Source organism: Suricata suricatta, chromosome 8 (assembly GCF_006229205.1).
Source record: "Suricata suricatta isolate VVHF042 chromosome 8, meerkat_22Aug2017_6uvM2_HiC, whole genome shotgun sequence".
NCBI lineage: Eukaryota > Metazoa > Chordata > Mammalia > Carnivora > Herpestidae > Suricata > Suricata suricatta.
The window spans coordinates 124510223-124565202 of NC_043707.1; the positions used below are offsets into that span (position 1 = coordinate 124510223).

At 47.6% G+C, this 54980-nt stretch overlaps 1 protein-coding gene and 1 pseudogene across 3 annotated transcripts; one reads left to right on the plus strand and one right to left on the minus strand.

The window, feature by feature from the left end:
- Positions 1-4009: 4009 nt before the first annotated feature.
- Positions 4010-4888, minus strand: LOC115297507 (annotated as a pseudogene).
- A 20939-nt stretch (positions 4889-25827) lies between these two features.
- On the plus strand, positions 25828-51522 carry CNR2 (cannabinoid receptor 2). Of its 3 annotated transcripts, none has more exons than XM_029949198.1 (4): positions 25828-25966; positions 26441-29199; positions 40993-41119; positions 49212-51522. In XM_029949198.1, exon 4 carries the CDS (start codon positions 49257-49259, stop codon positions 50328-50330), a length of 1074 nt encoding a protein of 357 aa, XP_029805058.1. In that variant the 5' UTR covers positions 25828-25966; positions 26441-29199; positions 40993-41119; positions 49212-49256; the 3' UTR covers positions 50331-51522. The 3 variants fall into 3 exon arrangements, with proteins under 3 accessions (XP_029805058.1, XP_029805057.1, XP_029805056.1); XM_029949197.1 differs by having other exon boundaries at positions 26441-26536; XM_029949196.1 differs by lacking the exons at positions 25828-25966; positions 26441-29199 and adding an exon at positions 39654-39971 and having other exon boundaries at positions 40993-41207.
- Positions 51523-54980: the final 3458 nt, after the last annotated feature.

Genomic DNA, 54980 nt, shown 5'->3' on the forward strand with positions numbered 1-54980 from the left:
ACATTCTCATCACCAGAGATGGGAGTGGAGGCCCGGAGAGTTCTCTACCAACAGACCTTGTCAAAATAACTTACCTTCCCTTACCCTCCCCATGTATTTTAGGTACTCTTCCACAATTGTATTCTCTTGTTCAACCTAACATAAAGGCATTAGGCTTTGCCACTTCTTTGGGTCTTTATTTCCTTATCACTTAAAACGTATATGAAATAAATCTGTGTGGTTTTCTCCTGTTAATGCCTTCTGTCAATTTAATTCTCAGGCCAGAGACCCTGAGAGGGTGGAGCTAAGATGCTAAGGTGTTGCTTTCCTGACACAGCTGATTCCAGTGTCTCGTTCTGGCTGAGAACCGCTGTGTATTTCTAAGAGCAGGTCCGCTGATGGGAGGGAGGTGGTTCTTATGTGTGAAGGGGACCTCCTTTGTCCTTTGTGATCCTCAAAGGTGGGGATTATACCAAACAACCACAAAAAAATGAACACCCAGTGTTATTTAGATCAGCTTTTTAAAGTGTTCACACAGGTGGACTCCCAGGGCCAACCATCAGTTTCCTTGCTAGTCTGTTGGTTCAAACTTCCCGTTACGTGGCCTGCTGTGAGGTCTGAGCTCCCAGTCCGTCAGGCCAGAAGCTATATGAACAGAAAGATGGGCAACAACCTTGAGAACAACCCCAACAGGCTCAGACTGGCAACTGGATTGAAAATAGGAGGAAATCTGGGACACCTAATACTCACGGGGGGCGGGGGGGAGCTGGAATAGGGGAGCCATCTAATTCTATGGCCATACCTGTCTCCCAATTATTCATGCCCGTGGCATGAAGAAGAAACACACTATCAAAAAAAAAAAAGAAGAGACACACCGTCCTTAGGTGTCATGGAAGGCTCTAGAGAGAATCCATGAGATAGGAACCAGGCAAGCTCCCGCCATGTTTGCTCAGCTCGACAGTCTCTGCATTTCTGTGGACGTTTTTCTCTTCCCACTTTCCACTTTGTGTTGCCTTGTATTACAGCACCTTTTAAACCTTTCCTTTTAAATATATTCCAAATCTATACTATCCGAGTCTTTTCACATACGTTATCTCAATCACGACATTAGCTCGACAGGATAGGCATTATTACCATTCTATATATATGAAGAAACTGAGGCTGCGAGAGACTGGTTCAAGTTTGCAGTAAACATCCACCTTTAAGAGGCGCAGGGGTGGTTCAGACGGTTAATCGGCTGACTTCAGCTCAGGTCATGATCTCAGGGTTTGTGAGTTTGAGCCCCGTGTCGGGCTCTCTGCTAACCACTGTAAAGGTTTTGAGGGAATGTCCTTCCAGTCTCTTGCATACTGAGAGGCAGTGTGCAGAGGAGCACAGACTCCACAGCCTGCCCACAGTCTCCACTCTGCAGCTTTTCAACCTCTCTGCTTAGTTTCTTCATCTGTAAAATGGGGATAATAACACCTAACAGTTAGTGTGTTAAACAAATCGACATCTTTGAAATACTCAGAACAGGGGCGCCTGGGTGGCTCAAATCAGTTAAGTGGGTCTGACTTGGGCTCAAGTCATGATCTCACAGTTCGTGGGTTCGAGCCCCGTGTCAGGCTCTGTGCTGACAACTCAGAGCCTGGAGCCTGCTTCTGGTTCTGTGTCTCCTTCTCTCTCTGCCCCTCCCCCTCTCATGCTCTGTCTCTCTCTGTGTCAAAAATAAATAAAACATTAAAAAAAAAAAAGAAATACTCAGAACAATGCCTGAAATCAACAACTTTGAAGTACTTAGAAAGCCTCCAATGACTGATCTTTGTGGGGATTTTTTTCTCATCATAAAAATGGTAAGGAATGGTAGATTTTCTTTTGCTACCTTTTTTTTTATGTTTAAACTCAATACATTAAAAAAAAACTTTTTAAAGTTTATTTTTGAGAGACAGAGAGAGACAGTGTAAGCAAGGGAGGGGAGAGAGGGAGACACAGAATCTGAAGCAGAATCTGAAGCAGGCTCCAGGCTCTGAGCTGTCAGCACAGAGCCCGACACGGGGTTTGAACCCACGCACCGCGAGATCATGACCTGAGCCGAAGCCAGATGTTTAACCGACTGAGCCACCCAGACGCCCCTAAACTCAATACATTTTGATGGGGCGCCTGAGTGGCTCAATCTGTTAAAACATCCGACTTCATCTCAGGTCATGATCTTGCAGTCCATGAGTTTGAGCCTCACATCAGGCTCTGTGCTGATAGCTCGGAGCCTGGAGCCTGCTTCAGATTGTTTGTTTCCCCCTCTCTGCCCCTCCCCCACTTGCGATTGCACTCTCTCTTCTTTCTCTTTCTCAAAAATAAATAAACATTAAAAAATTAAATTCAATATATTCTGAACGTGTTTCTGTATGTATACATACTAGATCATTAGCAGTATTTTATAGTATGACTGTGTTATGAATTTCACCATCCCCTACTGTCATTTCCAATTTTTTGCTATTATATGCTTATCTGAATATCCTTGTAGATAAATCTCCATTTTCTTAAATAAATTTCCTTTAAATAAATTCCTAGAGGTGAAATTACTACAGTAAATATCTAAGTAAGACTTCTGACTTACCCCCCCACCCCCAATCAGGGCCTTAAAGTCCAGTCTCGGGCTTCTGGCCCTAAGGATACTATCTTTCCACCTGGTTATTTATGATGGCTTCTCTGACATTGGATCTGCAAGCGGACTTGGTGAATTTACATAGAAAATAAAGAATCAAAACAATTTTTTAAGTTTTTACAATTTTTTTAACGTTTTTTCATTTTTGAGAGACAGAGAGCATGAGTTGGGGAGGGGCACGGAGAGAGGAGAAACAGAATCCGAAGCAGGCTCCGGGCTCTGAGCTGTCAGCACAGAGCCCGACACGGGGCTCGAACCCACGAACTGTGAGATCATGACTTGAGCCCAAGTCAGACCCACTTAACTGATTTGAGCCATCTAGGCGCCCCCAAAGTTTTTTTTTTAAAGCCACAGGTTATGTATTGCCTCTGATTTTCAGAACTATGCATGGGGGACAGCTTTCTATAGGGGACTTGATGTTGACAAGGCATGCTTACTCACCGCAGCTGACAGCCTCCAGAGCCGTCAGTCTGGCAGTTAGTGCGCCACAAACATCTGGACTTTTCCACGGACTCAGGCAGGCCAGTGTTTGTCTCTGGCTGACGGCAGAGACTGTGAGTCAAGCTGTGCTGGCACAAGAGCCTGTGTTTTGCCACAACAGAAAAAAGCACACAGATTGGCATAGTTTTAACAGATTAAAAGTGTTTGGTCTACTTCACACCATGAGGACTCCCGTTCCTGAGGACAGTAGGCATCAAGGGAGCCTCCATTAAACCCACAGTAACCCACCCACGGAGACAAGTAAGCTGCCCAAGGACAGTCTGATCTCCTGACTCCAGTTCACCGTGAATGAATTTTTATATCATCTCCTTGCCTTTAACCAATATAATTGTTACCTTTTAGATTCAAGAATATTCAAGGATATTCTTTTGCATACCCTAAAGGTGCTCCTCATTAGTAGTAAGTATTGAGCACTCTACTATGAGCAAGACACTGCACTGAGCAATTTATATGCATTATCTTGTTTGCTTCTCTGTAACTCTACTGAGGTCAGTAGTATTTTTATCCCCATTTAACAGATCAGAAAACTGAGGCCTGGAGAAATAGGTGAAGTGATTTGCCCAAAGTCGCACAGAGAGAACTCAAACCTGGGTCCGTGTGATACCACAACCTCTGCTCGTAGCCACTCTGCCCTGCTGGCGTAGTCTCCAGGGCCCATATTTCTACGAAGGGCCCGGAATACAGCTTGCTGTAGAGTAGGAGGTAGGTAGCCACCAAGAGACTACTAGAACTAATAAATAAATTTGGCAAAGTATCAGTATATGAAGTCAACACTCAAAAATCAATTGAATTTTTATTTATCTTATTTATTTATTTATTTATTTATTTATAGTCAAGGAAATCACATCTTCAATGCATGGAAAAATCAGTGCCAGTGGGAGCCAAAGGTCACCGGACCAGGTGGAAGGTCAGCCAGTATATGATGAGGGGCTGGAAGACAGCAGCTCCCAGGGTCAAGTAGAGCTGGAGACGCTGCCAGGGAGCTGGGCCCCCCCATACTGTCAGGGCCCAGGGCTGCTGTTCGCAAAGAGCGCACGATGAAGTACATGAGTGAAGTCGAAGTCCAGGCCAGTGCCACATAGTAGCCATCGCTGCCGAAGAGCAGCCCTGTGAGCATGCTGAGGATCATCCCCACGCACTTGTAGCCACTGTAGGCCAGCAGGTGGAAGGGGCCCAGGTCACTGCACACGGTGGCCAGGTAGACGCCAGGAGCAGAGCGAGCACCTCCATCATGACCCACACAAGCGCATGCTTGCATACAGGCCCAGCACCTCTGGGAGAACTGAATGCCCAGTGCCGTCCCAGCCAACAGGACATAGGTGATGAAGGTCATTGTGGGGATCTAGAGGTCAGGGGCGCTGAGATCTTGCCGTGGTGGTAGAGGCACGTCGCGACTATACTGCACTTCCCAGTTCTGGTGTGGTGTGTGTAGGGGAAGACCAGTAGTCCCAACTTCTTGGCCACATAGGCTGTGTCCACAGCCAAAAAAAATACTTGAGTTTGTTCACAAACACAAAACGGTGTAGCTCCTTGTGCACCATGTCCTTCCCATGGGATGCGATGGAGTTGCCACAGGCCATAGCACGTTAGCCGATGGGTCCCCAAGCAAGTGGTTGACATTGAAGGCCACGTTGGCTCCTGGGGCTGGGTGTCCCCCTGGCTGGCTGGAGTAACCACCGCTTGTGTCATCGAAGAGGGGAGAGGGATCTGGAGCTGCCTGGTCCTGTGCTTGGAGCCGTGGGCTCCTAAGCCTGAGAGATCAGCCATGGCCGCGATGCTGGCTCTCCCCCAAGGGCCTGCTGCACAGCCTTGTGGGTGCGAATACTAATAAGGTAGCAGCTCCGCTCCCTGGGCACCGACTGAAGTTGTGGGGTAGCCCGATGTGTCCGTGAGCTCTTTGACCACAGCCGCTATGTCTGCAGCATTATCCTCTGCCGCCTCCAATTGAATTTTTATATAGTAACAATGAAAATATGAAAATAAAATTAAGAAAACACCTCCATTTATATAGCATCAAAAAAAATGAAATACTTAGTAAAAAAAACCAAGGAGGTAAAAGACTTGTACAATGAAAAATGCAAAACACTGCTAGAGGAAACTAAAGAAGACATAAATGAAGGGAAAGATGTCAGTATTCATAAATGGAAAGATCTAATGTTCCTAAGATATCAATACTGCCCAAGTGATCTACAGATTCAATATAATTGTTGTCAAATTCCCAAGGATATTTTTTCTCAGAAATAGAAAAATCCATCCTAAAACTTATGTGGAATTAAAAAACAACAACAACCCCGAACAGCTAAAACAATCTTTCAAGAAGAATAGAATAACAAAACCAGAGGTCTCACGCTTCCTGATTTCAAAACTTACTACAAATCTACAGGAATCAAAATAATGTGATTCCAGCACAAAGACATCCAGGCCAATGGAGAGACGGCCCAGAGGTAATAGAATGGAGAGCCCAGAGGTAAATCCTCGTGTCTATGGTCAAATGTTTTTCAACAAGGGCACCAAGACCGTTCCGCATGGGAAGGACAGTCTTTTCCACACATGGTTCTGGGAGAACTGGAGATCCACCTGCAAGAGAATGAAGTTGGACTCAAATCTTACACCACAGACAAAAAAATAGCCACAAATGGATAAAGACCTAAAGAAACATGAGAGCTGAAATGTGGGATAAAAGCTTTACCACATTAGATCTGGCAATAATTTATTGGATTCTGACACCAAAGGCACAGACAACAACAGAAAAGATAGGCAAATTGGATTTATGAAAACTAATAACTTTTATGCATCAAAGGACCCGAACAACAGAAAGAAAAGGCAACCTATGGATTAGGAGAAAATATTTGAAAACCATATATCTGATAAAGGCCTCATATCCAGAATATATAAAGAACTCCTAAAAATCAACAACTACAAAACAGCCCAATTCCAAAATGGGTGAAAGGCTTGAATAGATATTTCTCCGAAGAAGATCTAGAATGGCAAATAAGTACATGAAATGATGCTCAGTATAAGTGATCATTAGGGAAATACCTTATATGGAATTGAAACCACAATTAGATAAGACTCCACCACCCTCAGGATGACTATCATAAAAACAAAAACAAAAAAACAGGAAATGTCAAGTTTGGGCAAGAATGTGGTGACAGTGTAACCTTTGTGCATTGTTACGGGGAATGTAAATTGGTATGGCCAGTGTGGAAAACCATGTGGTGGTTCATGAAAATAATTAAAAATAGAATCACTATATGAACCGCCAATGCCACTGCTGGGTACATACCCAAAAGAACTGAAAGTGGGGTCTTGAACAGATACTTGTTCACAGCAGCATTATTCACAACAGCTTAATTATGGAAGCTACCGAATACACCTGGACAAATGAACGGATATGCAAAATGCAGTGTATGCGTACAACGTAATACTATTCAGTCCATCGGCCTTGAGGACGTGAGGATAAGTGAAATAAGCCAATCACCAAAAGATAAATACCGTGTGATTCCACTTACACACAGTTCCTTGAGTAGTCAAAATCATAGAGAGAAAATAGAACGGTGGTTTCCAGGAACTCAGAGGCGGCAGGGGACTTGGGGGAGGGGCAGGAATTGGAAGTTATTGTTTAATGCGTGTGGAGTTTCAGTTTAACAAGATGAAAAAGTTCTGGAGGCGAGTGGAGCTGGTGGTTGCACTACAGTATGAATGTACTTAATCCCTGGACTGCATACCTTTTTTGATTAAGTTGGTAAATTTTATGCCATATGTTTTTAATTGACATTAAAACTGACAAACGCTAAATTGACAAAAAAATAAAATAAAGATACTGTTTCATTTAAAAAAAATTTTTTTAATATCAACTTATTTTTGAGAGAGAGAAACAAGAGTGAGAGGGGCAGAGAGAGAGGGAGACACAGAATCCGAAGCAGGCTCCAGGCTCTGAGCTGTCAGCACAGAGCCTGACATGGGGCTCAAACCCATGAACTCCGAGATCATGACCTGAGCCAAAGTTAGATGCTTAACCAACTGAGCCACCCAGGCACCCCATTTATTTATTTATTTTTAAATTTTATTTATCTAAGCAATCTTTACCCCTGACACAGGGCTCAAACTCATGACCCTAAGATCAAGAGTCACGTGCTTTTCCTACTGAGCCAGCCAGGTATCCCAATATTTCTTTATACCATAGATCTTCTTTTTCAACATACCATTACACTTGCTTGACATATATGGGATCTGAGGTATGGGTACAAACAAAGACCCTCATATATTTGTCTAAACATTTAAATGGGCCAAACCAAATGAAAGTTGTTCTATATCCGTACCTTGTCAAACTGACGTCCATAACAGAATCAACCTCAAACCTTCATATCATAGGGATGCGCTTGCCTTTTGTTTCGAGGTTGTGGGGCAAGAGATGTGCAACTAGTGGGTGCTGAGGGTGGTGTCATGCCCCCCCACCCCCCGGGAGAGCCAGAGTGCCCACGTGTTCTTGTCTTGGAGAGCCACCCACGTGGCCCCCAGGTCATGTAACTCCTGGCTGACAGAATTAGGTTTATTCAGACCTTCAGGTTCGCATTCCTGGATTCATTTTGAAATAGGGTGCTAATCGCCTGCTTGTGTATTTCATTGATGACAATTATTTCTTGTAATTTGATTTTGATATTTCCTTTTTTTTAAATTCTTTTTAATGTTTTACTTATTTTTGAGACAGAGAGAGACAGAGCATGAGGGGGGAGGGGCAGAGAGAGAGGGAGACACAGAATCGGAAGCAGGCTTCAGGCTCTGAACTGTCAGCACAGAGCCCAATGTGAGGCTTGAACCCACGAACATGAGATCATGACCTGAGCCGAAGTCAGAGACTTAGCTGACTGAGCCACCCAGGCGCCCCGATATTTCCTTTTTACCTCTTACTCAATACATGTATTTTGTGTGTGGCTGTGATAGGGGCCCTGTAAATCATCAGGCTCAGAGCAAGGGCCCCTATTGCCTGAAATAGAAGGTAATGTATCTGCTTATCTATCCCTAAAATCTGGTACAAATGAAATAGAGATCTAGAGGAGTATCCAATAGTCCTGTGACCACTGTGTCCATCAGAAGGGCCCTGGAGTGGACACATAAGGACCTTATGTTGCTTTTTCACTCTGTTGATAGTGAGTGTCCTTCGATGCACAGAAGTTTTTAATTTTCATGAAATCCAATTTGCCTATCTTTTCTTTTGTTGTCTGTGCCTTTGGTCTCAGAATCCAATAAATTATTGCCAGATCTACTGTGGTAAAGCTTTTATCCCACGTTTTCCTAAGAGTTTCAGTTCTCATGTTTCCATCTTTCTCCGTTTGTGGTTATTTGTTGTCTGTGGTGTAAGGTTTGAGCAAACTTCATTCTCTTGCAGGTGGATCTCCAGTTTTTCCAGAACTCTGTGTGGAAAAGATTGTCCTTCCCCTGCTGAGTGGTCCTGGCACCTTGTGGAAAATCATTTGACCATAGACGCAAGGATTTATCTCTGGGCTGTCTATTCCATTCCGTTGACCTGTATGTCTATCTTTATGCTGGTATCCTCTGCTGGGAGCTGCACCAGCCTTGCTGGATGACAAGGTCACAGTAAGGAAATGGCAGACATGGCACGGCTCCTGCCATGAGAGGTGGAAACTGGCATCTCCTTCTGCTACTGCTGCTCATGTGAAATTAAGCCTGTTGCTATTGATTAGGCCTCACAATGTTCCAAATCAGACCGATATTCCCCACACAGATACCTCATGGGAGGAAGCATATTGCCACCTGTATAAAGAGGAAGTTAAACAAGGCACTGCAGATGTTTGTCGAAAGGCTCTTCTATTGAGCTTCACAAACTTAGGACCTGGAAATTAAGGGGGTTAAAGAACACAAGAATAATATTTACTCTGGCCCGCAGAAAAAATGCCTAATTTAGGAATAAGAAACAAACAAGAGCCAGGTATAAGTTACTGCGCATACATATGCTAATTTGGTGCCCATTGTGAGGATGGGTAAGAGTAGTTACAACCTAAACTCATATGCAAAGGCCGGCTCCTCTAGGGTGCCTATGGCCTTACACTTCAGCATCAAAGAACAAGGTTGACCAAAGGTTTACTTACTAACCATCGTGAATACATTCTTCCTCTTGTGAGCCAGACAGAATGCCTCCTAGCCTTGTTTATGCCTGAATCTTAGTGTTATTGTTATAAAATGTGTTTGCTATCTGCTTCTCACTGAAAACATCCTGCTATCGTCTTAGTTGTAAGATTTACTAGCAGTTTAAACAAATGTGTATGTTATCTGCTTTTCACTGAGAATATCCTGTTATCCTATGATGTGTAAGTTACCTCATTGTAATTAGAATAGTTCTGAAGAAATGCCTCTGTAAAACCTGTTTCTGCATCCTTCTCAAAGCATCTTTATCTCTGAGAATTGTTTGTAAAAATTCCACTTTTTGATATCATGTTAACACTTAAGTCTATAAATAAAGGCCCAAAGCCTGGCAAGCCAGAGAGATGCCAGAGGGATGCGAGAGATGATGCCAGGCTGGTGACCAAGAAAGAAAGAAACTGCGTGGATCTCTCTCAACCCAATTTTTCGCCGACGCTGCGACCCCTTCAGGGGACCCTGGACCAGCCAGCTCGGGCCTCCGGCAATCCTCTACTTTGATTCCTAGAGATTTGTAGTAAGTTTAGAAATCAGGAAGCGTGAGACCTCTGACTTTGTTCTTCTGTTTTAAAGTTTGTTTTGGCTATTCAGAGTCCCTAACACCTCATCTCTGTTGCTATATTCTGTTTGTTGGAAGCTAGTCACTGAGTCTGGCCCATAATCAAGAAGTGATTACACAAAGGCTGTGAACCCCAGGAGGCAAAGATTCCTGGGAGCCATTTTAGGGGCTGCCTACCACAACAGCTAACATTTATTAAGAACTTAATACTTAAGCAGTATGTATATATAGTCATTTAATCCTGAAAATAACCTTGGGAATCTGGAGCTATTATTACACCTAATTCAGAAAGAATTGAGATCTAAAGGGATTAAATTATTGGGGCACCTGGGTGGCTCAGTCAGTTAAGTATCCAACTTCGGCTCAGGTCATGATCTCACGGTTCATGGGTTTGAGCCCCGTGTTGGGCTCTGAGCTGGCAGCTCAGAGCCTGGAGCCTGCTTCGGATTCTGTGTCTCCACCTCTCTCTGCCCCTCCCCACTCCTCCTGCTCCGTCTCTCTGTCTCTCAAAAAGTGAATAAACATTAAATTTGTTTTAAAAAGAGAGAGATGAAATTATTTTACCAATGCCCCCATGGATGGGGGCACCTGGGCGGCTCAGTCAGATAACCAATGCCCCCATGGCTACAAATGCTAGAGTTGGGATCCAGATCCAACCTGTCTACACCCAAAACTACACTTTTAAGTGCTGTATGAACCACACACCCTTGGCCGCCTCAGTATTTCAGATGCATGTGAAATGTTATTGGTTATAATTTACAGCTTGCATCTATCTATGATTGGCCGAATCTCAGATGACTGCTCATGAGTAGAATAAGCCATTTCAGCTGTATTTAGCACTAGTCAAATGAATTTGAGAAATTCTTCTATTTTGGTTCGATGTCAACTGGTTAGGGAAATTTGCCACCCACTGTGGAAAAGGAAGGACAAACTCACTAACTGAACACATTGAAGAATTTCCCTTCTGGCTACCCTGAAAACTATTTAGGTTCTCCAGGCTTCTAAACACAGGACCTCGGCTTGAGGGAAGCTTCTGGACCCTATTTCAGGGGCAGCTGCCTCCTAACATCAAATTTCTCTTGAACTTCCCCCGAGGTTCTGGGTCAGGTCACACACAAGAGAACTTGGTGAAAACAAGTTTCCACAGAACTTCGCCTGAGAGGATTCTGCTTTCAAAGGACCCCACCGCCCAACCACCACCCTCCCCGCCACCACCCTCCCCGCTTGGTGGAATTCTGCCCCAAGAGAGAGAAGCCTCTTTCCCAGCCTGGGGAATGCCTCAGGGGTGTCTGACGAGTTACAGAGACTCCTTGCTTCTCTCTCTCTCCCCTTCTTTTGTGATTACATCTGCAAACCCTGAGAAGGAAAATACTGGGTTGTGTTTTAAAGCCCGGGATAGAAATCTTGGGTAAAAAGTGGTTCAGAGATGTTGAAAGTGTTTTTAAACGTGTTTTTCAAAGGTGGCCTTGTTTTCACGACGTTTCTATGAACAGATATTAATTGCTTTCATGCTTAAAAGGGGAATCTGCAGTGTCCACATTTTCATCTTGGAGCCCCGGTTCAGTCCCTGGAGCCAGGGTGGGTGCTGTGCAGGCGCAGAGAGTCCTGGGTCTTGCCCTTAAGGAGCCTTAACAGTAGGACCCAGAAATGGGAGCAACTGTGTCTACGGTGGGGCAGAGCACGCCAAGTGCCACGAGGGAACCGCAAGCACCCTAAGGAGGCCTCACCCTGTTTACTTTGTGAGCGCTCCTTGAGTTTGGCCCAGCCCAGCTGGATCAGCACAAGGTTAAGAACACAAGCTCTGGACAGGGTGGAGGGGGGCGGGGGAGGCAACTGGATGGCTCAGTCGGTTAAACATCCAGCTTCAGCTCAGATCATGATCTCACGGTTCATGAGTTCAAGCCCCGTGTTGGGGTTTGTGCTGACAGCTCAGAGCCTGGAACTGCTTTGGAGTCTCTTTCTCTCTCTCTCTCTCTGCCCTCCCCATCCATGCTCAATCTCTCTTTCTCTCTCTCTCTCTCAAAAATGAATTAATATTACAAAAAAAACCCACACAAGCTGTGGAGCTAGACAGTCTGCATTTGAATCCCAGCTCTGCCACTGTAGGGTGCATAGCCCTGGGCACGTTATTTAACGTCTCTGGGTCAGTTTCCTCAGTAACATGGAGATAATAGTCTCTCTCTCATTGACTGGTTGTGAGGATTAAGTGAAGTGGTCCATTTAACCAGCTCTGTGTCAGGACATGCAGAACATTCAAGAAATGTCAGCAGCTGGGGAGCCTGGGTCGCTCAGTTGGTTAAGCCTCCGACTTTGGCTCAGGTCATGATCTCACATTCGTGGGGTTGAGCCCCGTGTCGGGCTCTGTGCTGACAGCTCAGAGCCTGGAGCCTGCTTCTGATTCTGTGTCTCCCTCTCTCTCTGCTCCTCCCTGCTCATGCTCTGAATCTCTCTGTCTCAAAAATAAAAAAATAAAACAAAAAAAATTAAAAAAGAAATGTCAACAGCTATGGCGGCTCCATTTTATAAATGAGGAGGGTGAACTTTAAAGTGACCAGCCCAGAATCATTCTGCTAGTGAGTGGTGGGGCGGGCTTGGACCTAGGACTCCAAATCCAGTGCTCTTTCAATTGTTTGGCAGCGAAAAGCTATGGGAGTCTCCCTCCCTCCTGGGGTTGGGGGAAAGGATGGAGGTGGGGGTGGGAAGTGGACACTCCCAGCCTCAACATAATCTGGTCAACTCTGGGGCCTTTCCATCTGCACCTTGGCAAACCTCCTTGCCCTCCATTTCTCCAGAGCAGGTCAGTAGCTGGGAAATAGAGAGACAATCTTTGGGGCGAGTGGGAAGGAACCCCAAGTCTTGTGCCAGCAGCCGTAGGACCACCATTTGTGGTCTCAGAGGTTCTGGCTGCACAGTGCCGGGTTGCAGGGATTCATGCCTTTACTGATCCAGGTATCTGCACAAGACTCCGGGTTTATCTGTGTCACCTGCAGTCGACGGTGGCAGCCTGGAGAGCTCCACTGAGGATGATCGCGAACAGCACCTGGACTCCACAGAAAGAAGGACCTTGGTCAGCTAGTCCTGTCTACCACTGACATGTCCCATGGAGCCTTGGGCCTTGCATCCACCTTCCCAACCTCAAAATGTCACCCTCTTTTCCCATGGGAGGATCCCAGGATGCGAGCAGGGTGAGGATTTTTGTCTGTGTTGTTCACTGCTGTATCCCCATCACTGAGAACAGTGCCCAGCAGGAATCAGGGTCTCAGTAGACATTCTCAGAATGAATGAGGCAGTTGAGGAATAGAGGTCACGTGGGCTGAGGCCAAGGGCGTCACAGTGCTGGGCTTGAGCTGGCTGGATGACATCGGGTAAATTATTTAACCTCCCTCAGGCTTGGCTACTTCCTTCATTCATTTCTTCATTCAGCAAATATTAGCTGAACACCCGGTAAGTACCAAGCACCAAAACAGACACAGATCCCTGCTCTGAGGGAGTTTATATTTCAAGGAGGAGCAGGCAAATGAACTACTAAGTGAAGTAAGTATAGAGGGGGTTTCAGATGATGGTACGTTCTTTGGAAAAACAGGGAGATGGGATTCCGGGGTGAGGTGTGGGGAGCTTTACCTCCCGGCCTATGGGACCACGTGAAGATGTGAGTCCAGGGCTCCAAGGACGGACCCAAAGCACTGGAGTTCATCCTACTCCTTCCTGGACGATACTGTCGTATTCCCATCTGTAACATCACGTGGATAGAAGGCCTCACTCTGTGCCTGGTGTGCCGCTCACTGCACGGAGATGATTACTCTGGTCCTCTCACATTCTCAGTGCGCATTTAAATAGCCACGGAAAGTCAGACCTGGATGGTCCGTCCCCTTCCCTAATTTTGCAGAAGAGAGATCCAAGGCCTAGACTTGTTCAAGATCATGTGGCCACGGCAAGGCAAAGCCAGAGCTAGAATTCCGTCCCTCACCCCTGCATTGTTGTTTTGTCATCCATCCAAGCATTCTCCAACACCCCCGCACTTGCGGACTGTTTCCTAGGTCCACTCATGGGCCCTGCAAGCCTCTGTTAATTAACATTACTCACAACACTTGTTTAAGATGATAAGGGGCAGCAGGGTGCAGGGGAGGGGGCGGGGCAGAGGATGAACAGTGACTAAGAAGAAACAGGGGTGCGTGGGGGAGTTCAGTTGGTAAAGCATCCGACTTTGGCTCAGGTCACGATCTTGTGGTCCACGTCGGGCTCTGTGCTGACAGCTTAGAGCCTGGAGCCTGCTTCGGATTGCGAGGCTCCCTCTCTCTCTGCCCCTCCCCCACTCAAGCTCTGGCTCATAAAAATAAACAGTAAATAGAAAAAGAAGAAGAAGAAACAGCAGGAGCAAGGAGGATCCTGGCTAACCTGGCCTAACAGGATTCTTGCTGCAACAGGGCAATGCAGGAACGAACCCCGAAAATCCCTGGGAAACTCAGGGGAGACTGAATGGAGTTTGGTCAAGGGTCTTCGTCACTATTCGGTGGGTGATTTAAAACCATGAAATAACTTTGTTTTCCTGGAGGGTTCAAGCTAAACTGATCAGTAGCTTCTCGAGCCCACCCTGGGTCAGGAGTATCCAGCCAGTGAGCAATTTGGCTTGGAGTAGAAGCTGCAGTGTTGCCCCCCGTGGGAGGGGGGGAAGGGGGTGGGGGGACAGCCAGCCAGTCAGCTGGAAGCGCCTCCCTCTGACCCACTTCCCTTGACCCCTGCACTGGGACCTTGGACGCAGGCTCCTCTTTGTTCTTCCTGCTCCTCCCCTGCCAGGCCAGCGGCTCATTTTGTCCCCAGCCCTCTGTCTGCCCTCCCCCCATGCCTCTGAATTCTTTCTGGCAAGGGTGAAGTTGGGGAGTGAAGAGGGTCCCAACTTCCTGCAGGAGATTGTCACCCCCCCTCATAGGTGCCTTCTTATGGTCCCCATTCCCTGAGTCTTGCTCACGCCAACTCAGTACCTGGACCCTGAATGCGTCTAGGGCCTTTCTGATGCCACCACTGTCCCGAGCACAGGTGGAGAGTCTACAGCCACACCACCCTGAACGCACCAGATCTCGTCCGAGCACAGGTGGAGACACTTGAGGACACAGGACAAATTAATTGGTAGATATGGCCCTTCACAAAAAACAAGCAAACCTGATTGAGAAGTGAGACCAGTGCTATGGCAGAGAACACGTCTGGCGAGGAAGGCCTTGAGTTAGGCCTGGAAGGGTAGAGATCAAATAGGTGAGCAGGACGGAAGGACCCACAGGCTGGCAGAACGGCAAAACCGAGACGTGGGGGCAGCAGTATGTGGGCAGATTAGAATTCACACTGAGGGGCGCCTGGGTGGCTCAACTGGTTAAGTGTCCGACTTCGGCTCAGGTCCTGATCTCACCGTCTGTGAGTCTGAGCCCCGCGTCAGGCTCTGTGCTGACAGCTTAGAGCCTGGAGCCCGCTTTGGATTCTGTGTCTCCCTCTCTCTCTGTCCCTTTCCCGCTCATACTCTGTCTCTGTCTCTGTCTCTCTCTCAAAAATAAATAAGCTTTAAAAAAAAAAAAAAAAAGAATTCACACCGAGACAGGAGGCCCTCTAACCCGTGGTTTCCCGACTTCAGTTTGTGACTCAGCGGTGAGTGATCAAAATTATTTCTTTGGCTCCCAATACCTTCTTTTTTTAAATGAAATAGAGTGGAAGCAAATAAGAGAAATGAAAATGTCAGAGCATTTCCTAAAATTGATGTTGCAATTTTATATACGGTATTAAGGATTATAAGTGTACTGGGTTATGATGTAAAATGAATTTGTCATGGATTACACTTGAAAAAGAAAACCCTCCTACCAACCCCTATTCACCTTACAGAGGAAAAGACGGGGGCCTGGACCCAGATCCCCTGCCCTGCATCCCACCCTTCTCAGCTGAAGGACCAGACGGAACTCAGCTCTTTAACACTCTGGCTCCTATTAGGTCTAATGTCTCACTCTTTTTTTTTATTAAGTAGGCTTCACACCTAGCATGGAGTCCAACATGGAGCTTGAACTCACAACCCTGTGATCGAGACCTGGGCTGAGTTCAAGAGCCAGATGCTTCACTGACTGAGCCACCCAAGCGCCCCTCCACTTTTTAAAAAATTTTTATTTAAATTTAATTAACATACAGTGTAATATGAATTTCAGGTGTACAATACAGTGATTGACCACTTCCCTACATGACCCGCACTCATCACAAGTGCATGCCTTCATCCCCATCAACCTATTTCCCCATGCCCCTCCCCCAGCTTCCCTCTGGTAACCCTTAGTTCTCTGTAGTTAAGAGTCTGTTTCTTGTTTCTTGGTTTGCCTCTCTCTCTCTCTCTCTTTTTCCCTTTGTTTGTTTGTTTTGTGTTAAATTCCACATATGAGTGAAATCATATGGTATTTGTCTTTCTCTGACTGACTTTTTTCACTTAGCATTCTTCTTTATCCATTTGTCAGTTGGACACTTGGGCTGTTTCCGTGGTTTGCGTACCGTCGATAATACTGCTGTGCACTTTGGAGGTGTGTATCCCTCTGAGTGTGCATTTTTGTATCCTTTGGGTAAACATCTAGTAGTGCAACTGCTGGATCCTAGGGAAGTTCTGGTTTTAACTTTCTGAGGAAGCTCCATACTGTTCTCCAGGTGGCTGCACCAGTTTGCATTCCCCCCACAGGGCAAGGAGGGCTCCCCTTTTTCCGACCTTCGTCAACACCTGCTGCTTCTTGTGTTGTTGATTTTAGCCATTCTCACAGGTGTGAGGTGATATATCATTGTAGTTTTGACTTGGATTTCCCTGATGATGAGCGATGTTGGGCATTTTTCATGAAGGATGCTCCACTTTCATTAGTACAATAAATCCTTGCTGAGGGCCTACCCTGAGCTGGGCCTTTGTGCCAGGTACGGGAATAGTAAGCGGTTCCCAGTGCAAGTGTAGGATTTACTGCCTCACACCCGGGTTACCTTTTTAAATTTTTGTTTCAGATCGGGGATGTTAAGAAGTATTCTGACAGTGTTTCAACAGCAGGGAAGACTTTATTCAAGAATCTTGCAATGCGGAGAAGGATGGGGCTCAGCCCCCAACACTGCCCAGAAGGCTGGGGATTTACAGCCAAGGAGCAAGGTGAGGGGGTCAGTGGATAGACGGTCACCAACAGGAGACGTCAAGGGTAGGGGACCCTCTCCCTAAACTGACCTAACAGGATTCTTGCTGAAGGCAGGCCAAGGACTTAAACATCAAAGGTGGGAGATGAATAACCTAATCATGGATCACAAGTTGAAGAATGATTTAGCACAATTCTTTGCTAAGACCAGGCTGGGCAGGCCCAAGACAGCACAGGGGCCAAGATCAAGGCCTACTTGGAAAAAGGGCTCAGAGGAACCCAACTTCCGTTTGGTCAGAAGGAGTCTTTGTCAGTGACAGCATTTCTTCCTTCCTTCCTTCCTTCCTTCCTTCCTTCCTTCCTTTCTTTCTTTCACAGCATTTCAATCTACCTTAAATATCTTGTGTTTCCCCTTGTCTCTGGTATTTATACGGTCCTCTCTGATTCTTGCATTAAATGCTAGGCAGTGTCAGTAGATTGGAAAACTGAGAAGATCAAGTCACTTGACCAACGTCACACAGTTGTTCACAGAAGAGAAACCCAGGTCCATCCGTGTTTATAGCCCAGACACGTAACCACGGTGCCGTATTGCTTCCCACGGACGGAACCCAGCTTGAAAAATCCATACCCAGTGTCTGCTACTGAAGGTGCCTGCAGTCTACGGCCATACCACCCTGAACGCGCCCGATCTCGTCTGAAGGTGCCCGCACCGTGCTGTTGTGGTCCTGCAGCCCGGCTGTCATCTGCCTGAAACCCCCGTGGAGAGTCGAGGTTATTATTGAACCCTTTGATCCGCCAGGCTCAGATCTGCCCTCAGCCCCTGCCCACGCTGTTATTTATAGCATCGGTTGTTTACCGCTGGGGCTGGGTCACAAGGGCAAAGAACAGGCTGAAATACCCCGGGGACGGCCTGGGCACTGGAGCCCAAGGTTGGCTCCAAACTCAGGTTCTGTTGATTCACCCTGTACTTTAGCTCTTCAGCTGTACTCTCTCCTCTGTGCCCACGCTGAGCCCCTCAACACCTCCGGCCTGGGTATGTGGGCACCTAGAAAGGAACACATCTAAAAGTTAGCAATGTCTCCCTCCGATCTGGGGGCATTTTTTGTCTTCTTTCTTGTACTTTTTTAAATTTCTAAAAAGACTGCATTGAAAATAGTTGCTTTTTCTGGAGGACCCTTGCGTGAGTTTACTGTCTGAAGCAGACCCCTTCGGCCTAACGCTTGCTGTCACCTGCCCAGTGCCAGTCCCCTCTCGTGCATTGATTTATTGATGTACTAAGCTTCTTTTACCCTCCTTTCTCCCCCTACTCCCACCACAGGTAACCCCTCTGGGGTGCCTCTTTGATGGCTAAGGATCCTTGACTTTAAATGCACGCATGTAAAATATGCTGTAATGTTTTGTTAGTGTTTTGTAATCTACAAAAATACTAGTGTCCTCCAGGTCTTATTCTGTTTCTTTTTCAACTTGGCACATATGTGGACATTGTCTGTTACTTCTGTGTACTTTCATAGTCAGAAAAAAAAAAAAAGGCCTAGGGGCACCTGGGTAGCTCAGTCGGTTAAGCATCCAACTTCAGCTCAGGTTATGATCTCACCGTTCATGAATTCGAGCTCTGCATCAGGCTCTGTGCTGACAGATCAGAGTTTGGAGCCTGTTTTGGATTCTGTGTCTCCCTCTCCCTCTCTCTCTCTCTCTCTCTCTCTCTCTCTCTCTCTCTCTGCCCCTCCCCCACTAGTCCTCTGTGTCTCCCCCTCTCTCTCTCTCAAAAATAAGCATTAAAAAAATTAAGAAAAAAAAAAACAAGAAATAAAAGACCTAACAAATAACAAAGGTTGAGTCTGATGGATTTCAGGGGTAGCTGTGAATGGATGTGAAGTCTTCTCAAATACACAGGCAATGCTTTGGAAAAGGGAAGGTGCCCCTGGGGAGGGGATGTGGGTATATTCATCTAGAAGTTTTCAGCTGTCCTCACTGGGAGGGGCAGGAGAGGGAGCAAATGGGCAACATAGTATTATGCTCAAGTTTCAATATCATCCCCCCCAAACCAGAGACCACCAGGGAGACCGAGTCACGCATGCCAGAGCAAAGGGCTTTATTACTGTTACGGGCTCAGGCTCGGACTCACAGACTTCACCAGCGCAGTGGAGCCATGCTGAGAGCCCCGAACAATGGCGGGGCAGGGCCTTTGTGGGTTTGGGAAGGGGGAGTTACAGGGAATTGTGACACAGGTACAGTGACCCAATCACTATCGCCTATCATCACTGGCAGTAACTTTAACCACATACGTTGTTACTTTTGGCAGGACCCAATCACAACATTTAGAGTATTGACCAATTACAGAGTGGGCCCAGGATCCTCACATAGGGTGTGACTAGTCTTAAGCAATAAGTAGGGGCACCTGGGTGGCTTAGTCAGTTAAGCGTCCAGCTTCGGCTCAGGTCAGATCTCACGTTCGTGGGTTCGAGCCCCGCGTCAGGCTCTGTGCTGACAGCTCAGAGCCTGGAGCCTGCTTCTGGTTCTGTGTCTCCTTCTCTCTCTGCCCCTCCCCCTCTCATGCTCTGTCTCTCTCTGTATCAAAAATAAATAAAACATTAAAAAAAAGAAAAAAAAGCAATAAGTGACTATCTATAGCTTCTATCTTTAGGCCTGCCCTTAGAAATGTTAAGGGTGTTAGCTGGCCTTTCCTGATTGGGTGTTACAAGGGTGGTCCCTCCTTTCTTGGGCAATGTGTGCCCTTTTATTGTCTAATGATTCTGAGAAACTGACACCTAGGCCTCCAAGGTCAGAGGGGAAACTTGAAGCCTGTCATGGAGTCAGTTTGATTCAGACCTGCATCCTTACAATAGAGACGCCAGGAAAAGGCCCTCAGGCAAAGGTTGTAGACTGGAGGTCTGCAGGGTAAGTCCAGCCCACAGTGATGGGTTATTTGTTCCTCACACAGTTAGATTAAAAAGTCAAGCAATGGGATACCTGGGTGGCTCAGTCGGTTAAGCATCTGACTTTAGTTCAGTCATGATCTCACAGTTCATGAGTTTGAGTCCTGTGTCCAGCTCTGTGCCAACAACTCAGAGCCTGGAGCCTGCTTCAGATTCTGTGTGTGTCTCTCTCTGCCCCTCCATTGCTCACTCTCTGTCTCTTACTCAAAAGTAAATAAACATTTTTAAAAGTTTTTTAAAAAGCATTTAAGAAAATGAAAAGTAAAAAAATCTATGGTTTGGGCACATGTGAGCCCATTCCCACTAGGACTGATCAGCAGAGCTTGGCAAGGGCTGTCCGGCTGGCCAAGAGCCTCCAATCTGATGTAACACCCAGCTCTCCTGCCCTACACAAAGCTGCATTTGCAATACGTGCCTTAAATTTTATCAGATTCTTTAAAAAAAATTTTTTTTAATATTGATTCATTTTTGAGAGAGAGAGAGAGACAGAGTGCCACTCGGGGGAGGGAGAGAGAGAGAGAGAGAGAGAGAAACAGAATCCAAAGCAGGCTCCAGGCTCTGAGCTGGCAGCACAGAGCCCGATTCGGGGCTCGAACTCATGAACCACGAGATCACGATCTGAGCCAAAGTTGGATGCTTAACTGACTGAGCCATCCAGGCGCCCCAAATGTTATCAGATTCTTAAAGAGGGCCATGACCCTCCAAAACCCCTAAGACGTACATTCCAAGGATGCCAAAACTCGGCTTGCAGACTACTGCTGTGCCTCTTCCTTCCCCACAGACCTCAATACCTGATCACGACACGGTTTCCTACTGACTTTATACACTCAGCTTCGGAATCCTTCTCAACACTATGGTCTGGTAACAACCACCAAAATACCTGACTCGGCACCAAAGCTAAAATCTACCTGCCATTCCTGGAAACCCAATGATCTCATTTTCTAGATGGGGAGACTGAGACCCAGAGATGGGAAATGACCGGCCCCAAGGTCTGGAGGAGCTGGAGGAGAGCATTGCCTAAGGTTTAACATCACGCTGACTGAGTCTACTCCTGCTTCCCATGTGCTTCCCAAGTAACCCTTGAGTGACCTCACCAAAGACTACTCGCTCACAAATTTTTCTTGAGCACTTACTACGTGCCAGGCACTGCGGCCAATTGCAGAGGATACAGTAGCGAATACAATAGAAGGATCTGTGATGCAATGGGGTTTATAGTCATCAGACAGGGAAGGGCCAGAATTGTAAATATAAGAACTGCTTATAACAGTGGAACTTAACCTTGCCTGGGTAGTCAGGGAGGGCTTCGCAGGGGAGACAATGGCATTGCGCTGACACCCAAACCGTGAGTTACAAGGGAAGAGGTTTCTAGTTGAGGGAATGGCATTGAACGCCCTAAGGTTGGAGAACGTGTAGTATCTTTGAGAAGCTAAAATAAGGACCCATGCCTCAATGGCACATGAAGAGGGGGAGGAGAAGAGGCCCATCCCCCCACCCCAAATCCCTGCCTCCACCCCTGCCCCGGTTGAGCACCTCTTCATACATTTAACATGCAGATATCATCTTATAATGTCCAAACCTTTTGCTCTTTTTTTCCTCTTCATTTATATTGTGAGCATTTTTCAAAGTCATTGTGATTTTTTATTTTTGAAAGTTTCACTTCTGGGGCGCCTGGGTGGCTCAGTTGGTTAAGCATCTGACTTCTGCTCAGGTCATAATCCACTGGTGCATGGGTTCGAGGCCCGTATCACAGAGCCTGCTTCAGATCCTCTGTTCCCCCCACCCCGCCTCTCTCCCTGCTCTCTCTCTCTCAAAAAATAAATAAACATTAAAAAAAGGAAAGCTTCATTTCTTTTTTTTTTAATTTTTTAATGTTTTATTTATTTTTGATACAGAGAGAGACAGAGCATTAGAGGGGGAGGGGCAGAGAGAGAAGGAGACACAGAACCGGAAGCAGGCTCCAGGCTCTGAGCTAGCTGTCAGCACAGAGCCTGACGTGGGGCTCGAACCCACGAACGTGAGATCTGACCTGAGCCAAAGTCAGAGGCTTAACCGACTGAGCCACCCAGGCGCCCCAAAAGCTTCATTTCTGATAGCTGTATTGCCTTTTAACACATGGATGTACCATAATTTATTAAATAATTCCTCGATTATCGGATGTTTAGAACGCCTCCTGGTTCTCATTATCATATGTAATCCCAATGTAACATCTCTGGTCATATGATTAATTTCTTAAAATAGTTTCCACAAGTTAATTACCATCTCAAATGCTATGGGCGTGTTGAGGCTCATGAGAGGAACCACAGCTCTGTGTAGGACGGCCTCACTTAATACCTGTGATCGCCCTTTGAAGATTCCCGGGTGCTCCCAGGAGGCTTGGCCAGGGTGTCACATAGGTGACAAGGGAGCTGGCTAAGACGAGTGTGCCATCGGGCTCACTGGAGGACCTGTCCAACGAGTATCTCTGTACTTGGAACTTTCCCAGCCCTCCTGGTGATCTGATGAAGTTTGACAAACATCAGCCGGCTGCAAGTTGCTCATTTCGGGCTGAAGGAAATTAAGAGAGTGCTCTGACCAGCACAGTATGTTCTCCCCAGGCTAGAATTGAAACCTAGGTCTAACCCAGGTCCAGAGGCTGCACTCAAACCCCTATCCCACGCTGCGAAACCCGGAGCCGACTCCCACTAAGTGGGGCAAGAGTGTCTGTCTCACTGCCTGCCTGCCAACCTTGCTATCGGTTTGGTTTGTTCCTTAGTTTGATCCATGAATCACCACATTTTAAACAGGCCTTATGCAGCCACCTAGAAGACCTCCCATATGTAGCAAAGACTCATAGAGATAGACAATCCTTTTCTGTATAAATATCGCCACCACCATTTGCATTTAGTGAATTAAAATAACTCGGTGTCGGGTTTTTAGAAGCTAAAAAGAGTAACAGTTTGGTGAAAGCTGCTATCCCACCAAGTGCATTTTGTTTTCATTTTTCTAGGTTAATTCAGGCACCGACATCCATACCGGAAACGGAGTCATCTAAAGGGGGGTCAGCTGGTCCGAATGTTACAAAGTCTGCTTCCCTGGGGCCCCAATGGGAAAGACGTTCCCTGAATGTTCCTCCTTCAATCAGGCCCTGAATGTCGCCCTTCGAGAGGCCCAGCCCCCAGTACATGGATAGATGCCTCCAGTAGATGGCGGAGTCTCACAGCGCAGGGGCTGGTGAGGCTGGCTTCCCAGAGGGGAAACCAGCCCGAGAAAACCAGCTCCTGGACCCTCCCCTGCAGAGGCACCGAGCCCTCTCCGGGGGGAAAAAAAGAGAAGAGACTTCATTTGTGGGTCTCATCAGCCCTGCCCAGAGTAGCTGGGAAACTCGGAGATCCTGGACTGACCGGGCAAGAAGGGCCCTTATCCATCATCTCCTCCAGGCCCCCAAAGTGTGTCCAAGGACCAGCAACATCACCTGGGAACTTGTCAAGAATGCAAATTCTCAGGCCTCCTCACAGAATACTTCAGTCAGAAACCTGGTGGAAGGGACAGCCAATCTGTGTTTGAACAGCCCTCAGGGTGATTCAGATGCATGCGGAAGTTATAGAAACATCGATTAGCTCCAACTTCCTCGTTTTAGGAATGGGGAAATGGATGCTACACAAAGGAAGTAACATCACACAGCCAATCAGTGGTGGTGACCACACCAGATTCCCAGTGTTCTTTCCACCTTAGCCTTGAAAAATCTTTTTTTTTTAATAATTTGTTTTAATGTTTGCCCATTTTTGAGAGAGAGAGAAAGAGACACAGTGTGAGTGGGGGAGGGGCAGAGAGAGAGGGAGATACAGAATCCAAAGAAGCAGGTTCCAGGCTCTGAGCTGTCAGCCCAGAGCCCAACATGAGGCTCGAACTCACGAACTTCGAGATCATGACCTGAGCTGAAGTCATATGCTTAACCGACTAAGCCACCCAGGTGCCCCTGTTGTTGTTTAAAAAAAATACTTTAAGTTTATTTATTTTGAGGGAGAGGGATCGTGCAGGGTAGGGGTGAAGAGAGAGAGAGAATCCTTAGCAGGCTCTGCACTGTCAGCACAGAGCCAGATGCAGGGCTCAAACTCACGGACCACGAGATCATGACCTGAGCTACAGTCAGACACTCAACCAACTGACTCACCGAGGTGCCCCTCCATCTTCACCTTTAAAGAGCTCCCTTCTTCTCTTCATTCATTCATTCATTCACTCATCACCCATGCATTCGGCCTGTCATCATGTACTTCGGGCCGCAGTGGCACCTCTGCCCCTCAGCACTGCTGACACTGGGCTGGATGTTTTCTAGCATTCTCTGCTGCACTCTCTGGACCTCAGCAGAACCCCTCCCAGTTGTGACATTTTCAGGCATTGCCAGATGTCCCCTCTGTGGAAGGTTGCCAGATAAAATGTAGAATGCCCAGTTAAATTTCAATTTCGGATAATCAACAAATAATTTTTTAGTAGATGTATGTCAGATTGTGCCATCCTATATTTTTACTTGCTCAGTCTGGCAACTCTGCCTCAGAGGCAAAATCCCCCTTCCTAAAAACCACTGGTCTAGGTCCATCCCTTGGGGTCAGGGAAGTGGGAGCAGGAAGTAAAAAGATCTAATGAGATAATCAAATGCCATTCATCTAGGAGGCCAGCACTTTATCATACTTGTTTCTGTACCCATAGTTAGAAAAAAAATTTTTTTATGTTTTTTATTTATTTTTGAGAGACAGAGAGAGATAGCACGAGCATGGGAGGATCAGAGAGAGAGGAAGATACAGAATCTGAAGCAGGCTCCAGGCTCTGAGCTGTCAGCACAGAGCCCCACGCGGGGCTCGACCTGCGAACCGTGAGATCATGACCTGAGCCGAAGCTGGAAGCCAGACGTTTAACCGACTGAGCCACCCAGGTGCCCCTGTACCCATAGTTAGAATTAGATCTTATTAAATATTCTAACCGATAAACTGTAAAACAGACTCTTAACTATAGAGAACAAACTGAGGGTTGCTGGAGGTGAGGTGGGTGGGGGATGGGCCAGACAGGTGCTGGAGATTAAGGCGGGCGCTTGTTAGGATGAGCACTGGGTGTTGTATGGAAGTTATGAATCACCAAATTCTACTCCTGAAACTATTACACTGTGTGTTAACTAACTGGAATTTACATTAAATCTTGAAACAGTAAATAAATTACATAAATATTCTATCTGAAAACAGGTATGAAAACACCCAGGCCTGGGCATTAAGGACACAATCCCTGCCTTCAGGGAGCCCATCATCTAGCAAACATGAAAAAAAAAAATGGTGTTGGTTTGACCCAAATAGCATTTTTGAAATATTTGACTTTGTGGTCAACATTCTAAAATTGGAAGCCATTATGTAAAGGTCAGGATTTCTATTATCTCCTGGAAGAAGGGGCACATATTCCAGACGTTTGGGACAGGTGGCAGTTGGGGTCTCCACTCCCATGCAGCAGGGCTTGGCCAGAGCTGAGAGATGCCAGCCCCGTCTGATGGGGTCATGTGTCTCCACTCCCCCACAGTCCCCACTACTCTCTCTTGCCCCATACAAGCACCCTTCCCCCATTTACGTTCTCTGGCGGGTGCCCACAGGCATTGGATTTCAAAACTCTGATCTGACAGGCAAGACGGATTGGAATGGAATGTCCTTTGAGGTGATCCGTGTAAGGCTGGTGGATTATCTCCATTTTGCAGATGAAGAAACTAAGGTCGAGGAAGGTTAAGTGAATTGCTCAAGGCCATAACTGCGGTGTTGGATTAGAACCCAAGTCCCTTGCCTCCAGGGCCTATACCTATGCCCTACACAGAGTTCCTTGTGAGAAACAGCTACAGGGACAAGAATCCTGTGGCACTGGTGACCTAGACGGGAAGTGGTGACAGGGACGGAAGGCCAGGCCTCCCCATACTCACTCATCTGTGAAAAAGAGCAAAAGCAAGTGAAAGCTGTTTGGGGTGGGTGTTCAACAGGAGCTCTGACTGGGACCCAGGGCCAGGTCCTAGACACAACAACCGCCAGGACTCCGCGACGCCCAGCGGGATCGGGGAGCTCAGCCACAGAGCACCGTGAGTAGCTGTCTGTAGCCGTTGTGTCTGGGGCTTCTTCCTCATTTCAGAAAACTGCGATGTGTGTGGCGCTGGTGGTAGAGTTGTTAGCACAGCTGCCTTCCAGAAAACCTGTGTTCTTACTTTACCCCTTCCCTCCAGGGACGTGAGAGGCTGGGAGGAGGGCCTGCGCGGGGCCAGGAAACTGATGGCATGTGAGGAGGGCTCCTAAGGTTTTTGAGGACCAGCTACAGCAAAGCTCAGGGCGGGTGCGGTCCTCCCCTTTGGACGGGACCAGCAAGGTCAGGACAGAAGGAGGTAGTCACCGACACACAGCCGTATTTAACCCTCACAGCAACGGTCTGCAGTCAGTACGGTTATCACTCTCCGCCCCACCAAGGGGGGTAAGGGACTTACCTAATGTCACATGACCATTCAGGGAGGCAGTGGCTTGAACTCAGACTCTCTGCTCCACAACCACCCTTTCCCCACCAGGGTGTCCTGCCCTACAAGGTCAGGTCTAATGAGCAGACAGCGGGGCCCAGAAAGATCCCCAAAAGATCGGCTGGAAGAGGCCTTGGAGGTCATCTGGTGAGTACAGGGCCCCTCTGCTCGGCAGCGGGGGAGGCTGAGGCTCAGGGAGCACAGTTTGTCTGTTTGGGGGCAGCTGGGTGGTTGGTGTTGGAGCCATGCTAGACCCAGGAAGCCAGCGGTCCGCTCCGTGGACGTTCCACTTAGCAGGACAGTCGTGTTTACAAGTGTGTCCTGGGCCAGCCCCCAGGGGAGGTTCAGTGGGGGTGACTCAGCCCCTGCTTTCCCCTTTGGCTCCATCTTCTGAGAACGCTGGGCCCGAGACCAGCACTCAGGGGCCTGTGGTGAGGGCTGGCGGGACGATGCTGGCCTCAGGTGGGTACCGGGCTCAGCAAACGACCACAGTGGAGACTCTGATCTTCACACCATCTGCTCCTACCGAGGAGTAGAAATAAGGATGATGAATCTGCAGGCTGTTTTTCCCTTGAATGGGTGGCACGGAGATACCCTGAGGACACAAAGGCCAGCAGAGGGGCTACGGAGGAATTTGGGGAGTCCCTGGGAGGCAGCGCCCCCACAACTCTGGCCCCAGCATCAATTTCTACCAATGAAGCATGTCCTTTGCCTTTGGGAGGGTTGAGACCAGGTGGTTAAGGTGGGCAAACTGGCAGCACGGCCCAGCCGAGCAGAGCCCCCCAGTGTATCTCTTCCGTTCCCTCCTCATCTTGGCGCACCTCTCAGTCTTCCCCACTGCTCTCAGGTGTGTACAGAATGTTCTTTATTCATTCTTATTAAAACCCGTTCCATAGGACTCTAAGCTCTCACCTTACTGGGCTGGCCAGAAACTGAGTCTCGGTGTGTAGGGAGCATCCCTTGCCTTCCAGCATCGTGCATGGCGTCCTAGGGTCTCAGAGCAGAGAACAAGGGAGGAGCCTGGCCTTCGGGCCAGCCTGGTCCCTCCTCTGATAGATGCCCATTGTCCAAAGGGGTCTGATCCCCTGAAGTCCAACCCTGTCCACTTCCCTGGCAGGCCTGGAGTCCAGGTTCTTTGCCAAGATTTGAAAGCACTATGCCTTGGGTTCAACTTCAGGGTGAGCCACCGGTAACGTCCCCCAGAACCCCAGCACCCCATCTCCCCAAGGCAGCAGAGCCCAGGATGTCAACACTCAAAGGGCCTGTGACCTCTGGCTCCTTTTAGTCTGGGGCCATCTCCCCTGGGTCCTTGGCTTTGGATGTAGATGTAGGCTCTTCTCCCCACCCACCGGACACCCACCTAACCACACAGAACTCAGGTTCTCACGAAGGACAGAAAGAAGGGCTATCTACAGACAGCTTCTCCTTTCTACTTGTCCCCTGCAAAACGTCCCTGAGCCTGGAGACACCAAGGCTGCTCTCTGAAGGGAGACAGGCAGCGTATCTTACAGAGAAGGAAAATCAAGGCTCACAGGTAATGGTGACTCGTTCAAGGTCGACTGGCCAAGGAAGAGTGTGGCCCGTGTCCAGTCCCTCTCTCTGGGCTCCAAAGCCTGTGCTAGCAGTCACTGAATCCTGTGGAAGACACAAGTCCCCCTTACCAATGAGTCAGGTGGCCTTGGTGGTGAGTCAATCACCTTTCTAACCTACAGTTTCTCCAACTCGGAAAATGAAGCAAAACATTGCCAACCTGCCGCAAAGGGAAGTTCATTTTCTTACATTACCATTTAGGGAGAGTTCGCTTCACACTGGAACCCCGCTAGCTGGGCCGCCTCACCTGGCCCGGGGCTCACAGCAGCCTGTGAGAGAGACGCTCACCACCCACGCCTTCGAGGTGAGAAACTGAAGCTCACACGGGACTGAGACCTTGCCCAAGGTCACACAGCTGGTGGCAGGCGGCAAAGCCGGGACTCAAACCTGGGTCTGTCTGACTCTAGAACCGGCTACCCCACAGTGAGAGGCAAACAGAACGGGTGTGGAGAGCGCCTTGCAACCGCTAAGGTGCAACGCAGGCTTGAGGAAGCATGAGCCCTCCTCCAGCTGAGCACGGGAAAGAAAACTGAAGACCATAATTCCCTTTCCCTCCATCTCCAGGGCAGAGATAGGGTCGACAGTGCCTGGGGTGTATCCTGCCCCTCCCCCATCCAGGGAACACCCCAAATGCCCAGGAAAGAAAATGGCAGAAAAGGGCAGATCATCAACCGGGTAGGTCAGAAGGGGAGGAGCCCCCAGTGTCGTTAAAGCCAAGCTTGGGAAGGAAGGCTGCTGGGGTCCCACCCAGATCGCAAGAATGTTGGGGAGGCCCCCGGACAGAGATGGGCTGGGCCGAGTGTCCTGTGGGCTTTGCTGCTTCCCTCCCCCTCCCCCCACCTGCTCCTACCCCTCCGGAGGAGGCCCCCAATGTCTGCTCCCACAGTGAGTCAAAGGCAGCCCTTCCCACTACAGCTACAGGCCCCCCTCCACCCACCCTCCTCTCCCTGGGGGATTGGGGCCACCCCAAAGTTCCTCCGAGAACCACAGCTGCGTGCAGGGTGCTGCTTCTGCTAGATAGTGACTTGTCCTCTGTGTGTCTCCGTGGATCTGTCTGGGTCCCGGAAATCTGGCAGAGTTGAGAGCAGGAGATGGCGGTCTGCTGAGAACCAGGAGGGGGTGCAGGGGGCGTCTCACGGACCTTCTCCAAGACTTCACATGAGTCCTGTCTAAATAATCCCCACTTGGCAGATGAGGTCACCGAGGCTCAGTCACAGCAGGTAAATGGCAGAGACCAGAGTCAGGCTCAGGTCTGTGTTTCTACTACTTTCCACCAGCTTTTCCCAACAAGGAGGAAGGTGTTCCAGAGGGGCCACACACCGGAAGTTCGTGGTGCTTGTTTCCATTTAAAAAAAAATAGTGAATAATTATTTTGCTATTTAAAATATTTTTTTCTCAGTGTAAGAGCTTCTTAAGAAAAACAGAATCAAAAGCAGAAGTTAGTGGTGATCAAATGAATGAGACCTGATGAATTCCCACCCAGGATGTTTCTTATTTGGCGAGTAGTGTGGCTTTGGCTGATATATATGGTTTTACACTGGTCTTATTCTTACTTGTGTATTATTTAATTTACACCCTTATTGAACCAATGATTAAAGACAGGATGCAAAAGGAACTCTGATGTCAAAAAGACAAGGAAGTAAGAAGAAAGATAATACCTTTTCTGAAAATTTGCCTCCAGATTCGTAAGTTGTGTTTATCAGATCAAGTTTCTTACAAAGCATTTCAGGGAAATTCTTTTGCTTCCCAACATTTCAAAGATTGTTAAAAAGAGAAAATAACACGTATTCTTTCTTCTCCTGCCTTAGGCATAAAGGTGATCCACACTGGCAAGGCAAATAAGTGCAGCGAGAGGCTTGCAAATAGGGACCTGAGATTATTTTCTCTTGCCTGTGACAAATATAAGATTCTTTGTAAAAAGGTACAAATTTAGGGCTCCTGAGTGGCTCAGTGGGTAAGTGTTCAACTTCGGCTAGGTCATGATCTCAGGGTTGTGTGTTTGAATTCTGTGTCAACTCAGAGCCAGGAGCCTGCTTCAGATTCTGTGTCTCCCTCTCTCTCTGCCCCTCCCACCTCCTCTCTCTCAAATAACAAAATTTAAAAATAATTTTTAAAAAGCCATGAAGAATTAAAAAAATATTTTTAAATATACATATTTTTTTAAATTTAAAAAGTCAATACAAATTGACTTTTTAAGCATTAAATGCAAAAATTCAAACCCTCGGGCACCTGGGTGACCCAGTCAGTTAAGCGTCCAACTTCAGCTCAGGTCACGGTCTCATGGTTCTTGAGTTCAAGCCCCATGTTGGGCTCTGTGCTGACAGCTCAGAGCCTGGAGCCTGCTCTGGATTCTGTGTCTCCCTCTCTCTCTGCCCCTCCCCCCACTCACACTCTGTCTCTCTCTCTCTCTCAAAAATAAGTAAGCATTAAAAAATTTTTTTTAATAAAAAAGAATTCAAACCCTCAGGTCATGAAAGTGATTCCCATCTTCTTGGTACTTCTCAGCCCATTGCAATATCTGTTGGGTCCCCATATAACATCACTTCAAAATGCGTTCACCAACCAGGCGTTTTCTTCTGTCGTGACTTGGAAAGTGGGGAGAAGTCCAAAGTTACCTTCACACATCATGCATATAATTTAAATCGTTTTAAATAAATCACAGGGAAAATTCTGAAATCATACGCATATTGAAAAGAGTACATTTAACTTAAAATCACTTCCTTTTTCACGAGCCATCATACAAAATTACAAAATGGCTCAAATAATTTCTATTGGGGTTTCTAACATTATATATTACTGGGAAAGGGTTCCCAAGTCAGAAGAGATTGGAGATATTCTAGTCTGACCCCTTAACTCAATTTTATTTTACTCCTTCAGCTTTGGGAAGGACCCTTAGATAACCTGACACACAGACAGGACACAGAGTGGCTAACATTAACTGAAGGTAGATTAAGTGCCAGCCAGCTACTGAGCTACGCATCTGCGGCATGCCACCTGCCTCGTATACTCCTCACAACAACCCTGAGTACTTTCATTGTACCCATTTTACAGATGAGGACACTGAGGCTCAGGGAGGTGAGGCAATTAGAAGAGAGACAACAGACCTAATAAGAGGCAGAATCAGCGCTCACAGCCACGAGTTGGGGCTGCCTCCTAAAAACCCTCTGTCTGTAGGGGCGCCTGAGTGACTCAGTCGGTTAAGCATCCAGCTCTTGACGACCCGCTCAGGTGATGATCTCACCGATTGGGAGATCGAGCCCCATGTTGAGCTCTGTGCTGAGAGTACAGAGCCTGCTTGTAAATTTCCTTCTTATTCTCAGTTGATCTGTATCTATTTGCCACCTATCTTTACAGAAGCAAGAAATCCAGGTGTCCTTGCAAGTTAGTGTACCGAGGGAATCCGTATGCTGGGTCTGATCCCAAATCCCAGACCAGAAATGGTGACATGCTTTCCTCCTCACTGTCCCAGGGCCCAAAGCAAACAGATCCACCAAATGCACATAATTCACTCTATCAGAAAGCAGTGGGCGGAGTGTGCGTGAGGATCACCTCCCCAGATGTCTGGCTCATCTCTGGCTTCTCTTCAGCCTGTGCCAGCTGTCTCTGGGACCCTCTCTAGTCACTTTGTCACCACAGATGTTAGTGGCCTGAAGCCCTGGGAATCAGCCCCTTTGCTGGTGCCAGTTTCCTCAATTATGAAATGGGAATCCCACCATCCCCTTGTTGGCTTGTCATGCAGAATATATGAGTTAGTATGCACAGGGCATAGAATGGTGTCCGGCACGTGGAATACAGTAAGCGCTCATTCGGTGTTACTTTCCATTATTGTCATGGTCACCTGTGTGTTTCAAGAGCTGAGCCTCCACGGCTCTGTCGCCCCACCACTCCCACCTCTGTTTGAAGAACTGGTCTGAATTGCAAGCCCTCACTGTGCAACTAGAAACAACCAGAATCAAGGTTAGGGCAGGGCCCACACCCTTTGGGATCTGAGTAAGCCAGGAGGAAGTGGAGGAGCCTGGGGGGAGCTGCAGGTGATTCAGAATATCAACCACTCATTTAACCCTTGCCTACTCTCTGCTGGAGGGAGAAGCCACCACGAAAGTCCCCATCATCACACCTCTCGGTCCCATGGTTATAAGGCCTTGTTTTCCCCACAGAGAGCTCTTCATGGTCAGAAGGGGCGACCAGCTGCTACACACACACACACACACACACACACACACACACACTTGCCAGTGACCAACGACCAAGCTTTCACCTCCAGGTCAGGGAGATCCCTGCACTGTTACCAGTCATGTAGACTTTTAACATGACTGAGTTTCCAAAATTTTCTGTGGCAGGTTTTCTTTGCAAGAGAGGTATAGGCCTTTTATAGAAAAGAAAAACATGCCCTGAATCACAGGGGAGCTCCCTATTAGGGCAAAACTAAGACACCTGTCATCAGATGCCCCATCCTGAGACCCTGAACCCCGGGATGTGGTAAAGCAGGAAAAAGGGGACCTGATGCTACTCCCAGAATTTCAAGAAGCCCTCCCAAAAAAGGACAGAGATCCTCAGGAGGAAGCTGCAGGGACCACTGAGTAACTGGGAGCAGAAGGTCTGATGATTTTGAGCTGACCCTGGGTCTGAATTGGGCGCCACCCTGTCGTATGACCTCGGGCAAGTCACTTCACTTGGGTCTGCAACAGGGAACCTATGATCTGAGCGCCACCTTCCCTGAGTTCACACGCAGAGCCACGCTTGGCGCACAGCAAGCTGTTGGTATTTAGGTACAGTCCCCCACAATCCCGCCCTCTCCTGCACGTTTCAACAGGACAGGTGGGTCTCAGAAAAACTCGTCCTGTGTCCTCTTGTCACAGATCCTTAGAGAATCACTTCTGAAATGTCAAGCCTGGCATGTTTTTCCTGCTGATATATATTCCACCAGCCCTCTTTCCCCCATACATTTGTTTAATGTTTTTATTTATTTATTTCTGAGAGAGAGAGAAAGTGTGAGTGGAGGAGGGGCAGAGAGGGCGATAGAGGGAGGCACAGGCTCCAGGCTCCGAGCTGTCAGCACAGAGCCCGATGCAGGGCTCCAACCCACAAGCCGTGAGATCATGACCTGAGCTGAAGTCGGATGCTCAGCTGACTGAGCCACCCAGGCACCCCTCTATAAGTAAATCAGTTGTGTCCCCTTTGAAAATCTTGAAGAAGGTCACCCTCCTAGAGGATTTTCACAAGCGTCAGAGAGAAGTCCTTCCCGATTCATTCGGGAAACAATTACTTGAGGAGCTGCTGTGTGCCAGGCAGTGTGCCAGGCCCTTGAGGCACGGTCGTGAACAAAACGGACGATGAGCACCTGCTCTCTTGGAGCCGAGATTCTACTGCCGGAGTAGCTAAGGGTGGTGCTGGAGGCCAAGGTTGGAGCGAACAGTCCAAAGAGGAAAGGATGAAAAGGAAAGGGAAGAGATTGTTGCCCCGAGTGCGTGCGTCCCTCCCATGGACGGGGTCCACCACCAGCACGGCCACCGAGGCCGGAGTTCTGACTCTGCCACCTGCAAGTTGTGTGACCTTGGGCAAATCCGTCCAGCTGGGCCCCAGTGCCCTCATCTTAAAAACAGGGAAAATAAGACAATCCATCCCCAAATGCGGTTTGCAAGATAAAGGAAACGATGCAGGTAAAAAGCCTCTTGGAGAGCCTGCCAGAAAGGAAGTAGTAAAGGACGGTGACAAATTCATTTCCTTACGTACGTTAACCACAATGACATATGACAATAGGCTGAATGCAAAAGCAGAGATGAGAATCCGGCTGCCAGACAATTAAGAGATTTCCCTTCCCCCAAAACTGTTTTCATTAAAAATAGGTTATTTCTAGGGGCACCTGGGTGGCTCTGTCCGCTGAGCGTCCGACTTCCAGCTGTGGTCACGATCTGGTGGTTTGTGAGTTCGAGCCCCGCATCTGGCTTGCTGCTGTCAGCTCGCAGAGCCACTTAGGATCCTCTGTCCGCCTCTTTCTCTCTGCCCCTCCCCCACTTACGCTCTGCCCTCAAATAAATAAATAGTTTTTAAAAATAGGTTATTTCTATTAACATGGAATACGTTTATTAAACATATTTTTTAAGTTTTCAGTTTTCTTTTCTAGTACAGTGAAGAGTGAAAGATGGACCCTGTATCCATTAAAGCCCGCTAGGGTCTGGCGAGTTTTTAAGATGGTGAAGGGGTGCAGAGAGCACAGAGTTTGAGGTCTGCTGCCAGGCTTTCCCGAGCTCAGTTTCTCATGCCAGCTCTTCTGCAAGCTAACAACACCCCGCCCCCGCCTCCTGTGCTTAATCGTACAACTTCAAGTTGGAAGGAAGGACCCTTTGAGATGTCATCAAAAGCCCCTCCCTGGCGCCGCCAGGCACGCCGAGAAGAGGACTGGTCCCCCGAGGTTACCCAGCCCTCATTCCTACCCCGGGTTGGAGCCGGAATCCCGTCTCCGTGGCCCAGGGCTCTCTCCCAGTCACAGGCTGGCAGGTGCCCACTGGCTTCGCCCAGCCTGGTTAATAATCCATCAGGCTCTGGGCACATCCTCAGCTTCCGGTTCACTCAGCTCCAAACATCCCAAATGGAAAGAGGACCTTCTCCCTCTGCTCCCCTGACGCTGTCCTACCCTCCATCTTGCCTCTCAACCGCCCTGTTCTCCTTGACCCCCCTCCACCAGCCCAAGGGCACGGCAGAAATGAAGTTGTCCCGCGGTGTCAATCAGCAAAGAACTTGGGGGAAGTGAGGAGAAAGTGTAATACGTACACACGTTATATATATATTGTCTCTACGGTATGTTACATATATATAATCTGCCTGGAGGGCTTACTGTGTGCCAGACACTGTATTAAGCATGATGCTATCTCAATTCTCGAGCTTCACGGCCACCGGTGAAGCATGTACTATTTGTTATTTCCATTTTACAGATGAGGAAACAGAGGAACAGAAGTGAATGAAGTGATCTTTTTTAAGGTTTATTTATTTTTGAGAGAGACAGCATGAGGGGGGAGGGGCAGAGAGTGGGGGCGGGGGCGGGGGAGGGGGCAAAGGACCCGAAGTGGGCTGTGGGCTCTGTGCTAAGGGTAGCAAGCCTTCCACGGGGCTTGAACCCACATACTGGGAGATCATGACCTGAGCGGAAGTCGGATGCTGAACCAACTAGGCCACCCAAGTGCCCCAGAAGTGACTTTATCTGAGGGCACAAAGTTAACACTTGGCTGTGCCAGGACTGGAGGTCATGTCTGTCTGACTCCAAAGCCCAGGAGCCTGACTGGCGAATGCTTGGGGGTGAGGAGTTCAGGCCTCCATTGGGTCGACGGGGATAAGACTCACATAAGCAAGGGAGGCATTACCGTGTGAAATTGGCCGGAAGAGGAAAAAGCCAGAAAGAGAAACATTGCAGTTTGCCCCTGGGGCTAAAGAGCAATGATTGGCTGTGGCTGTTGTTAGGGCCCCTCACTTGTCCCTTTACCACCCTGACTTTGTTACAGCACGGCGGCTCAAGTCCTACCTTTGCCTGTCACTTGCTGTGAATTTCGGGTAAGTGACTTGCCCTCTCTGAACACATTTGCTCAAGAAATGCTATCTGCTTCAGATAACATCATGAGCCCTCCCCACTGTGCCAACTGTCAGATGCGATATGGCTGTGGGCATTGTTTTTTCATTCTCTGAAAAGGAAATTGCTGAAGTATCAGGTAGTTGATAAAAGGAAGAAGATACCTGAAAAGACTCAACAAAATTGTCCTGCGGGAAGATTTCATATCAGTCAGTCAATTACCAAGAATTAAAGAATGTGAAGACCATAAGACACCAGGAGGGGACCCTGGGTCTTCAGAGGAATGTGCTAGAGCACGGGTTCCCAGGGCACCCAGCAAGTTTCTTACATCCCTGAACCCCACCTCCCTCATCTGGAAAATATGGAAAATAATCACACCAGCCTTGCAGAGTTGTCTTGAGGTCTAAACGGGACCCTGTGTGGAGCGCCTCAGCACAATGCCCAGCCCTCGTCAACATTATCCTTCCATCTTTTCAGACAGCGGACAGGGAGAGAAAGTGACCTCTCCGTAGCACCAACCGGTGCCAGAGCCGGGCTCAAACCCTGAGCATCGATCCCAACTTGGGGCCTTTTTCTTTCCACTGCATCACGCACACTCTCCAGTCCACTCAGGCCCTCGCGCTACTGCTTCATTGTTTTATTTTATTTTATTTTTTTTATTAAAAATTTTTTTTTATGTCTTTATTTTGAGAGACAGACAGTGAGCAGGGGATGGGCAGAGAGAGCGAGACATAGAAGGAAGCAGGCTCCAGGCTCTGAGCTGTCAGCACAGAGCCCGACGTGGGACTCAAACCTATGGACTGTGAAGTCATGACCTGAGCCAAAGTCAGAGACTTAACCGACTGAGCCACCCAGGCGCCCCTGCTTCATTGTTTTAGATCATTATTTAATCTGCACATCAAGAATGCAGGTGGTAGTAGTTTCCCCAGTCACGGAAGAACAAACAAGAGGCTCAGAGGGTTTGAGTAGCTTGCCCGCAGGTCACACAGCCCACCTGAGGCAGCGCTGGGACTTGAAGCTGGCTAGGTTTCATTCCGAGGCTTTGGCCCTTTCGCCTTTGCTACAGTGGAAAGAGGCCTCAGACACCGCTTAGCTTAATTCCTCCCAAGAGAGAGGCTGGAGATGATGAGAAAGGAAAGTCCAGGGAGAACGAGGGTCCAGACAGCAGGTGGTGACCCCATAGACCCCTGGGTGGCAGCGATGAACAGGAAAGAACAGTAGACAGGCCGGAAACTTCCAGGCCCACAGGGCAGACTCATGGGGAATGAGTTTCTTTGCCAACCGCTAGATGTTTGAGAAAGGCCTTAATGATGATCCTTTGCACCAATTCTAAGAATTACAAATCCTTCACTTAAAGAACTGGAGTGGCCTTTATTATGAATTAGGGCAGTGGAAATCAAAGCGAAGCATTAGAAACCACGAAAAGAAAGAAGAGATGAATCAGGAATCGACCTTGAATGAACCGGGACTTCAGGTTTGCATTGTATTTAGCTCTGAACTTCCTGGTAGTGGAGGGGAAAAAAATACAAAGTCTCTCTGAAGAAGCCTGTTTTTTTTCCCACTAGGACATATTTGTTCATTCATTCAACATGTTGATTTTAAAATATTTAAGTGCCTACTTTATGCCAAGCTCTGTGTTCAGGTGCTGGAAATCCCAGGAAGAATGTATTAAAGAAGTCAGTTGGGGGCACCTGGGTGGCTCAGTTAGTTAGGGGTCAGACTCGTGATTTTGGCTCAGGTCACGATCCCAGGGTTGTGGGACCCAATTCAGTGTTGGGTTCTGTGCTAAGCATGCAGCCTGCTTGGGATTCTCTCTATCTCTCCCTCTGCCCTGCATGTGCGCTGCTCTCAATCTCTCTCTCTCAAATTAAAAATAATTTTTGTAATTAAAAAAATAAAAGAGGGGCACCTGGGTAGCTCAGTCGGTTGGGCATCTGACTTTGGCTCAGGTCATGACCTCACTGCTTATGAGTTCAAGCCCTGCGTTGAGCTCTGTGCTGACAGCTCAGAGCCTGGAACCTGCTTAGATTCTATGTCTCCCTCCCTATCTATCCCTCCCCTGCTCACCCTCTGTCTCTCTCTCTCCTTCAAAAATAAATAAACATTAAAAACATTTTTAAATAAATCAATAAAAGAAATCAGTCTAGGCAGCCCTTCACATCTCTCCCCTAGGGCAATTTCCATATTGTGCCTCATATCCATAAACTTTTCCTCGGGCTTACATCACCGGAGAGATTTTTTTTTTCATGTTTATTTATTTTTGAGAGAGAGACAGAGCATGAGTGGTAAAGGGGCAGGGAGAGAGGAGACACAGAATCGGAAGCAGGCTCCAGGCTCGGAGCTGTCAGCACAGAGCTGGATGCAGAGCTGGAATTCACGAGCCACGAGATCATTACCTGAGTTGAAGTCAGATGCTTAACTGACTCCCATATCACTAGAGAGATTTTAGGTTCCTTTACCCACAAGCTGTCCCACCTTCTCTGGGATGACTACCGTAGTGGTCTATTCACAAGGTCAATAAAAGAGCCTGGACAGTTGCCAACTTTTGGCTCACTTTCTGCCTTAGATCTGCCATTTAAGGTTCCCATCTCTTTCTAGAAGGCTGGTTCCCTGGGTAAGGAGCACGATGGTGAGAAGCTCATGGTGAGGCTCAGGAGGAGGGGGGATGGGGCCGAGGGACACTGTCGCTCATGGCTTGGGAACAGGGAGGGGGTGGTGGCTTGGGGCCACCAAATTGTCCTGCTTACCTGGGCTGAGTTCCACCTCCATGAGGGCTGCTTAGCCTAGCTCAGAACCCCTCATCATAAGAATTTCATTTTGGTGTGAGGGCGACTAGAATACAAAGATGTCTTCCCTCCCTCTCCCAGATTCAACTCTCAAAACTAGAAGCTTCACAATCCAGGAAGCAAGAGGAGACAAGTATTACTGATACAAATAACAGAAGGTAGACAGTGATCCATGCAGCAGGACTCGATGAGTTTCAACCACCTGGAGGGGTTAGGGGAAACCAGAGAATGCTTCCTGGAGAAGGTAGCCTTGATACAGGACCTGAAAAAAAATAGATAAGATTTGGGCAAAGGACAATAGCCAACAGCCCCAACCTGGGAGAACTTCCTTGCAACTTGCAGCCAAGTGCTATCAAGCACAGAAGGGAAGTAGGAGAAGAAATGTGGAAGGAAGGCCCCCATGACTCCCGTCCTACAGCTGGGCAGAGTGCCAAGAGCCCAGCCTGATGGGAAGCAGGCCAAGAGGGTCATGTGGGTCCAACAGATTTTTAAAAATGTGATGGTTTGGCCTTCGTGGTGGTAAAGTGTCAGCTAAGAATGAGTAGACATTGGAGCGCCTGGGTGGCTCAGTCGGTTGAGCATCTGACTTCAGCTCAGGTCATGATCTCATGGTTTTGGAGTTCGAGCCCCACGTCAGGCTCTGTGCTGACAGCTCAGAGCCTGGAGCCTACTTCCGATTCTGTGTCTCCCTCTCTCTCTCTCTGCCCCTTCCCTGCTTGTTCTCTCTCTCTCTCTCTCTCAAAACTAAATAAATGTTTAAAAAAATATTAAAAAGAAAAAAAAAGAATGAACAGAGATCTTTCTATTTGCCTCAGCTCTCAGACGAAGGTCAGAAAGCCTCGAGCACAGAATTCTGTAAGAATCTGATAAACTAACTCAACTGAATCCTTTCCCACCTTTTATTGGACATGTACTGTAAGCCAGGCATAGGGCCATGAATTTAGGAAACATTAGTCACTTAATCTGTACAACAATGCGGTGGTGTTTCTCACGGGTTTACAGATGAATGAAACAGAAGTGAGGTAACTCGCCCAAGGTCACACAGCCCATGAAGTAGAGCGCTGGATTCGAATCCGGAGAGGTCTAGGATTCAACATGGTGAATTTCCCGGAGGAGACCTAAGAAATCACCAGTCTACACACCTGCTTTAAAATTTTTTTTAATGTTTATTTATTTTTGAGAGACAGAGACAGCGCAAGTAGGGGAGGGTCAGAGAGAGAGGGAGACACAGAATCCGAAGTAGACTCCAGGCTCTGAGCTGTCAGCACAGAGCCGGATGTGGGGCTCGAACCCACGAACATGAGATCATGACCTGAGCCGAAGTCAGACGTTCAACCGACTGAGCCACCCAGGTGCCCCCACACCTGCTTTAAAGATGCGAAAAGAAAGACCCAGAAAGGAGAAGGGAGCTGTCCAATGATGATCAGCGGCTGAACAGGAACTAGAACCCAGGCCTCCGCACTCCTGGTCAGAGAGAGGAAGGGCCACTCCTGACCTCCAATCTCAGCTTTTCACTGCAGGTGTGGTAGCCACAATCAAAGGGCATGATCCTTGTCCCTGGTGCCCTTGGGCTTTAAACACAGCCGGAACGTGAGGACAGCTGTCACCATGGCACTCATTCTTTCACTTCACACTTTCAGTTCAGGTAGGAAAACCCCCCAGGGGCACCCCCACACCCTCACGTCCCCCCACCTGAAGGTTCCCTTCCCAGACGCGAAGCATGAGGGCTGCCAACCCTCTGCGGCTTGGACCTGCTGTCTGAGAAGAGTGTCAGGTAGTTTGGGGGCTTTGACATTTTTTTAGGTGGGATAGCCCTTGGTTGGTTTTTGTTTTGTTTTGTTTTAAGACAGAGAGCGAGGCAGGGAGAGGGGCAGAGGGAGAGAGAGAGGCTCAAGCAGGCTCCACATTCAGCACAGAGCCCAATGCAGGGCTCAGTCCCATGACCCTGGAATCATGATCTGAGCCGAAATCAAGAGTCAGATGCTCAACCAACAGAGCCAACCCAGGCGCCCCCGGTTGGTCCTCTTTTAATCCTGCATCTGTACAGAGTCAGGTCACAAAATGGCTTTGGGTGACTTGCTGGTTCTTACTATCAGGGAACTCCACTGACCCAACGATAAAAAACATAAACCCTTTCCCGTCAAATGTACAGACATAAAGTCTTACACACACTCCGAAAGGGTCGCTATCCCCATGACAGCTCACTGGGTTAAAAAGCCATGCTGGAGGTCACCAGCCATTTGGTTTTTCCAAGGAAAATGGGATAGGTATTGTCACTGCCATCGCCATCAATGAGAAAAGGGGCTGGGGGTCCCTGGGAGGCTCAGCCTGCCGAGCGTTCGACTCTTGATTTCAGCTCAGGTCATGATCTCACAGGTCCGTGGGATCGAGCCCTGCACGGACAGTGTGGAGGTTGCTTGGGATTCTCTCTCTGCCCCTTCCCCTGCTCTCTCTCAGAATAAATGAGTAAGCACTAAAAAAAATAAGTGAGAAAAGGGGCTCAGAAAGCCAAAGGAACTTGCCCAGAGTCACATGATGAGCCACGGCTATACCCCTGCCGCGCAGCCCACCCTGGGTCCGTCCCTGCGCTGGGAGCTCAGGCGGGTCCTTGCCCTGGACAAAGGCCAGATGCTCTGACTCCAGAAGGTATTTCTATCCACCCACAGGGAAACCAGACAGGAGGCCGCTTTCCTGTTGCTCTTTGCATCCTGTTGCTGTCGGATGTCATCTTGTTAGACCCTCCATCCGAAGGCCTGCATTTCCTGCCCTTGCCAGATTTGGACAAGGCCACAGGTCAGTGGTCACGCCAGACCCAGGGGAGGCACAGAATGCCGGCAGCCACCTCTCCGGCGTCCCTCTTCTAGGCTGGACTGTGCGTGGGGTAAGTAATGCTCTGGTGGGAAGGGGACTGTTTTCTAAGGGAAATACCGGCGGCGGGGGGGGCGGGGGTGTTGGCTGGGGCAGCGGGGTGCAGGGGGTAAGCTTCCAGAAGTGACAGTGCGGGGACGTGGGAACCAAGAAAGACTTGCACCGTCTGTCACTCATTCGTGACCAGGGCTGAGAACTCGGCTGGCACCATTTCCTGTCTCAGCTCAGGTGTGACTTTGGCAACACTCAGCAAACTGTATCTGGGTCAGGGAAGCACTTCGGTAGGTGGGGTCCCCCCTGTGCCTACGGAACAAGTCTTGTCTTGTGATCTGGGGGGAGGTGACATCTGGTTTAGGGTCTGCTGCTGTTTTGTTGGGTCACCTCGGGAGATTACAACCCCCCCAACGGCTTTCTTAGTAGTAAAATGATGGAGCTGGATTAGATGGGAGGTTTTCGGTCTGTTCCTCGCGTGTCCTTGCAGAGGGCACGAGTGATATGAACTCAGATTTTACCCGGCTTAGGAACAGGATAGGGAGGCCATCGGCCGTAAAACTTGTCCCACTCTCTTAAACATTTTCAAACACGGGGGGCGCCTGGGTGGCTCAGTCAAATGAGTGTCCAGCTTTGGCTCAGGTCATGATTTCATGGTTCGTGGGTTCAAGCCCCATGTTGGGCTCCGTGCTGACAGCTCAGAGCCTCTAACTGTTTCAGATTCTGTGTCTCCCTCTCTCTCTGCCCCTCCCGTACTCGCTCGCTCGCTCTCTCTCAAAAATAAACATTAAAAACATTTTTAAAAAATTTAGGGGTGCCTGGGTAGCTTGGTTGAGTGTCCAGCTTCGGCTCAGGTCATGATCTTGTGGTTCGTGGGTTCGAGCCCCGTATCGAGTTCTGTGCTGACAGCTCAGAGCCTGGAGCCTGCCCTGGATTATGTGTCTCCCTCTTTCTCTCTGCCCCTCCCCTGCTCACAATGTCTCTCTCTCTCAAAAATAAGTAAAAAAAAAATTAAAAAATTTTTAAAAATTTAAACACTGTATTATAATAAGTCTGCCATTTATCAAGCTCTTGTGAGGTGTCAGACATGTTATTCTATTTTTTAAGTTTATTTATTTATTTTGAGAGAGAGAGAGATGTGGGAAGGGTAGAGAGACAGACAGACAGACAATCCCAAGCAGGCTCTGCACCATCAGCAGAGAGCCTGACGCAGGGCTCAGATTCATGCGCTGTGAGGTCATGACCTGGGCAGGAACCAAGAGTCGGATGCTCAACTGACTGAGTCCCCCAGGCACCCCCAGCACGTTATTCTTAAGAACCTCATGGAGTCAGTGAATTATCCCCATTTGAAGATGCTCAGCAGCGGCGGCGGCACTTTCAAAGAGTATATTAATTTACCAAAATCCTCACAAAACCCATTTTACAGATGAGAAATGAGAAAACTGAGGCATTCAGTATCTTGAACAAAGCCATCCTGCTGGAATTTGAATCTACAGGATGTGCTCCCTCCTCTCTTAACTTGGGGTCCACCCCACACGAGGCAGCCCCTTTCTGTCCAAATGGGGTTCATTCATTAGGGAGTTTTTGAGCACCTACTGTGTAGACAGCAGGCGTTGTGTAAGACCAGAAGTGATGAAGGCCCAGTCCCTGACCTTGACGAGCTGTGGGGCCTCCGCCAAGTTGTTTAACATCCCTGAGCCCACTCTATCTATGAAAGAACAAGAACCATAATTTTTATATTGTAAAGCTGTATGAAGTAGATGGTGGCTGTGAAAATTACTTGTAGAATTTAAATCGCATACAAAGGTTGGTTAGTGCAGTTATTCATCCGGCTGGAGAAAAGCCTGGGGCAGAACTGGTTACAACATCCGCAGAGTAAGACCGGGAGCTTCCGTGTGATGGGGGATGGAGGGAGCCTTCCCTGGGTGAAAGATGAGTCCGGAAGGAAGGTCAAGGAGGAAGGTGAGCCGGAGAAAGGAACCCCGGGGCCTAGGTGCAGGCAGCGGGGCAAGAAGGCAGAGCTGTCTGGGAAACCGTGGGGCCTCCGGTTGCGCGGCGGAGCGGACGGGACGGCCTGTCGTGGCGCTGCGCGCTGTGCCCTGCCCTGGCCGTCGTCCCGGGCCCGGATGGGCTAGCGCCGCCCCGCGGAGGCTTCGTGTGGGCCGCGTGTCACTTAAAAAATAAGTAAGTAAGTAAATAGAAACAGGAGTGTTAAATGAACACCCTTATAGTGTCTTCTCGGTCGTGCGTGTCAGAGTCGCTCAGGGGCGTATTCCCGGGAGAGGAACTGGTGCGTCCAAGGGCAGAGGCACAGCAGCTGCACCAGATTTTGCCAAACTGCTCTCCTAAGTGGCTATGCCGGCTTACACCCCCCGCGTTGCGCTGAAAGTTCTTGTTGGTCTGAGCCTTCTCCAAAACGCAGTATCATCAGGTTTCATTTTTTAAAATTTATTCAATTATATATATAGAGAGAGAGAGTGAGAGAGACAGAGAGAGAGAATGCAAGTGGGAGAAGGGCAGAGAGAGAGAACAAGAGTGAGAGAGAATCCCCGGCAGGCTCCGCAGTGTCAGCGCAGAGACAGTTTCGGGGCTCAATCTCACGAACTGGGGTCCTGATCTGAGCCACCCAGGTGCCCCCTCAGGTTTAATTTTGAACCAATCTGATGAGAGTGAAACCTACATTTCTGTGGATGTTATTGAGGTTAAACATCTTTTCAAAGGATCATTGACCCAAAACCACAACAACAAAGGATCATTGACCATTTCTCTTTCATGCCATTATTTTTCTTACATGTGGGTTCTCTCCTGTTTTCTCCAGAAATCTTTCCTGAGGGTGCTTCTGGCTGGCTCTGGCAGTTAAGTGTCTGACTTCAGCTCAGGTTGTGATCTCACATTTCATGAATTTGCACTCCACATCGGGCTCTGTGCTGTCAGCATGGAGCCACTTCGGATCCTCTGTCTGCCTCTTTCTCTGCCCCTTCCCCACTTGTGCTCTCTCTCTCTCTCTCTCTCTCTCTCTCAAAAATAAAAATTAAAAAAACAAATCTTTCCTGAGGGTTGACTATTTAATTTTTTAAAGTATTTGTTTTTGAGAGAGAGAGAAAGAGAAAGAGAGAACAAGCAGGGGAGGGGCAGAGAGAGAGGGAGACACAGAATCTGAAGCAGGCTTCAGGCTCCGAGCTGTCAGCACAGAGTCCAATGCAGGGCTCGAACCCATGAGCAGTGAGGTCGTGAGATCATGAGCTGAGCCAAAGTCTGAGCCACCAGGGCGCCTCTGCCTGTTTTCTTACCTTTTCAAAAACTTAGCTTCAGTGTTTTCCAGTCTCCATTATTTTCCTATGTCATTAATTTCTGCCCTTATGATTTGTCTTCTGTCTTCTTTGTATTTGTGCTGCTGTTCTTTCTCTAATGTTGTGACGTTCAACACATTTTTTCCTTCTCTATTGTGAGCACATAGGGTCACAAATTTCCTTTTCCGTGCCGCTCAGATACCTCCCACACATTTTAATGTTACAATTCTAAGTATTTTCTGATTCCCTTTATAGTTTTTTGACACAAGAATTATTCAGAAGTGTTTTTATTTATTTTTTTATTATTTTTTAATGCTTTCTATTTATTTTTGAGAGAGAGAGAGACAGTGCAATCAGGGGAGGGTCAGAGAGAGAAGGAAACACCGGATCTGAAGCAGCCTCCAGGCTCTGAGCTAGCTGTCAGCACAGAGCCCAACACGGGGCTCGAACCCACAAACTGTGAGATCATGACCTGAGCCAAAGCCGGACGCTTAACCGACTGAGCCACCCAGGCGCCCCTCAGAAGTGTTTTTAAAGCTTCATACTTATGAAGTTTGTTAATTATATTTTTTAAGTTCTTCATTTCTTAAATTGCACTGTGGTCAGAGAACATGGTTTGTATGCTACAGATTATTTTAAATTTGTTAAAACTTACTCTTCATCTAAGACTTATCTAGTTTTGGTAAATGTCCACATTTGCTTGAAAATAGTGTATATTCTCTAATTTTTCAGTGCTGAGTTCCACATATGACTACTTTTTAAATTTTATTTTTAAGTAATCTCTATACCCAACTTGGGGCTTGAACTCACAACCCTGAGATTAAGAGTTGATTGCTCTACCAACTGAGCCAGCCAGCCGCCCATTCGTATGAACTATTTAATCAAGGTTGTTCATTGCATGTTCAAATATTATACATTCTGTTAATTAGCATGTAGTCAGCTTAATATATCAATTTCTGAGAAAGGAATGTTAAAGTCAGTCACTATTCAGTTTCATGTCACTTCAAGTCCACAAATATTTATTGAGTACCTATTATGTATCAGATACTATTCTAAGACCTTGTATCAGTGAACAAACTAGCTCCTTGACCTCATGGAGCTTAATTTCTAGTGGAATAACAGACAATAAGCAATAAGACATAATAAATAGGTAAGTTATGTAGGGTAAAGTATATGCTAGAGGGTGATAAGTGATATGGGTAAAAAAAAAAACATGGAGCAGAGGGAGGGGGGACCAGAAGAGCAGGAGGTTGGGGTGAGTTATCATATTAAATTGAGTGGGAAGAAGGAGGTCATGGAAAAGGTAAAACTTGATCCAAGACTTGAAGAAGATGAGAAACTAAGTCAAGCATATATCTAGAGAAAGTGTGCTCAGGTAGAGGGGACAGCCCATGCAAAGGTCCTGTGGCAGCAGGTTAGACCCATCAGGCATCCAGGATGGCTAAAGCTGGCTGACCAAGGAAAGCCTGGTATTAGGGTGATCAGAGAGGGAACAGGGCCAGAACACATAAAGCCCTCTGGGCCGTTATGAGTACGTTGGCTTTTACACCAGATGGAATGGTCCTATACAAGATACAAGATGAGTAGTACTCTCTGACATAGGTTTTTTTTGCATGTTTTAAATTTATTTTTGAGAGACAGAGACAATGTGAGCAGGGGAGGGTCAGAGAGAGAGGGAGACACAGAATCCAAAGCAGGCTCCAGGCCCTGAGCTAGCTGTCAGCACGGAGCCCGATGTGGGGCTCAAACCCACAAACCGTGAGATCATGACCTGAGCCCAAGCCTGACACTCAACCAACTGAGCCACCCAGGCACCCCTCTCTGACATAGTTTAAAAGGATCACTCTTGGGGCGCCTGGGTGGCTCAGTCAGTTAAGTGTCCAGCTTTGGCTCAGGTCATGATCTCACAGTTCATGGGTGGAGCCCCATGTCGGGCTCTGTGCTGACAGCTTAGAGCCTGGGGCCTGCTTCGGATTCCGTGTCTCCCTCTCTCTCTGCCCCTCCCCTGCTCATGCTGTCTCTTTCTGTGTCTCAAAAATAAATAAAAGACATAAAATAGATGATAGATAGATAGATAGATAGATAGATAGATAGATAGATAGATAGATAAAAGGATCACTATAGCTATTGTGTTGAAAGTAGACTAAAGATGGGGTTGGTTAAAAGCAGGGAGCCCAGTTAGCAAACTATCAAAGTCAACCAGGTAAGAGCTAAACAGGCCTGCTTTTCAAAATCCTAAAGTAGATCGGTGCCTTTACTCACTTCCTGAACAAAGTTTCAACTCTTTCTGACTTGACTTGTGTTACTGTCATTCACAGTTTTACTTCCATTTTTTCTTTATACCCTCCAAACTGGTCATTAGTATTATTGTTGGTGCTTTATACAAACAGTCATTTTTATTTACACACACATTTAGCAATTTACTTGCTCACAGTTCCTTCTTGCCTTCCTATTCTTCCCTCTATGAAAAATTTCTTTCTGGCGATGGCATATTGTTTAAATATTCCTAGAGGAAAAGTCTATTCTAGATACTTGTATTTCTTTATTTTGAGTTATGGTTTAGTTACCCCCCTCCTGCCTCTTTCTTCTGGCATCTGTTGTTCCGACTAGAAAATCAGCTTTTAAATTTAATTATGATTCATTTGCAGGTATTGTGTCCTTTCCGTCTGATTGCTTTTAAATTTTCCTCATTGTCTTTGGTGTTCTGAAGTTTTATTATGATATACGTGAAGGTGAAATTTGTTTTTAAAATTTTGCTCGGGGGCCACCTGGATGGCTCAGTCGGTTAAGCATCCAATTTTGGCTCAGGTCATGATCTCAAGGTTTGTGAGTTTGAGCCCCACATAGGGCTCTGTGCTGACAGTGCAGAGACTGCTTGGGGGTCTCTCTTTCCCTCTCTGTCTCTCCCTCACTTGCATGCGTGTGCTCCCCCACCCTCAAAATAAATAAATAAACTTTAAAAAATACTTATTAAATAGGAGCACCTGTGTGGCTCAGTCGGTTAAATGTCCTACTTCGGCTCAGGTCATGATCTCACGGTTCCTGGGTTTGAGCCCCGCATGGGGCTCTGTGCTGACAGCTCGGAACCTGGAGCCTGCTTCCGATTCTGTGTCTCTGTCTTTCCCTCCCTGCCCCTCCCTGTTCATGCTCTGTCTCTCTCTCTTTCAAAAATAAAATAAACATTAAAAGTTTGTTTAAATACTTATAAAATGAAATAAGTAAAATAAAATAAAATTCCACTCAGCGTTCACTCTGATTTCTGAATCTGAGAAGAATTCTAGATGATTCTCCACTACCACTTTCCCCCATGGCCTCCCCAATGCCTACCCTTAGTTCTATTTTTCCCTTCTGGAACTCCAGTTAGATATATTTGAGGATTCTTCATTCAACCCTTCCTGCCTCCTGACCTCTCTCTTATCTGTCTCATCCTTTGTCTCTTGCTGCTGCACTTCAAGAAATCTCTTCAGCTCTCCCTTGGGGCTCAATGCTTTCCAACCAATCTCTTCTGTTCTTAAACCTACCTTTAAAGTTTCTTTTTTCAAAGCCTTTATTTTTCAGTTCCAGAAAGTCTACTTGATACTTTTTAAAATCTGCCTAGATAGTCTCCCATTCATGTACTCATGCTTTTGAGCCCTTATTGTCTAATTATATTAAACATATTCCCAAGAATGACACAGAGTCCTGGGGAGTCCCATTCTACCCATCTGCTAACTTGTTCACTGGTCCTCATGGATTTCGTTATTTTGCATCGTGAGCTCAAATTCTGTGTGCTTCTCCATGAGGGAAACTTGGGTGACTTGGATAGAAATCTATCCCTCTAGAGAAATTTTACGTTTGTTTTTTAATCACATCTAATGATGTCCGCTCCGATATTTGGGAGCCCTGGTCCAGTTTTTCTCAACATTTAGAACACAGTTATACTAAAAAAATGATTCATTATCTGACATTCAGATTTATCTGGATTTCTATTATTTTATCTGGCAATCCTACTGGCACGAGACCAAAGACATTTTTGTTGTGAAAACTTCAGCGTCTTACTTACCAAAGCCACAAACAAAAGAGAACAAAACACCAACGGAAAAATCCCCTCCCATCTTATCACTCTGGATTCCAGTTTTTTTCTTGGTTTTTATTTCCTCTCAGTTTTTGGCCCTTGGAGATTTCTCTTACTTTAAAAGGGAAGTCTCAGAATTGGTCTTTTTGAAAACAAAAGACCAAAACCTTGCAGGCCACTTCTGCTTCTTGAATTCCCACAGGCCTCTCCTACAGCAAAACCAGTACAGACCTAGTGACCCAGTAGAATGGACCAAGGATACAAAATACACAGGAACAAAAAACCAAACTTTAAAAAAAAACCTGAAAAGTATAAATTGCTATTTCAACATAAGATCCAGAGGCGCCTGGGGGGCTCAGTCAGTTAAGCGTCTGACTTCAGCTCGGGTCATGATCTCACGGTTGGTGGGTTTGAGCCCCACGTGCTGACAGCTAGCTCAGAGCCTGGAGCCTGCTTCAGATTCTGTGTCTCCCTCTCTCTCTGACCCTCCCCTGCTCATGTTGTCTCTCTCTTTCTCTCTCAAAAATAAATAAAACATTAAAAATGTTTTTAAATAATTTTAAAAAACAAAAACATAAGATCCATGCACACGGGTAAAGGGCTTGGCCAGAGCTGGTGATTGTGGAAAGTCATTATGATGCTAATTGAAAAAGACTCATTTCTTCTTCTCATTGTACCACAGCAAAGGCTTCTTGGCAAGCCCAGTAGGAACCAAGGGACCCACCCCATGGAGAGACGCTGGGTGATGGAGGCAGCCAATGGGTGCAAAGGTGGCTTGGATTTTGACCCCATGAAAGACTACATGGTCCTGAATGGTTCCCAAAGGATCGCTATTGCGGTGCTGTGCACCTCCCTGGCCCTGCTAAGCGCCCTGGAGAACCTGGCCGTGCTCTACCTGATCCTGTCGTACCACCGGCTCCGCAGGAAGCCTTCATACCTGTTCATCAGCAGCCTGGCTGTGGCCGACTTCCTGGCCAGTGTGATCTTTGCTTGCAACTTTGTAAATTTCCACGTCTTCCACGGCATAGATTCTAAGGCTGTCTTCCTACTGAAGATTGGCAGCGTGACCATCACCTTCACAGCCTCTGTCGGCAGCCTACTGCTGACTGCCATCGACCGCTACCTCTGTCTGTGTTACCCACCCATGTACAAAGCGCTACTCACCCGTGGGAGGGCACTGGCCACCCTGGGCGTCATGTGGGTCCTCTCAGCCTTGGTCTCCTACCTGCCCCTTATGGGATGGACCTGCTGTCCCAGTCCTTGCTCTGAGCTTTTCCCCCTGATTCCCAATGACTATCTGCTGGGCTGGCTCCTGTTCATTGCCTTCCTCTTCTTCGGCATCATCTACACGTATGGGCATGTCCTCTGGAAGGCTCATCAGCATGTAGCCAGCTTGGCTGAACACCAGGACAGCCAGGTTCCAGGGATGGCACGGATGAGGCTGGATGTGAGGTTGGCCAAGACCCTGGGAGTGGTGCTGGCTGTGCTTTTCATATGCTGGTTCCCGGTTCTGGCCCTCATGGTCTACAGCCTGACTGCCACCCTAAGCGACCAAGTCAAGAAGGTCTTTGCCTTCTGTTCCTTGCTCTGCCTTGTCAACTCCATGGTCAACCCCATTATCTATGCCCTGAGGAGTAGGGAGATCCGCTCCTCTGCCCACCACTGGCTGGGCCGCTGGAGGAAGCACCTGCGGAGACGTGGGCTTGAAGGAAACAAAGAGGTCCCCAGGTCCTCAGTCACTGAAACAGAGGCTGATGTGAAAATCAACCCGTGGCCAGATTCCAGAGAACCGTACTGCTGATTGCTGACAAAGCCTCTCACAGTTTTAAACGTGCTGAACCAATCATTTCACTCCCTGGAGGAGAGAGAGCAGCCTTGAACCCTATTGTCTGACTTGAGCCACTCCCAGCGGCCTGGACACTTAACCCTTTCCGCTGATGACTGATGGCACCCACCCTTGGCAGGTAGCCTGGCCATGCCTATTTGCACTCACACTGTTGGGTCGCTAGGCCCCATGAGGAGAGGCAACGTGGGCAAGAGGCCTGGGCAGGCTCAGTGCACGTCAGGTTAGGAGAACTTCCCCCATGAGATGGCTTAGTGCTTGCATCTTCCAGAGACCACAGGGGCCAGATGGAGCCTTCAGGCTTAGTAACAAGGGACACGGATGGAATCTGAGAAGAATGGATTCTGTTCCTGGGGTCTCAAAGTATCAGATGGGATGGCTGTCCAACCCTGTTCTTGCTTAATTGTCGGGGCCTCCTTGGCTCTAAGGCTATGAAAGACCCCACTTTCTGGTCACCCTCTCCTACGGAGAACCAAGAACTTTGGTATGATGGGGCTCAAGGGTGTTGATCCACCTCTTTCATAGGTAATTGACAAGCTTCCAGCTCAGGGAATCTTGCTATTAGGGTGATGGCCCCCCTTGACATCCACTCACAGTCACTGTGACCTCGGTCCCTGGGGAACACAGGGGCAGGTGGCCCTGTTCGAAACAGAATTTTCAGAGCGTTTTATTGACCCTGTGAAGTCCTATTGGTTCCCCTGGAAGCAAGCAGTGCCCCTGTCTAACGTAACTCCAGGAAAAAGAAAGACATTCACTAAGACTTCATGAGCTCCCAAACTGTTCCCAGCTGTTCCTCAATTCAGCCTCTCTTGTCTCCTCCACACCCTTATAGCAAAAAAATAATAATAATAATAAATAAACAATGCAAGTGGGAAGAGAGAGAAATTCTCTTACTAGGTGCCGGGCATGGGACTGACAGCCCGCAGTCTGTTATCTCCAGCAAGAACGAAGCCCCAGCCTTCCGAAGATTCACGGACATCCTTAGTTTACATATCAGCTGGGTTCCTACCAAAGAAGCTTAACACAGTAGGCAAGAGAAATTGGTGTTGGTGGGGAAGATTACAGAGGAATTCTAATGCAATTATGTGGGACCATAGACAGAATAAAAGGAAAGATGTTGATTAAACATGTCTTCACTTAATATCTACAAGACAAGGTGTCCACTATTCATTCATTCATTCATTCATTCATTCCTTCATGCACCCATCTCACAAATACGTGCCAGGCTTTGTACTAGGTCCTGTTTGTAGCCATATATGAGACTCTTACCCGATCTGGTGGAGCTTACATTCTACATTCTGGTGGGATGGTGATTTTCTACTAACGAAAATCATTACTAGCAGTACAATGAAGGAAATGATAGGTCAAGTGAATAGGGATTAAGTGAGGCAACTTTAGGTTGGTCATAAATATCAGTGGGCTTTTATTGAGCCTTTACTATGTGCCACACACCAGGATGAGTACTTTCAAATGAGGTATTTCTTCACAATAACCTGACCAAGAGGGTCTTGGGATCCTAGTTTTATGGATAAGGAACTACCTCAGAGGCAAAAATCACTTGCCTGTGGTCACATTGCTGACAGGTACCCAAAGCTGGAGTTTCCAAAACCTGACCCCTTGACCACTGACCTTTTGGCCTAGTTCAAATTCTGTTGATGAGGAATAATATTCGATTTCTGTAACATCCAATTGCTGCTCTCTTAACTCACCATCATTTCATTGCCCAGTGTACTTCATTTTATGTCCTGTATTAATTTCCTGTAACAATTTCCCACAAACTGAGCGGCTTAAAACAACAGAAATGTATTCTTTCACAGTTCTGGAAGCTACAGTCCCAAATCAAGGCATCAGCAGAATCCTGCTCCTTCTAAAGTTCCAGGAGAGTGTCCTTCCTTGCTTCTTCCCACTTCTGGGAGCTCCTGATGGTCTTCGGCCTGGGACAACAGAGCTCCGATCTCTGCCTCCACCTTCACAGGGCCCTCCCCTCCCCACCTCTCCCGGCATCTTCTCTTAAGGACACCAATCATTGAATTAATCCTAATCCTCCTAAAGATCCTAATCCAGTAGGACCTCATCATAATTTAACAAATTACATCTACACAATTTCCAAATAATGAAACACTCACCGGTTCTGAGTGTCCATGAGGTTTGGGGGTGGTCATTATTCCACTCAGTACAGCCCCCAAGGGCAAAGCCCACCCCTCCGTCATCGACCAGGTCATGGACCATATCATGGACTGTGCTAAGTGGCAGTCACTGGCTAGTCTCCACCCTCCATGAGATGAGCTGTGCATTCACCTCTGGGTCTCCAGTGCTCCCTGACAACCCAGCATGGAGTCTTAAGAGGGCTGGCCAATGCCTGTGGAACCAAACTGCTCCTGAAGAGCATTTTGGAAAATCAAAGTTTCTTTTCTTTTTATAATTTTTTAAACATTTATTTATGCTTGAGAGACAGAGAAGGAGGGAAGAGGGGCAGCGAGAGAGGGAGACACAGATTCTGAATCAGGCTCCAGGCTCTGAGCTGTCAGTGCAGAGCCTGACACGGGGCTCGAACTCACGAACCGTGAGATCATGACCTGAGCTGAAGCCGGACACTTAATGAACTGAGCCACCCAGGCGCCCCGACCAAATTTTCTTTTAACCCAGATACCTATCTTTTTGTAAGGCAAAGACATGGCATGATATTTTAAAGGTGAATTTATGGTTCCTTAAAGTTTGGGCACACCTTTCTTTAATCATTGGTGGTGTCTTTTCTCATTTTAGCAATGAAAATGTCCAAGTGCCTGGCACAAATTGATGCTCAGCAAATATTTATTGTTTAACAAATAAAACCAGAGTTTAAAAATCATTTGCACTGGGGCACCTGGGTGGCTCAGCTGATTAAGCATCTGAGTTCGACTTAGGTCACGATCTCACGGTCTGTAAGTTTAAGCCCTGTGAGGGGCTTGGTGCTAACAGCTCAGAGCCTGGAGCCTGCTTGGAATTCCGTGTCTCCCTCTCTCTCTGCTCCTCACCTACTCAGGTTCTGTCTCTCTCTCTCTCAAAACTAAACAAACATTTAAAAAAATCATTTGCACTTCCACATTTTCTACCTCTCTCTTTTCACATTCACACTCAATTTCTGCTCTAAGAACTAGAGTTTATGGAGGAGGAGAGCAAGTGGGGAAAGGGGGCCCTGGATGTTACTGAGAACTCTCCTCCTTGTTGAGAGGAGGGAACGGGCCTAGACAGGGGACAAGACTTGCCCAAGAAGAGGCAAGGTGATACCCAGTGCCAAAAATGCAGGTCTCCCAACTTCCGGTTTTATCCACACCGTTACCGTGCCTCTCACCGGTCCCTGCAGATTTACATTTTGGTTATGAGAATAAGGAGAAGTGAAGGTCACAGCGTTCTATTTCATCTTCCCCTAGATGAGCTCCATAATGTCAAAGACCATTACCCACGCTGATCACTAGAAGATGTGTGCAAATGGGCTTGGTTTTGTTTTTCGAGGTTGTCCATGCTTACTGTCCTAGGCACTATTTTAACACAATCTTGCAGAGAAAGAAACACAGAAGATAAAATAGCTGTTCAATCAGCAACAGCCATTGTGCTTCCTTTCCCTCCTTGGATGAGGAAGTACTTGGTTCTGTCAACATAGGCTTCAACCCCAACCCCATCCCCACCCTAGGGTGCAAGACAGATGCAGCCTGGGCATAGGCACAGATCCCACATCTGGAGACCTGGATTCTGGTCCCATCTCTGGCTCAGACTAGCCTTGTGATCTCCCCGGGGACTCCAGTCCCCTCTCAGGCTCTCAGTTTCCTTCTCCATACAACGGGAAGAGTAGGGAACCCGATAGTGTCCAGGATCTCCAAAGTTCCTGCAAACTCTGTTGTGCCACAGCTCCCTCTGATACGTAGGGACCAGCTGTGCCATGTGGGGGTCACTGGACTTCCCCCACCTGATGGCCTCACTTCCCGTTTGGGCACACAGCATGTAAAATTGTGGAGGAACTGGTGACACCCCTGAGAGACAAAGTTGACGCGGTCACCCCTTGGGCCTGGGGCTCTTAGTTTTCTCACCTTGCTATTCTAAAAACGTTCCTTAGTGACAGCCTGTTTGCGGGCATTGTGTTTTGTTTATTTTTATTTATTTTTAAATTTCCATCCAAGTTAGCATACAGTGCAATAATGATTTCAGGGGTAGATTCCAGTGATTCATCCCCTATGCATAACCCCCAGTGTTCATCCTGACAAGTGTCTTCCTCAATGCCCCTTGCCCATGTAGCCCATCCCCCTACCCGTTAGAGTCTCATTTTTCCAATTAGATATTACACTCTTTGAACTGCCTCAGAGTCCGGAAAGCAAGTTCAATAAATATTAGACGGCACAGTGTTCTCAGAGTCTCTTCCTCTCTCCTCAGGGCCCGCTCTTCCCCCTCTTCTTCCCTGGTAATGCTTCCGCCATCCCTCTACCCTGAATTTCTGCCTGGGCTGTCACTGTCCTTCCATCTGGTATTCCTGCTTCCAGGCTTGCTCTTCTGCACTAATGTTCAAAAAGTCCCCTACGGCTGCCAATGACGACAAATGCACTAGTTCCAGCTCTCAGTACTCACCGGGCCTTCCAC

Coding starts and splice junctions, on each gene's coding strand:
- CNR2 (XM_029949196.1), top strand. CDS start 39,935: ATGGCACTCATTCTTTCACTTCACACTTTCAGTTCAG. Junction 39,972..40,992: donor ACTTCACACTTTCAGTTCAG/GTAGGAAAACCC, acceptor ATCCACCCACAG/GGAAACCAGACAGGAGGCCG. Junction 41,208..49,211: donor TAGGCTGGACTGTGCGTGGG/GTAAGTAATGCT, acceptor ATTGTACCACAG/CAAAGGCTTCTTGGCAAGCC.